The sequence below is a fragment of the Patella vulgata genome, chromosome 1 (assembly GCF_932274485.2).
Source record: "Patella vulgata chromosome 1, xgPatVulg1.2, whole genome shotgun sequence".
Lineage (NCBI taxonomy): Eukaryota > Metazoa > Mollusca > Gastropoda > Patellidae > Patella > Patella vulgata.
The window spans coordinates 66,387,243-66,459,331 of NC_065879.2; the positions used below are offsets into that span (position 1 = coordinate 66,387,243).

Here is a 72,089-nt window from a genome sequence, read left to right on the forward strand (position 1 = left end):
TTTATTGATTTTTTGAGGGTAGTGGCAGGCTGCAGACCGAGTTGCTCTCAATACTTGGGGATAAGACTAGCTGAACAATCCAGTTCAGTTCCATTTAGTTCAGTAGGGATTAAGTTAATTTGGATTTTTTTTTATTTGTCATTGCACATGTACTAATTGCTTTCAGCCACCTAAGTTTGTTTTTCAGGAACCAGGTTGGCGGATGCAGAATGGTGGATACAAAAGGAAGAGGATGCAGACAAGGCAGAATGGATGGTGGACACAGATGGAAGAGGATGCAGGCAAGGCAGAATGGTGGACACAGATGGAAGAGGATGCAGGCAAGGCAGTATGGTGGTGATCTGTTTGAATGATTTGGAATAAAAGGAGAGTACAGTTTTTTTATTGATTTTTTGAGGGTAGTGGCAGGCTGCAGACCGAGTTGCTCTCAATACTTGGGGATAAGACTAGCTGAACAGTCCATTTCAGTTCCATTTAGTTCAGTAGGGATTAAATTAATTTGGCTTTTTTTTGTTTGTCATTGCACATGTACTAATTGCTTTCAGCCACCTAAGTTTGTTTTTCAGGAACCAGGTTTGCGGATGCAGAATGGTGGATACAGATGGAAGAGGATGCAGGCAAGGCAGAATGGTGGATACAGATGGAAGAGGATGCAGGCAAGGCAGAATGGTGGGCACAGATGGAAGAGGATGCAGACAAGGCAGTATGGTGGTGATCTGTTTGAACGATTTGGAATAAAAGGAGAGTACAGTTTTTTGATTGATTTTTTGAGGGTAGTGGCAGGCTGCAGACCGAGTTGCTCTCAATACTTGGGGATAAGACTAGCTGAACAGTCCATTTCAGTTCCATTTGGTTCAGTAGGGATTAAATTAATTTGGCTTTTTTTTATTTGTCATTGCACATGTACTAATTGCTTTCAGCCACCTAAGTTTGTTTTTCAGGAACCAGGTTGGCGGATGCAGAATGGTTCGATACAGAGGGAAGAGGATGCAGGCAAGGCAGAAAGGATGGTGGACACAGATGGAAGAGGATGCAGGCAAGGCAGAATGGTGGACACAGATGGAAGAGGATGCAGGCAAGGCAGTATGGTGGTGATCTGTTTGAACGATTTGGAATAAAAGGAGAGTACAGTTTTTTTATTGATTTTTTGAGGGTAGTGGCAGGCTGCAGACCGAGTTGCTCTCAATACTTGGGGATAAGACTAGCTGAACAATCCAGTTCAGTTCCATTTAGTTCAGTAGGGATTAAGTTAATTTGGATTTTTTTTTATTTGTCATTGCACATGTACTAATTGCTTTCAGCCACCTAAGTTTGTTTTTCAGGAACCAGGTTGGCGGATGCAGAATGGTGGATACAAAAGGAAGAGGATGCAGACAAGGCAGAATGGATGGTGGACACAGATGGAAGAGGATGCAGGCAAGGCAGAATGGTGGACACAGATGGAAGAGGATGCAGGCAAGGCAGTATGGTGGTGATCTGTTTGAACGATTTGGAATAAAAGGAGAGTACAGTTTTTTTATTGATTTTTTGAGGGTAGTGGCAGGCTGCAGACCGAGTTGCTCTCAATACTTGGGGATAAGACTAGCTGAACAGTCCATTTCAGTTCCATTTAGTTCAGTAGGGATTAAATTAATTTGGCTTTTTTTTGTTTGTCATTGCACATGTCCTAATTGCTTTCAGCCACCTAAGATTGTTTTTCAGGAACCAGGTTTGCGGATGCAGAATGGTGGATACAGATGGAAGAGGATGCAGGCAAGGCAGAATGGTGGATACAGATGGAAGAGGATGCAGGCAAGGCAGAATGGTGGGCACAGATGGAAGAGGATGCAGGCAAGGCAGTATGGTGGTGATCTGTTTGAACGATTTGGAATAAAAGGAGAGTACAGTTTTTTGATTGATTTTTTGAGGGTAGTGGCAGGCTGCAGACCGAGTTGCTCTCAATACTTGGGGATAAGACTAGCTGAACAGTCCATTTCAATTCCATTTAGTTCAGTAGGGATTAAATTAATTTGGCTTTTTTTTATTTGTCATTGCACATGTACTAATTGCTTTCAGCCACCTAAGTTTGTTTTTCAGGAACCAGGTTGGCGGATGCAGAATGGTTCGATACAGAGGGAAGAGGATGCAGGCAAGGCAGAAAGGATGGTGGACACAGATGGAAGAGGATGCAGGCAAGGCAGAATGGTGGACACAGATGGAAGAGGATGCAGGCAAGGCAGTATGGTGGTGATCTGTTTGAACGATTTGGAATAAAAGGAGAGTACAGTTTTTTTATTGATTTTTTGAGGCTATTGGCAGGCTGCAGACCGAGTTGCTCTCAATACTTGGGGATAAGACTAGCTGAACAATCCAGTTCAGTTCCATTTAGTTCAGTAGGGATTAAGTTAATTTGGATTTTTTTTTATTTGTCATTGCACATGTACTAATTGCTTTCGGCCACCTAAGTTTGTTTTTCAGGAACCAGGTTGGCGGATGCAGAATGGTGGATACAAAAGGAAGAGGATGCAGACAAGGCAGAATGGATGGTGGACACAGATGGAAGAGGATGCAGGCAAGGCAGAATGGTGGACACAGATGGAAGAGGATGCAGGCAAGGCAGTATGGTGGTGATCTGTTTGAACGATTTGGAATAAAAGGAGAGTACAGTTTTTTTATTGATTTTTTGAGGGTAGTGGCAGGCTGCAGACCGAGTTGCTCTCAATACTTGAGGATAAGACTAGCTGAACAGTCCATTTCAGTTCCATTTAGTTCAGTAGGGATTAAATTAATTTGGCTTTTTTTTTGTTTGTCATTGCACATGTACTAATTGCTTTCAGCCACCTAAGTTTGTTTTTCAGGAACCAGGTTGACGGATGCAGAATGGTGGATACAGATGGAAGAGGATGCAGGCAAGGCAGAATGGTGGATACAGATGGAAGAGGATGCAGGCAAGGCAGAATGGTGGACACAGATGGAAGAGGATGCAGGCAAGGCAGTATGGTGGTGATCTGTTTGAACGATTTGGAATAAAAGGAGAGTACAGTTTTTTGATTGATTTTTTGAGGGTAGTGGCAGGCTGCAGACCGAGTTGCTCTCAATACTTGGGGATAAGACTAGCTGAACAGTCCATTTCAGTTCCATTTAGTTCAGTAGGGATTAAATTAATTTGGCTTTTTTTTATTTGTCATTGCACATGTACTAATTGCTTTCAGCCACCTAAGTTTGTTTTTCAGGAACCAGGTTGGCGGATGCAGAATGGTTCGATACAGAGGGAAGAGGATGCAGGCAAGGCAGAAAGGATGGTGGACACAGATGGAAGAGGATGCAGGCAAGGCAGAATGGTGGACACAGATGGAAGAGGATGCAGGCAAGGCAGTATGGTGGTGATCTGTTTGAACGATTTGGAATAAAAGGAGAGTACAGTTTTTTTTATTGATTTTTTGAGGGTAGTGGCAGGCTGCAGACCGAGTTGCTCTCAATACTTGGGGATAAGACTAGCTGAACAATCCAGTTCAGTTCCATTTAGTTCAGTAGGGATTAAGTTAATTTGGATTTTTTTTTATTTGTCATTGCACATGTACTAATTGCTTTCAGCCACCTAAGTTTGTTTTTCAGGAACCAGGTTGGCGGATGCAGAATGGTGGATACAAAAGGAAGAGGATGCAGACAAGGCAGAATGGATGGTGGACACAGATGGAAGAGGATGCAGGCAAGGCAGAATGGTGGACACAGATGGAAGAGGATGCAGGCAAGGCAGTATGGTGGTGATCTGTTTGAACGATTTGGAATAAAAGGAGAGTACAGTTTTTTTATTGATTTTTTGAGGGTAGTGGCAGGCTGCAGACCGAGTTGCTCTCAATACTTGAGGATAAGACTAGCTGAACAGTCCATTTCAGTTCCATTTAGTTCAGTAGGGATTAAATTAATTTGGCTTTTTTTTGTTTGTCATTGCACATGTACTAATTGCTTTCAGCCACCTAAGTTTGTTTTTCAGGAACCAGGTTGACGGATGCAGAATGGTGGATACAGATGGAAGAGGATGCAGGCAAGGCAGAATGGTGGATACAGATGGAAAAGGATGCAGGCAAGGCAGAATGGTGGGCACAGATGGAAGAGGATGCAGACAAGGCAGTATGGTGGTGATCTGTTTGAACGATTTGGAATAAAAGGAGAGTACAGTTTTTTGATTGATTTTTTGAGGGTAGTGGCAGGCTGCAGACCGAGTTGCTCTCAATACTTGGGGATAAGACTAGCTGAACAGTTCATTTCAGTTCCATTTGGTTCAGTAGGGATTAAATTAATTTGGCTTTTTTTTATTTGACATTGCACATGTACTAATTGCTTTCAGCCACCTAAGTTTGTTTTTCAGGAACCAGGTTGGCGGATGCAGAATGGTTCGATACAGAGGGAAGAGGATGCAGGCAAGGCAGAAAGGATGGTGGACACAGATGGAAGAGGATGCAGGCAAGGCAGAATGGTGGACACAGATGGAAGAGGATGCAGGCAAGGCAGTATGGTGGTGATCTGTTTGAACGATTTGGAATAAAAGGAGAGTACAGTTTTTTTATTGATTTTTTGAGGGTAGTGGCAGGCTGCAGACCGAGTTGCTCTCAATACTTGGGGATAAGACTAGCTGAACAATCCAGTTCAGTTCCATTTAGTTCAGTAGGGATTAAGTTAATTTGGATTTTTTTTTATTTGTCATTGCACATGTACTAATTGCTTTCAGCCACCTAAGTTTGTTTTTCAGGAACCAGGTTGGCGGATGCAGAATGGTGGATACAAAAGGAAGAGGATGCAGACAAGGCAGAATGGATGGTGGACACAGATGGAAGAGGATGCAGGCAAGGCAGAATGGTGGACACAGATGGAAGAGGATGCAGGCAAGGCAGTATAGTGGTGATCTGTTTGAACGATTTGGAATAAAAGGAGAGTACAGTTTTTTTATTGATTTTTTGAGGGTAGTGGCAGGCTGCAGACCGAGTTGCTCTCAATACTTGGGGATAAGACTAGCTGAACAGTCCATTTCAGTTCCATTTAGTTCAGTAGGGATTAAATTAATTTGGCTTTTTTTTATTTGTCATTGCACATGTACTAATTGCTTTCAGCCACCTAAGTTTGTTTTTCAGGAACCAGGTTGGCGGATGCAGAATGGTTCGATACAGAGGGAAGAGGATGCAGGCAAGGCAGAAAGGATGGTGGACACAGATGGAAGATGATGCAGGCAAGGCAGAATGGTGGACACAGATGGAAGAGGATGCAGGCAAGGCAGTATGGTGGTGATCTGTTTGAACGATTTGGAATAAAAGGAGAGTACAGTTTTTTTATTGATTTTTTGAGGGTAGTGGCAGGCTGCAGACCGAGTTGCTCTCAATACTTGGGGATAAGACTAGCTGAACAATCCAGTTCAGTTCCATTTAGTTCAGTAGGGATTAAGTTAATTTGGATTTTTTTTTATTTGTCATTGCACATGTACTAATTGCTTTCAGCCACCTAAGTTTGTTTTTCAGGAACCAGGTTGGCGGATGCAGAATGGTGGATACAAAAGGAAGAGGATGCAGACAAGGCAGAATGGATGGTGGACACAGATGGAAGAGGATGCAGGCAAGGCAGAATGGTGGACACAGATGGAAGAGGGTGCAGGCAAGGCAGTATGGTGGTGATCTGTTTGAACGATTTGGAATAAAAGGAGAGTACAGTTTTTTTATTGATTTTTTGAGGGTAGTGGCAGGCTGCAGACCGAGTTGCTCTCAATACTTGGGGATAAGACTAGCTGAACAGTCCATTTCAGTTCCATTTAGTTCAGTAGGGATTAAATTAATTTGGCTTTTTTTTGTTTGTCATTGCACATGTACTAATTGCTTTCAGCCACCTAAGTTTGTTTTTCAGGAACCAGGTTGGCGGATGCAGAATGGTGGATACAGATGGAGGAGGATGCAGGCAAGGCAGAATGGTGGATACAGATGGAAGAGGATGCAGGCAAGGCAGAATGGTGGGCACAGATGGAAGAGGATGCAGGCAAGGCAGTATGGTGGTGATCTGTTTGAATGATTTGGAATAAAAGGAGAGTACAGTTTTTTGATTGATTTTTTGAGGGTAGTGGCAGGCTGCAGACCGAGTTGCTCTCAATACTTGGGGATAAGACTAGCTGAACAGTCCATTTCAGTTCCATTTAGTTCAGTAGGGATTAAATTAATTTGGCTTTTTTTTATTTGTCATTGCACATGTACTAATTGCTTTCAGCCACCTAAGTTTGTTTTTCAGGAACCAGGTTGGCGGATGCAGAATGGTTCGATACAGAGGGAAGAGGATGCAGGCAAGGCAGAAAGGATGGTGGACACAGATGGAAGAGGATGCAGGCAAGGCAGAATGGTGGACACAGATGGAAGAGGATGCAGGCAAGGCAGTATGGTGGTGATCTGTTTGAACGATTTGGAATAAAAGGAGAGTACAGTTTTTTTATTGATTTTTTTAGGGTAGTGGCAGGCTGCAGACCGAGTTGCTCTCAATACTTGGGGATAAGACTAGCTGAACAATCCAGTTCAGTTCCATTTAGTTCAGTAGGGATTAAGTTAATTTGGATTTTTTTTTATTTGTCATTGCACATGTACTAATTGCTTTCAGCCACCTAAGTTTGTTTTTCAGGAACCAGGTTGGCGGATGCAGAATGGTGGATACAAAAGGAAGAGGATGCAGACAAGGCAGAATGGATGGTGGACACAGATGGAAGAGGATGCAGGCAAGGCAGAATGGTGGACACAGATGTAAGAGGATGCAGGCAAGGCAGTATGGTGGTGATCTGTTTGAACGATTTGGAATAAAAGGAGAGTACAGTTTTTTTATTGATTTTTTGAGGGTAGTGGCAGGCTGCAGACCGAGTTGCTCTCAATACTTGAGGATAAGACTAGCTGAACAGTCCATTTCAGTTCCATTTAGTTCAGTAGGGATTAAATTAATTTGGCTTTTTTTTGTTTGTCATTGCACATGTACTAATTGCTTTCAGCCACCTAAGTTTGTTTTTCAGGAACCAGGTTGACGGATGCAGAATGGTGGATACAGATGGAAGAGGATGCAGGCAAGGCAGAATGGTGGATACAGATGGAAGAGGATGCAGGCAAGGCAGAATGGTGGGCACAGATGGAAGAGGATGCAGACAAGGCAGTATGGTGGTGATCTGTTTGAACGATTTGGAATAAAAGGAGAGTACAGTTTTTTGATTGATTTTTTGAGGGTAGTGGCAGGCTGCAGACCGAGTTGCTCTCAATACTTGGGGATAAGACTAGCTGAACAGTCCATTTCAGTTCCATTTGGTTCAGTAGGGATTAAATTAATTTGGCTTTTTTTTATTTGTCATTGCACATGTACTAATTGCTTTCAGCCACCTAAGTTTGTTTTTCAGGAACCAGGTTGGCGGATGCAGAATGGTTCGATACAGAGGGAAGAGGATGCAGGCAAGGCAGAAAGGATGGTGGACACAGATGGAAGAGGATGCAGGCAAGGCAGAATGGTGGACACAGATGGAAGAGGATGCAGGCAAGGCAGTATGGTGGTGATCTGTTTGAACGATTTGGAATAAAAGGAGAGTACAGTTTTTTTATTGATTTTTTGAGGGTAGTGGCAGGCTGCAGACCGAGTTGCTCTCAATACTTGGGGATAAGACTAGCTGAACAATCCAGTTCAGTTCCATTTAGTTCAGTAGGGATTAAGTTAATTTGGATTTTTTTTTATTTGTCATTGCACATGTACTAATTGCTTTCAGCCACCTAAGTTTGTTTTTCAGGAACCAGGTTGGCGGATGCAGAATGGTGGATACAAAAGGAAGAGGATGCAGACAAGGCAGAATGGATGGTGGACACAGATGGAAGAGGATGCAGGCAAGGCAGAATGGTGGACACAGATGGAAGAGGGTGCAGGCAAGGCAGTATGGTGGTGATCTGTTTGAACGATTTGGAATAAAAGGAGAGTACAGTTTTTTGATTGATTTTTTGAGGGTAGTGGCAGGCTGCAGACCGAGTTGCTCTCAATACTTGGGGATAAGACTAGCTGAACAGTCCATTTCAGTTCCATTTAGTTCAGTAGGGATTAAATTAATTTGGCTTTTTTTTATTTGTCATTGCACATGTACTAATTGCTTTCAGCCACCTAAGTTTGTTTTTCAGGAACCAGGTTGGCGGATGCAGAATGGTTCGATACAGAGGGAAGAGGATGCAGGCAAGGCAGAAAGGATGGTAGACACAGATGGAAGAGGATGCAGGCAAGGCAGAATGGTGGACACAGATGGAAGAGGATGCAGGCAAGGCAGTATGGTGGTGATCTGTTTGAACGATTTGGAATAAAAGGAGAGTACAGTTTTTTGATTGATTTTTTGAGGGTAGTGGCAGGCTGCAGACCGAGTTGCTCTCAATACTTGGGGATAAGACTAGCTGAACAGTCCATTTCAGTTCCATTTAATTCAGTAGGGATTAAATTAATTTGGCTTTTTTTTATTTGTCATTGCACATGTACTAATTGCTTTCAGCCACCTAAGTTTGTTTTTCAGGAACCAGGTTGGCGGATGCAGAATGGTTCGATACAGAGGGAAGAGGATGCAGGCAAGGCAGAAAGGATGGTGGACACAGATGGAAGAGGATGCAGGCAAGGCAGAATGGTGGACACAGATGGAAGAGGATGCAGGCAAGGCAGTATGGTGGTGATCTGTTTGAACGATTTGGAATAAAAGGAGAGTACAGTTTTTTTATTGATTTTTTGAGGGTAGTGGCAGGCTGCAGACCGAGTTGCTCTCAATACTTGGGGATAAGACTAGCTGAACAATCCAGTTCAGTTCCATTTAGTTCAGTAGGGATTAAGTTAATTTGGATTTTTTTTTATTTGTCATTGCACATGTACTAATTGCTTTCAGCCACCTAAGTTTGTTTTTCAGGAACCAGGTTGGCGGATGCAGAATGGTGGATACAAAAGGAAGAGGATGCAGACAAGGCAGAATGGATGGTGGACACAGATGGAAGAGGATGCAGGCAAGGCAGAATGGTGGACACAGATGGAAGAGGGTGCAGGCAAGGCAGTATGGTGGTGATCTGTTTGAACGATTTGGAATAAAAGGAGAGTACAGTTTTTTTATTGATTTTTTGAGGGTAGTGGCAGGCTGCAGACCGAGTTGCTCTCAATACTTGGGGATAAGACTAGCTGAACAGTCCATTTCAGTTCCATTTAGTTCAGTAGGGATTAAATTAATTTGGCTTTTTTTTGTTTGTCATTGCACATGTACTAATTGCTTTCAGCCACCTAAGTTTGTTTTTCAGGAACCAGGTTGGCGGATGCAGAATGGTGGATACAGATGGAGGAGGATGCAGGCAAGGCAGAATGGTGGATACAGATGGAAGAGGATGCAGGCAAGGCAGAATGGTGGGCACAGATGGAAGAGGATGCAGGCAAGGCAGTATGGTGGTGATCTGTTTGAATGATTTGGAATAAAAGGAGAGTACAGTTTTTTGATTGATTTTTTGAGGGTAGTGGCAGGCTGCAGACCGAGTTGCTCTCAATACTTGGGGATAAGACTAGCTGAACAGTCCATTTCAGTTCCATTTAGTTCAGTAGGGATTAAATTAATTTGGCTTTTTTTTATTTGTCATTGCACATGTACTAATTGCTTTCAGCCACCTAAGTTTGTTTTTCAGGAACCAGGTTGGCGGATGCAGAATGGTTCGATACAGAGGGAAGAGGATGCAGGCAAGGCAGAAAGGATGGTGGACACAGATGGAAGAGGATGCAGGCAAGGCAGAATGGTGGACACAGATGGAAGAGGATGCAGGCAAGGCAGTATGGTGGTGATCTGTTTGAACGATTTGGAATAAAAGGAGAGTACAGTTTTTTTATTGATTTTTTGAGGGTAGTGGCAGGCTGCAGACCGAGTTGCTCTCAATACTTGGGGATAAGACTAGCTGAACAATCCAGTTCAGTTCCATTTAGTTCAGTAGGGATTAAGTTAATTTGGATTTTTTTTTATTTGTCATTGCACATGTACTAATTGCTTTCAGCCACCTAAGTTTGTTTTTCAGGAACCAGGTTGGCGGATGCAGAATGGTGGATACAAAAGGAAGAGGATGCAGACAAGGCAGAATGGATGGTGGACACAGATGGAAGAGGATGCAGGCAAGGCAGAATGGTGGACACAGATGGAAGAGGATGCAGGCAAGGCAGTATGGTGGTTATCTGTTTGAACGATTTGGAATAAAAGGAGAGTACAGTTTTTTTATTGATTTTTTGAGGATAGTGGCAGGCTGCAGACCGAGTTGCTCTCAATACTTGAGGATAAGACTAGCTGAACAGTCCATTTCAGTTCCATTTAGTTCAGTAGGGATTAAATTAATTTGGCTTTTTTTTGTTTGTCATTGCACATGTACTAATTGCTTTCAGCCACCTAAGTTTGTTTTTCAGGAACCAGGTTGACGGATGCAGAATGGTGGATACAGATGGAAGAGGATGCAGGCAAGGCAGAATGGTGGATACAGATGGAAGAGGATGCAGGCAAGGCAGAATGGTGGGCACAGATGGAAGAGGATGCAGACAAGGCAGTATGGTGGTGATCTGTTTGAACGATTTGGAATAAAAGGAGAGTACAGTTTTTTTATTGATTTTTTGAGGGTAGTGGCAGGCTGCAGACCGAGTTGCTCTCAATACTTGGGGATAAGACTAGCTGAACAATCCATTTCAGTTCCATTTGGTTCAGTAGGGATTAAATTAATTTGGCTTTTTTTTATTTGTCATTGCACATGTACTAATTGCTTTCAGCCACCTAAGTTTGTTTTTCAGGAACCAGGTTGGCGGATGCAGAATGGTGGATACAAAAGGAAGAGGATGCAGACAAGGCAGAATGGATGGTGGACACAGATGGAAGAGGATGCAGGCAAGGCAGAATGGTGGACACAGATGGAAGAGGATGCAGGCAAGGCAGTATGGTGGTGATCTGTTTGAACGATTTGGAATAAAAGGAGAGTACAGTTTTTTTATTGATTTTTTGAGGGTAGTGGCAGGCTGCAGACCGAGTTGCTCTCAATACTTGGGGATAAGACTAGCTGAACAGTCCATTTCAGTTCCATTTAGTTCAGTAGGGATTAAATTAATTTGGCTTTTTTTTGTTTGTCATTGCACATGTACTAATTGCTTTCAGCCACCTAAGTTTGTTTTTCAGGAACCAGGTTTGCGGATGCAGAATGGTGGATACAGTTGGAAGAGGATGCAGGCAAGGCAGAATGGTGGATACAGATGGAAGAGGATGCAGGCAAGGCAGAATGGTGGGCACAGATGGAAGATGATGCAGGCAAGGCAGTATGGTGGTGATCTGTTTGAACGATTTGGAATAAAAGGAGAGTACAGTTTTTTGATTGATTTTTTGAGGGTAGTGGCAGGCTGCAGACCGAGTTGCTCTCAATACTTGGGGATAAGACTAGCTGAACAGTCCATTTCAGTTCCATTTAGTTCAGTAGGGATTAAATTAATTTGGCTTTTTTTTATTTGTCATTGCACATGTACTAATTGCTTTCAGCCACCTAAGTTTGTTTTTCAGGAACCAGGTTGGCGGATGCAGAATGGTTCGATACAGAGGGAAGAGGATGCAGGCAAGGCAGAAAGGATGGTGGACACAGATGGAAGAGGATGCAGGCAAGGCAGAATGGTGGACACAGATGGAAGAGGATGCAGGCAAGGCAGTATGGTGGTGATCTGTTTGAACGATTTGGAATAAAAGGAGAGTACAGTTTTTTTATTGATTTTTTGAGGGTAGTGGCAGGCTGCAGACCGAGTTGCTCTCAATACTTGGGGATAAGACTAGCTGAACAATCCAGTTCAGTTCCATTTAGTTCAGTAGGGATTAAGTTAATTTGGATTTTTTTTTATTTGTCATTGCACATGTACTAATTGCTTTCAGCCACCTAAGTTTGTTTTTCAGGAACCAGATTGGCGGATGCAGAATGGTGGATACAAAAGGAAGAGGATGCAGACAAGGCAGAATGGATGGTGGACACAGATGGAAGAGGATGCAGGCAAGGCAGAATGGTGGACACAGATGGAAGAGGGTGCAGGCAAGGCAGTATGGTGGTGATCTGTTTGAACGATTTGGAATAAAAGGAGAGTACAGTTTTTTTATTGATTTTTTGAGGGTAGTGGCAGGCTGCAGACCGAGTTGCTCTCAATACTTGGGGATAAGACTAGCTGAACAGTCCATTTCAGTTCCATTTAGTTGAGTAGGGATTAAATTAATTTGGCTTTTTTTTGTTTGTCATTGCACATGTACTAATTGCTTTCAGCCACCTAAGTTTGTTTTTCAGGAACCAGGTTGGCGGATGCAGAATGGTGGATACAGATGGAGGAGGATGCAGGCAAGGCAGAATGGTGGATACAGATGGAAGAGGATGCAGGCAAGGCAGAATGGTGGGCACAGATGGAAGAGGATGCAGGCAAGGCAGTATGGTGGTGATCTGTTTGAATGATTTGGAATAAAAGGAGAGTACAGTTTTTTGATTGATTTTTTGAGGGTAGTGGCAGGCTGCAGACCGAGTTGCTCTCAATACTTGGGGATAAGACTAGCTGAACAGTCCATTTCAGTTCCATTTAGTTCAGTAGGGATTAAATTAATTTGGCTTTTTTTTATTTGTCATTGCACATGTACTAATTGCTTTCAGCCACCTAAGTTTGTTTTTCAGGAACCAGGTTGGCGGATGCAGAATGGTTCGATACAGAGGGAAGAGGATGCAGGCAAGGCAGAAAGGATGGTGGACACAGATGGAAGAGGATGCAGGCAAGGCAGAATGGTGGACACAGATGGAAGAGGATGCAGGCAAGGCAGTATGGTGGTGATCTGTTTGAACGATTTGGAATAAAAGGAGAGTACAGTTTTTTTATTGATTTTTTGAGGGTAGTGGCAGGCTGCAGACCGAGTTGCTCTCAATACTTGGGGATAAGACTAGCTGAACAATCCAGTTCAGTTCCATTTAGTTCAGTAGGGATTAAGTTAATTTGGATTTTTTTTTATTTGTCATTGCACATGTACTAATTGCTTTCAGCCACCTAAGTTTGTTTTTCAGGAACCAGGTTGGCGGATGCAGAATGGTGGATACAAAAGGAAGAGGATGCAGACAAGGCAGAATGGATGGTGGACACAGATGGAAGAGGATGCAGGCAAGGCAGAATGGTGGACACAGATGGAAGAGGATGCAGGCAAGGCAGTATGGTGGTGATCTGTTTGAACGATTTGGAATAAAAGGAGAGTACAGTTTTTTTATTGATTTTTTGAGGGTAGTGGCAGGCTGCAGACCGAGTTGCTCTCAATACTTGAGGATAAGACTAGCTGAACAGTCCATTTCAGTTCCATTTAGTTCAGTAGGGATTAAATTAATTTGGCTTTTTTTTGTTTGTCATTGCACATGTACTAATTGCTTTCAGCCACCTAAGTTTGTTTTTCAGGAACCAGGTTGACGGATGCAGAATGGTGGATACAGATGGAAGAGGATGCAGGCAAGGCAGAATGGTGGATACAGATGGAAGAGGATGCAGGCAAGGCAGAATGGTGGACACAGATGGAAGAGGATGCAGGCAAGGCAGTATGGTGGTGATCTGTTTGAACGATTTGGAATAAAAGGAGAGTACAGTTTTTTGATTGATTTTTTGAGGGTAGTGGCAGGCTGCAGACCGAGTTGCTCTCAATACTTGGGGATAAGACTAGCTGAACAATCCAGTTCAGTTCCATTTAGTTCAGTAGGGATTAAGTTAATTTGGATTTTTTTTTATTTGTCATTGCACATGTACTAATTGCTTTCAGCCACCTAAGTTTGTTTTTCAGGAACCAGGTTGGCGGATGCAGAATGGTGGATACAAAAGGAAGAGGATGCAGACAAGGCAGAATGGATGGTGGACACAGATGGAAGAGGATGCAGGCAAGGCAGAATGGTGGACACAGATGGAAGAGGATGCAGGCAAGGCAGTATGGTGGTGATCTGTTTGAACGATTTGGAATAAAAGGAGAGTACAGTTTTTTTATTGATTTTTTGAGGGTAGTGGCAGGCTGCAGACCGAGTTGCTCTCAATACTTGGGGATAAGACTAGCTGAACAATCCAGTTCAGTTCCATTTAGTTCAGTAGGGATTAAGTTAATTTGGCTTATTTTTTGTTCGTTTGTCATTACATATGTACTAATTGCTTTCGGCCACCTGAGTTTGCTTTTCAGGAACCAGGTTGGCGGATGCAGAATGGTTGACACAGATGGAAGAGGATGCAGGCAAGGCAAGGCAGAATGGTGGACACAGATGGAAGAGGATGCAGTATGGTGGTGATCTGTTTGAAAGATTTGGAATAAAAGGAGAGTACAGTTTTTTTTAGTTTTTTTTTAGGGTAGTGGCAGGCTGCAGACCGAGTTGCTCTCATTACTTGGGGATAAGACTAGCTGAACAGTCCAGTTCAGTTCCATTTAGTTCAGTAGGGATTAAGTTAATTTGGATTTTTTTTTTATTTGTCATTCCACATGTACTAATTGCTTTCAGCCACCTAAGTTTGTTTTTCAGGAACCAGGTTGGCGGATGCAGAATGGTGGATACAAAAGGAAGAGGATGCAGACAAGGCAGAATGGATGGTGGACACAGATGGAAGAGGATGCAGGAAAGGCAGAATGGTGGACAAAGATGGAAGAGGATGCAGGCAAGGCAGTATGGTGGTGATCTGTTTGAATGATTTGGAATAAAAGGAGAGTACAGTTTTTTTGATTGTTTTTTTGAGGGTAGTGACAGGCTGCAGACCGAGTTGCTCTCAATTGCACATGTACTAATTGCTTTCAGCCACCTAAGTTTGTTTTTCAGGAACCAGGTTGGCGGATGCAGAATTGTGGATACAAAAGGAAGAGGATGCAGACAAGGCAGAATGGATGGTGGACACAGATGGAAGAGGATGCAGGCAAGGCAGAATGGTGGACACAGATGGAAGAGGATGCAGGCAAGGCAGTATGGTGGTGATCTGTTTGAACGATTTGGAATAAAAGGAGAGTACAGTTTTTTTATTGATTTTTTGAGGGTAGTGGCAGGCTGCAGACCGAGTTGCTCTCAATACTTGGGGATAAGACTAGCTGAACAGTCCATTTCAGTTCCATTTAGTTCAGTAGGGATTAAATTAATTTGGCTTTTTTTTGTTTGTCATTGCACATGTACTAATTGCTTTCAGCCACCTAAGTTTGTTTTTCAGGAACCAGGTTGGCGGATGCAGAATGGTGGATACAGATGGAAGAGGATGCAGGCAAGGCAGAATGGTGGATACAGATGGAAGAGGATGCAGGCAAGGCAGAATGGTGGGCACAGATGGAAGAGGATGCAGACAAGGCAGTATGGTGGTGATCTGTTTGAACGATTTGGAATAAAAGGAGAGTACAGTTTTTTGATTGATTTTTTGAGGGTAGTGGCAGGCTGCAGACCGAGTTGCTCTCAATACTTGGGGATAAGACTAGCTGAACAGTCCATTTCAGTTCCATTTGGTTCAGTAGGGATTAAATTAATTTGGCTTTTTTTTATTTGTCATTGCACATGTACTAATTGCTTTCAGCCACCTAAGTTTGTTTTTCAGGAACCAGGTTGGCGGATGCAGAATGGTTCGATACAGAGGGAAGAGGATGCAGACAAGGCAGAAAGGATGGTGGACACAGATGGAAGAGGATGCAGGCAAGGCAGAATGGTGGACACAGATGGAAGAGGATGCAGGCAAGGCAGTATGGTGGTGATCTGTTTGAACGATTTGGAATAAAAGGAGAGTACAGTTTTTTTATTGATTTTTTGAGGGTAGTGGCAGGCTGCAGACCGAGTTGCTCTCAATACTTGGGGATAAGACTAGCTGAACAATCCAGTTCAGTTCCATTTAGTTCAGTAGGGATTAAGTTAATTTGGATTTTTTTTTATTTGTCATTGCACATGTACTAATTGCTTTCAGCCACCTAAGTTTGTTTTTCAGGAACCAGGTTGGCGGATGCAGAATGGTGGATACAAAAGGAAGAGGATGCAGACAAGGCAGAATGGATGGTGGACACAGATGGAAGAGGATGCAGGCAAGGCAGAATGGTGGACACAGATGGAAGAGGATGCAGGCAAGACAGTATGGTGGTGATCTGTTTGAACGATTTGGAATAAAAGGAGAGTACAGTTTTTTTATTGATTTTTTGAGGGTAGTGGCAGGCTGCAGACCGAGTTGCTCTCAATACTTGGGGATAAGACTAGCTGAACAGTCCATTTCAGTTCCATTTAGTTCAGTAGGGATTAAATTAATTTGGCTTTTTTTTGTTTGTCATTGCACATGTACTAATTGCTTTCAGCCACCTAAGTTTGTTTTTCAGGAACCAGGTTGGCGGATGCAGAATGGTGGATACAGATGGAAGAGGATGCAGGCAAGGCAGAATGGTGGATACAGATGGAAGAGGATGCAGGCAAGGCAGAATGGTGGGCACAGATGGAAGAGGATGCAGGCAAGGCAGTATGGTGGTGATCTGTTTGAACGATTTGGAATAAAAGGAGAGTACAGTTTTTTGATTGATTTTTTGAGGGTAGTGGCAGGCTGCAGACCGAGTTGCTCTCAATACTTGGGGATAAGACTAGCTGAACAGTCCATTTCAGTTCCATTTAGTTCAGTAGGGATTAAATTAATTTGGCTTTTTTTTATTTGTCATTGCACATGTACTAATTGCTTTCAGCCACCTAAGTTTGTTTTTCAGGAACCAGGTTGGCGGATGCAGAATGGTTCGATACAGAGGGAAGAGGATGCAGGCAAGGCAGAAAGGATGGTGGACACAGATGGAAGAGGATGCAGGCAAGGCAGAATGGTGGACACAGATGGAAGAGGATGCAGGCAAGGCAGTATGGTGGTGATCTGTTTGAACGATTTGGAATAAAAGGAGAGTACAGTTTTTTTATTGATTTTTTGAGGGTAGTGGCAGGCTGCAGACCGAGTTGCTCTCAATACTTGGGGATAAGACTAGCTGAACAATCCAGTTCAGTTCCATTTAGTTCAGTAGGGATTAAGTTAATTTGGATTTTTTTTTATTTGTCATTGCACATGTACTAATTGCTTTCAGCCACCTAAGTTTGTTTTTCAGGAACCAGGTTGGCGGATGCAGAATGGTGGATACAAAAGGAAGAGGATGCAGACAAGGCAGAATGGATGGTGGACACAGATGGAAGAGGATGCAGGCAAGGCAGAATGGTGGACACAGATGGAAGAGGATGCCGGCAAGGCAGTATGGTGGTGATCTGTTTGAACGATTTGGAATAAAAGGAGAGTACAGTTTTTTATTGATTTTTTGAGGGTAGTGGCAGGCTGCAGACCGAGTTGCTCTCAATACTTGGGGATAAGACTAGCTGAACAGTCCATTTCAGTTCCATTTAGTTCAGTAGGGATTAAATTAATTTGGCTTTTTTTTGTTTGTCATTGCACATGTACTAATTGCTTTCAGCCACCTAAGTTTGTTTTTCAGGAACGAGGTTGGCGGATGCAGAATGGTGGATACAGATGGAAGAGGATGCAGGCAAGGCAGAATGGTGGATACAGATGGAAGAGGATGCAGTATGGTGGTGATCTGTTTGAAAGATTTGGAATAAAAGGAGAGTACAGTTTTTTTGATTGTTTTTTTGAGGGTAGTGACAGGCTGCAGACCGAGTTGCTCTCAATTGCACATGTACTAATTGCTTTCAGCTACCTAAGTTTGTTTTTCAGGAACCAGGTTGGCGGATTCAGAATGGTGGATACAGATGGAAGAGGATGCAGGCAAGGCAGAATGGTGGATACAGATGGAAGAGGATGCAGGCAAGGCAGAATGGTGGGCACAGATGGAAGAGGATGCAGGCAAGGCAGTATGGTGGTGATCTGTTTGAACGATTTGGAATAAAAAGAGAGTACAGTTTTTTGATTGATTTTTTGAGGGTAGTGGCAGGCTGCAGACCGAGTTGCTCTCAATACTTGGGGATAAGACTAGCTGAACAGTCCATTTCAGTTCCATTTAGTTCAGTAGGGATTAAATTAATTTGGCTTTTTTTTGTTTGTCATTGCACATGTACTAATTGCTTTCAGCCACCTAAGTTTGTTTTTCAGGAACGAGGTTGGCGGATGCAGAATGGTGGATACAGATGGAAGAGGATGCAGGCAAGGCAGAATGGTGGATACAGATGGAAGAGGATGCAGTATGGTGGTGATCTGTTTGAAAGATTTGGAATAAAAGGAGAGTACAGTTTTTTTGATTGTTTTTTTGAGGGTAGTGACAGGCTGCAGACCGAGTTGCTCTCAATACTTGGGGATAAGACTAGCTGAACAATCTAGTTCAGTTCCATTTAGTTCAGTAGGGATTAAGTTAATTTGGCTTTTTTTTTGTTCGTTTGTCATTGCATATGTACTAATTGCTTTCGGCCACCTGAGTTTGCTTTTCAGGAACCAGGTTGGCGGATGCAGAATGGTTGACACAGATGGAAGAGGATGCAGGCAAGGCAAGGCAGAATGGTGGACACAGATGGAAGAGGATGCAGTATGGTGGTGATCTGTTTGAAAGATTTGGAATAAAAGGAGAGTACTGTTTTTTTGATTGATTTTTTTTAGGGTAGTGGCAGGCTGCAGACCGAGTTTCTCTCATTACTTGGGTATAAGACTAGCTGAACAGTCCAGTTCAGTTCCATTTAGTTCAGTAGGGATTAAGTTAATTTGGATTTTTTTTTTATTTGTCATTGCACATGTACTAATTGCTTTCAGCCACCTAAGTTTGTTTTTTCAGGAACCAGGTTGGCGGATGCAGAATGGTGGATACAAAAGGAAGAGGATGCAGACAAGGCAGAATGGATGGTGGACACAGATGGAAGAGGATGCAGGCAAGGCAGAATGGTGGACACAGATGGAAGAGGATGCAGGCAAGGCAGTATGGTGGTGATCTGTTTGAACGATTTGGAATAAAAGGAGAGTACAGTTTTTTTATTGATTTTTTGAGGGTAGTGGCAGGCTGCAGACCGAGTTGCTCTCAATACTTGGGGATAAGACTAGCTGAACAATCCAGTTCAGTTCCATTTAGTTCAGTAGGGATTAAGTTAATTTGGCTTTTTTTTGTTCGTTTGTCATTGCATATGTACTAATTGCTTTCGGCCACCTGAGTTTGCTTTTCAGGAACCAGGTTGGCGGATGCAGAATGGTTGACACAGATGGAAGAGGATGCAGGCAAGGCAAGGCAGAATGGTGGACACAGATGGAAAAGGATGCAGTATGGTGGTGATCTGTTTGAAAGATTTGGAATAAAAGGAGAGTACAGTTTTTTTGATTGATTTTTTTTAGGGTAGTGGCAGGCTGCAGACCGAGTTGCTCTCATTACTTGGGGATAAGACTAGCTGAACAGTCCAGTTCAGTTCCATTTAGTTCAGTAGGGATTAAGTTAATTTGGATTTTTTTTTTATTTGTCATTGCACATGTACTAATTGCTTTCAGCCACCTAAGTTTGTTTTTCAGGAACCAGGTTGGCGGATGCAGAATGGTGGATACAAAAGGAAGAGGATGCAGACAAGGCAGAATGGATGGTGGACACAGATGGAAGAGGATGCAGGCAAGGCAGAATGGTGGACAAAGATGGAAGAGGATGCAGGCAAGGCAGAATGGTGGTGATCTGTTTGAACGATTTGGAATAAAAGGAGAGTACAGTTTTTTTATTGATTTTTTTAGGGCAGTGACAGGCTGCAGACCGAGTTGCTCTCAATGCTTGGGGATAAGACTAGCTGAACAGTCCAGTTCAGTTCCATTTAGTTCAGTAGGGATTTAGATAATTTGGCTTTTTTTGTTTGTCATTGCACATGTACTAATTGCTTGCAGCCACCTAAGTTTGTTTTTCAGGAACCAGAATGGTGGAGACAGATGGAAGAGGATGCAGGCAAGGCAGAATGGTGGATACAGATGGAAGAGGATGCAGGCAAGGCAGAATGGTGGACACAGATGGAAGAGGATGCAGGCAAGTCAGTATGGTGGTGATCTGTTTGAACGATTTGGAATAAAAGGAGAGTACAGTTTTTTTGATTGATTTTTTGAGGGTAGTGGCAGGGATTAAGTTAATTTGGCTTTTTTTTGTTCGTTTGTCATTGCATATGTACTAATTGCTTTCGGCCACCTAAGTTCGTTTTTCAGGAACCAGGTTGTCGGATGCAGAATGGTGGATACATATGGAAGAGGATGCAGGCAAGGCAGAATGGTGGACACAGATGAAAGAGGATGCGGGCAATGCAGAATGGTGGACACAGATGGAAGAGGATGCAGGCAAGGCAGTATGGTGGTGATCTGTTTGAATGATTTGGAATAAAAGGAGATTACATGTTTTTTTATTGATTTTTTTAGGGTAGTGGCAGGCTGCAGACCGAGTTGCTCTTAATACCTGGGGATAAGACTAACTGAACAGTCCAGTTCAGTTCCATTTAGTTCAGTAGGGATTAAGTTAATTGTACTAATTGCTTTCGGCCACCTAAGTTTGTTTTTCAGGAACCACGTTGGCGGATGCAGAATGGTGGATACATATGGAAGAGGATGAAGGCAAGGCAGAATGGTGGACACAGATGAAAGAGGATGCGGGCAATGCAGAATGGTGGACACAGATGGAAGAGGATGCAGGCAAGGCAGTATGGTGGTGATCTGTTTGAATGATTTGGAAGAAAAGGAGAGTACAGTTTTTTTGATTGTTTTTTTAGGGTAGTGGCAGGCTGCAGACCGAGTTGCTCTCAATACTTGGTGATAAGACTAGCTGAACAGTCCATTTCAGTTCCATTTAGTTCAGTAGGGATTAAGTTCATTTGGCTTTTTTTGTTTGTCATTGCACATGTACTAATTGCTTTCAGCCACCTAAGTTTGTTTTTCAGGAACCAGGTTGGCGGATGCAGAATGGTTCGATACATACATAGGGAAGAGGATGCAGGCAAGGCAGAAAGGATGGTGGACACAGATGGAAGATGATGCAGGCAAGGCAGAATGGTGGACACAGATGGAAGAGGATGCAGGCAAGGCAGTATGGTGGTGATCTGTTTGAACGATTTGGAATAAAAGGAGAGTACAGTTTTTTTTATTGATTTTTTGAGGGTAGTGGCAGGCTGCAGACCGAGTTGCTCTCAATACTTGGGGATAAGACTAGCTGAACAGTCCAGTTCAGTTCCATTTAGTTCAGTAGGGATTAAGATAATTTGGCTTTTTTTTTGTTTGTCATTGCACATGTACTAATTGCTTTCGGCCACCTAAGTTTGTTTTTAAAGGAACCAGGTTGGCGGATGCAGAATGGTGGACACAGATGGAAGAGGATGCTGGCAAGGCAAGGCAGAATGGTGGACACAGATGGAAGTGGATGCAGTCAAGGCAGTATGGTGGTGATCTGTTTGAACGATTTGGAATAAAAGGAGAGTACAGTTTTTTTGATTGATTTTTTTAGGGTAGTGGCAGGCTGCAGACCGAGCTGCTCTCAATACTTGGGAATAAGACTAGCTGAACAGTCCAGTTCAGTTCCATTTAGTTCAGTAGGGATTAAGATAATTTGGCTTTTTTTTGTTTGTCATTGCACATGTACTAATTGCTTTCGGCCACCTAAGTTTGTTTTTCAGGAACCAGGTTGGCGGATGCAGAATGGTGGATACATATGGAAGAGGATGCAGGCAAGGCAGAATGGTGGACACAGATGAAAGAGGATGCGAGCAATGCAGAATGGTGGACACAGATGGAAGAGGATACAGGCAAGGCAGTATGGTGGTGATCTGTTTGAACGATTTGGAATAAAAGGAGAGTACAGTTTTTTTTATTGTTTTTTTGAGGGTAGTGACAGGCTGCAGACCGAGTTGCTCTCAATTGCACATGTACTAAATGCTTTCAGTCACCTAAGTTTGTTTTTCAGGAACCAGGTTGGCGGATGCAGAATGGTGGATACAGATGGAAGAGGATGCAGGCAAGGCAGAATGATGGATACAGATGGAAGAGGATGCAGGCAAGGCAGAATGGTGGGCACAGATGGAAGAGGATGCAGGCAAGGCAGTATGGTGGTGATCTGTTTGAACGATTTGGAATAAAAGGAGAGTACAGTTTTTTGATTGATTTTTTGAGGGTAGTGGCAGGCTGCAGACCGAGTTGCTCTCAATACTTGGGGATAAGACTAGCTGAACAATCCAGTTCAGTTCCATTTAGTACAGTAGGGATTAAGTTAATTTGGCTTTTTTTGTTCGTTTGTCATTGCATATGTACTAATTGCTTTCGGCCACCTAAGTTTGCTTTTCAGGAAACAGGTTGGCGGATGCAGAATGGTTGACATCAATGGAAGAGGATGCAGGCAAGGCAAGGCAGAATGGTGGACACAGATGGAAGAGGATGCAGGCAAGGCAGAATGATGGATACAGATGGAAGAGGATGCAGGCAAGGCAGAATGGTGGGCACAGATGGAAGAGGATGCAGGCAAGGCAGTATGGTGGTGATCTGTTTGAACGATTTGGAATAAAAGGAGAGTACAGTTTTTTGATTGATTTTTTGAGGGTAGTGGCAGGCTGCAGACCGAGTTGCTCTCAATACTTGGGGATAAGACTAGCTGGCAGTATGGTGGTGATCTGTTTGAACGATTTGGAATAAAAGGAGAGTACAGTTTTTTGATTGATTTTTTGAGGGTAGTGGCAGGCTGCAGACCGAGTTGCTCTCAATACTTGGGGATAAGACTAGCTGAACAGTCCATTTCAGTTCCATTTAGTTCAGTAGGGATTAAATTAATTTGGCTTTTTTTTGTTTGTCATTGCACATGTACTAATTGCTTTCAGCCACCTAAGTTTGTTTTTCAGGAACCAGGTTGGCGGATGCAGAATGGTGGATACAGATGGAAGAGGATGCAGGCAAGGCAGAATGGTGGATACAGATGGAAGAGGATGCAGGCAAGGCAGAATGGTGGGCACAGATGGAAGAGGATGCAGGCAAGGCAGTATGGTGGTGATCTGTTTGAACGATTTGGAATAAAAGGAGCGTACAGTTTTTTTGATTGATTTTTTGAGGGTAGTGGCAGGCTGCAGAATGAGTTGCTCTCATAACTTGAGGATAAGACTAGCTGAACAGTCCAGTTTAGTTCCATTTAGTTCAGTAGGGATTTAGATAATTTGGCTTTTTTTGATTGATTTTTTGAGGGTAGTGTGGCAGGCTGCAGACCGAGTTGCTCTCAATACTTGGGGATAAGACTAGCTGAACAGTCCCGTTCAGTTCCATTTAGTTCAGTAGGGATTAAGTTAATTTGGCTTTTTTTTGTCATTGCACATGTACTAATTGCTTTCAGCCATCTAAGTTTGTTTTTCAGGAACCAGGTTGGCGGATGCAGAATGGTGGATACAGATGGAAGAGGATGCAGGCAAGGCAGAATGGATGGTGGACACAGATGGAAGAGGATGCAGGCAAGGCAGAATGGTGGACACAGATGGAAGAGGATGCAGGCAAGGCAGTGTGGTGGTGATCTGTTTGAACGATTTGGAATAAAAGGAGAGTACAGTTTTTTGATTGATTTTTTGAGGGTAGTGGCAGGCTGCAGACCGAGTTGCTCTCAATACTTGGGGATTAGACTAGCTGAACAGTCCAGTTTAGTTCCATTTAGTTCAGTAGGGATTTAGATAATTTGGCTTTTTTTTGTTTGTCATTGCACATGTACTAATTGCTTTCGGCCACCTAAGTTTGTTTTTCAGGAACCAGGTTGGCGGATGCAGAATGGTGGACACAGATGGTAGAGGATGCAGGCAAGGCAGTATGGTGGACACAGATGGAAGAGGATGCAGGCAACACAAGGCAGTATGGTGGTGATCTGTTTGTACGATTTGGAAAAAAAGGAGAGTACATTTTTTTTGATTGATTTTTTGAGGGTAGTGTCCTGCTGCAGATCGAGTTGCTCTCAATACTTGGGGATAAGACTAGCTTAACAGTCCAGTTCACTTCCATTTAGTTCAGTAGGGATTAAGTTAATTTGGCTCTTTTTTTGTTTGTCATTGCACATGTACTAATTGCTTTCAGCCACCTAAGTTTGTTTTTCGGGAACCAGGTTGGTGGATGCAGAATGGTGGATACAGAGGGTAGAGGATGCAGGCAAGGCAGAAAGGATGGTGGACACAGATGGAAGAGGATGCAGGCAAGGCAGTATGGTGGTGATCTGTTTGAACGATTTGGAATAAAAGGAGAGTACAGTTTTTTTGATTGATTTTTTGAGGGTAGTGGCAGGCTGCAGACTGAGTTGCTCTCAATACTTGGGGATAAGACTAGCTGAACAGTCCAGTTCAGTAGGGATTTAGATAATTTGGCTTTTTTTTGTTTGTCATTGCACATGTACTAATTGCTTTCGGCCACCTAAGTTTGTTTTTCAGGAACCAGGTGTGCGGATGCAGAAAGGTGGACAGATGGAAGAGGATGCAGGCAGAATGGTGGACACAGATGAAAGAGGATGCGGGCAAGGCAGAATGGTGGAAACAGATGGAAGTGGATGCAGGCAAGTCAGTATGGTGGTGATCTGTTTGAACGATTTGGAATAAAAGGAGAGTACAGTTTTTTTGATTGATTTTTTTGAGGGTAGTGGTAGGCTGCAGACCGAGTTGCTCTCAATACTTGGGGATAAGTATAGCTGAACAGTCCAGTTCAGTTCCATTTAGTTCAGTAGGGATTAAGTTATTTTGGCTTTTTTTTATCGTAATGATGGTAGAGTTCAAATTTCGTGAAACTTAAATCAAAACTGCGTAACAAATGACCGCTCCTTGTATGCAAACAGTTTAAAAGTGGGTAATACCAAGTTTGTGGACCTTCTAGAGGTTACAATTTTTGGCCAATTTTGATGAAACTCAAAATATGTTTATTTACCCTTATGGTACAAAAAAATCACGTTTTTTTTCTTAATTGTTCTCTGTCTGCATGGCAACCGCGTATCATGGCAACCGTTTGTTATTTCCACAAATTAGACTGAAATTTCGAAAAGCAAATCACCTTGTCCCACCATATTCCTTTAAATCCAGGGTTTGTTCATAACAATGCATTTCCTTGCTTCAAATAACATCTACCATATGTTATTCTCGAAACAATAAAAAATAAATCTTGTTAGTCTCCAAATCGAATTTTTCGAATGGACCGCATACCACATTTATTTCTTAAATCTAAATGTGAAATCTATATAAGAAGCTGAATTTATCATACTTGAGCAAACGGATAAAAATTTCTAGTCGCCAAACAATATCAGGTTTATGTATGAACTATATATTTTTGGTCCGTCTAATAAGTACAGTAAAGGACATTCTGTTGACAAGTTCAAAACACATTTTAAAATAGGGGTCCTTGGAAACATTGACTTTTAGTGGGAATTTGGGGTATAGCTACTTGAGGGATGAGTCTACTTGTTATGTCTAGGCTAGATAGATTAACATGTCATAACTTCAATATAAATCCCATATAAACAGATGTTTATCTCTATCAGGAGAAAACACAACACCAACATTAATTTCCGTAGTCCACATATATAACATTGTTTTCTTCTGGATACTAGTGGAACAGATTTCAGCAGTTCTGGGTTCTGTTATATTCTGGAGATTAGAATTCTTGTAGGTCGAGACAGGTTCTTTGTGTTATTGTTTGTAGACCAGAATTCTTGTATGTTTCACAAGGATGAAATTATGAGACAGCTAGTCCTCATACATAAACTTTCTTCTCTAATCCACATCCACATACACAACATAAACAATCTGAATTTCTTGTATTCTGGTGGCTTCTAGCTAGACAGTTTCTATGTTATTATCTGGAGATTAATATTGGTTGTAATGGTGGTAGGCTGCAGACTTAACTATTACTTCTTAGAACAAGAACACAAACACATCAATACATATTTGGAACGTTTGTTCTTTGGGAACTGTAATCAACAATTACAGAGTTGAACTCAAGGTTTATGACATTGTTAATCTAACAGGATTTTAGCCGTTTTACATCTAGGAGATATACTAGAAACTTCTGTCTTGCTTCTATTGGGTTTTCTGGTGTGCACACCTCATTCATTGGTCCTCAACGAGGCCAGTTATCTTTGATGACTTGTGGTTGGCCACCCAGTTATCTCTGAGTGGTAGTTGGCAGTCCATATTAGGCTATGGGATTATGATACAGAACAGAAAAATATCCATTAAAGCTCATATATTAGGCGATGATATATAGGCAGTCTTATTCGTTTCTCTAGATTATAACATTTGGGGTTGTTTCATCTTGTAGTTAAACCGATATCCTCAGTAAAAGTCTATCCAATTACTTTATGTAAATGTTTGTCCAAGACCTGTTAGCAGGTGTTTCTTTACCGTAACATTTTGATTCGAATATTGATGGAGTTCTTGTGCAATTTGGATTTAACTATTGTTATATCTTCGTATATCGCCAATGGTCATCAATTTATTTGTATACGCCCACATATAGGTTGATATTCCGAAGGTCTTGATTCCTGTCGCTATTGACGTGTATTGTTTCGTAACTTCATGGATCATGATCCCTGATTGTATGAAAAATATCTTTTTTAGCTTCTGGGCTCTCTAGAGGTCACAGTTTTTTATTCTATGATAAAACCTGTTCAAATATATCGCCCTTACACCCTAATGATGTTTGAGTATGTTTTATCAAGGTTGTAAACCCTCTAAAAGTCAAAATATTAATCCGATTTTGATGGCACTAAAAATATGTTTATATTGCAAAGACCTCTGTTCATTTTGATGTTGTCACATATCGGATCGTAACTTAATGTATTATTTCCCCTGACTCTTGACTCTGCCCAATCTATCGAAATGTGGGCGTATCTTGCATGTTATTGCCAAAATGGTATTTTTCTCATGAATTTATAGAACAGACGTCTATGGTGGCCCATGGTTATCATAATAAATGTGTAAAAAATCCACCACAAATATTAAAAACTGTAAAAATAAATTTTAATGAAAATAAAAATTCGCTAAAAAATAACAAAATAGAAATCGAAAATAAAAACTAAATTAAATTAAATGAAATAAAAAAATAATTTAAATTAAATTAGATTTAAATTAAAATCATTTTGATAAAACAAAGTAAAATAAATGTAAATCAAAAACTGAAATGAAAAAAAAATTAAAATCAAAATATTTTTTAAAAAAAAGTAAGTTTGAAAACTTAAATGAAAAAAAAAAATTAAAAGTTTTTTGTTTTTTTTTTTTTAAATCGAAAAGTGAAATGAAAACTAAAATACACATGTCTCTACGTGGCCCATCGTTATCATCAGCCCATCGTTATCATTCAATCGGAACTGTAATCGAACGCGCCGAAACCAGAGTTATTTCCCTCTTCTTCGCGGTCACGTCAGTCAAAAACTTTTGGCATCATGCAATATGAATAGAATTGGAATGGATCGAAAAAATGAAATCTTGGCGCGCCTCAAAAAGAAGATGTCCAACAAAAGGACCGCAAAAAAGGGCATTGCTTCCTCAAACAGCAAGGTACCACGAAGGGAAATACCGAGCGGGATCTCTCACCCGTATTCCAGCACCCGGATTCGAGATCAAGTTAGCACACATATTCCTATGTTGGCGTTTCGAGATATATTACCGTAAACATACTAAACATATGGGGGAATCGGGTTGGGGTAGACTCACTGCGCCCGCAATAACGTCTAAACTAACTTTGGTGGCTTCAAAATCTTTATTTCACCAAATCGACAGATGGATAAGGTATGAACGAACATGCCAAATTTCATTAACTTTCTATGTTGGCGTATCGAGTTATATCACCGCAAAGTTTAGTATGTTTACGGTAATATATCTCGAAACGCCAACATAGGAGCCTAGAAGTTTGCATTCTAGTAGTTTATTCATCTCTTGATTCCGTGAAACAAAAAACATTTTCCCACCAAATCTGGTTTGGGTGCTTATTGATGCAAAATGGACGTAACCCTTTTTTACATGCTCAGTTAGCCTAGTGTGCGATATTTTAGTATGTTTACGATAATAGCATATTTTGGGGTGTGGGGTGGGGTCGGGGGATCTAATACATATATATTTTGCATTAATATGTTTTAAAATTTTACTTTCTAATATATATGTAACAATTATTTTCGTGATAATTATATCTAGGTTTTTCTTGGCGCTAAGAATATGTGTGCTAACTTGATCTCGAATCTGAGTGCTGGAATACGGGTGAGAGAATATGTGTGCTAACTTGATCTCGAATCCGGGTGCTGGAATACGGGTGAGAGATCCCGCTCGGTATTTCCCTTGGTGGTACCTTGCCGTTTGAGAAAGCAATGCCCTTTTTTGCCGTCTTTTTGTTGGACATCTTCTTTTTGAGGCGCGCCCAGATTTCATTTTTTCGATACATTCCAATTCTATTCATATTTCATGATGCCAAAAGTTTTTTACTGACGTGTCCGCGAAGAAAAGGGAAATAACTCTGGTTTCGGCGCGTTCGATTATAGTTCCGATTGAATGATAACGATGGGCTGATGATAACGATGGGCCACGTAGAGACATGTGTATTTTAGTTTTCATTTCACATTTCGATTTAAAAAAAAAACTTTTAAATTTTTTTTTTCATTTAAGTTTTCAAACTTACTTTTTTTTTAAAAATATTTTTAATTAATTTTTTTTTTCATTTCAGTTTTTGATTTACATTTATTTTACTTTGTTTTTATAAAAAAACGAATTTAATTTAGATCTAATTTAATTTAAATTATTTTTTTATTTCATTTAATTTAATTTATTTTTTATTTTCGATTTCTTTTTTGTTATTTTTTTAGCGAATTTTTATTTTCTTTCAAATTTATGTTTACAGTTTAATATTTGTGGTTGATTTTTTTACACATTTCTCTATGATAACCATGGGCCACCATAGACGTCTAATGTTAATTATATTATATGCATGATTTTGTAAAAGCGATGTTTTTTTACAATACAATGCCAATAGTGAGTAAACACTTCCAGTTGATCAGAGCACTTGGGAAAATCCTACCTTTCCCTTCCTAAATGGGAGTTATGCTTGGAGAGAGATGGGGTTTAACATCCACTCGACATGAACTAGGTCATTTCAGGACTAACATGTGGTTCAATTTTATTTCAATAATTTGCTTGTGCATAGGGGTCTTTAGGACTAAGTTAGACATGTGACCCTACTCCTTGTCAGTAAAATCGGGGAATCAAAACCAACCACTTGACGCAATGCGTTAACCATTTGGCCACCCAACTACCCAATTATGGTTGTATAGCTGGCTTTCAATATGATTACCAGAAATTAGAGATTGTCAGAAAAGCCTACAAAGATTGATATAAATATTCACAATTTTATATTGTCAGTTGTCTTTGGATAACATAATCCAATCATCTATTAATATTGACAGTGCAGATAAATCTAAATTATTTGTGTTTTAAAATTTAATGTCATGTATTTATTATAAATGTTTAAATTTTTCTGTGTGGCTGCTGGCTCTTCTTTCCCTCTTCAGGTAACTTTTGTCTGAGAAGAGTCATCCTCAACAAGGAAAACTTTAATTGACAGAAAGCAAGCAGATTCTTTTTTCCACACCAAATATCAATCAGCTAGACCTCATGTTTTAACTTGTTATACGCCCACATTGAAATGTGGTCGTATATTGTCGGCAATCCCCGTCGGTCCGGTTCGGCGTCCACAATTGTTTGTGGACGCACTAGAGGCTAAAGTAAATATCTGACTTTAAATTTATACAGTGTTTAAGGTCATGAGACGAAGAAGCCTATTGATTTTCAGCGATTTCCGATAATTACTGCCAGAGTTATGGCCCTTGATCACTTCAAAAAATCTTGTGGACGCTCTAGAAGTCAAAGTTAATATCCGATTGACTTTAAATTTATACACAGTGTTTAAGGTCATGAGATGAACAACGCCTATTGAATTTCAGCCATTTCCGATAATTACTGCCAAAGTTATAGCCCTTGCGATCACTATGAAAAATCTTGTGACACTCTAGAGGCTAAAATTATCATCCGATTTACTTCAGATTGATACACAGAGTTAAAGGTCTTGAGATGAACAAGTATATTGATTTTTAATGAATTTTTATGACTTGAGCAGCTAAATCCATGATGTTAAAAGTTTTGTATACTAAACGTTAGCATGGAGCAGAACTTTATAAAAACCAAACAAATTCTAATGGTTTTTTGATAATTATTTAATGAGTTGTTACTCTTAATCAGATTTTAATGCATTATAAATGTTTCATTACCGAAAAAAGTAAAAATATGCGACAACTCTTGTTGACTGACCGAACGATTTAGCTGCTGTGGGCGTATGTTTCATTGCCTGGCAACCTATCTTTTTTATTATGACAAAGGGAAAAGTGACTGTTCTCTCTTCTCATGTGTGAATTTTAACATGATGTTTTAAAGTGACATTTTGATATACAACTTGGGTTTGTTTTTTTGTTTTTTTGGGGTTTTTTTTTTTTGGGGGGGGGGGGGGGTACCCATTTTCATTTTCATTATAGAGAGAAATGGGGTTTAACGTCCACTCTACACAAACTAGGTCATTTCGGGACTATTTCAATAATTCACTAGCATGTACGGAGGAAACCGGATGACCCGGAGAAAACCCATGAGGTGGGACAGGCGACCCTACAGCTTGTCATGTACAACCGGGGAATCGAAACCAGGCCAGTTGACTCAATGACAGACCTTATGGTACAGTGTGCATGCGTTAATCATTCGGCCATCCAACCCCCACTTATAGATAAGAGCTTTTGATTTATATTCATATTTTCCACTGAAAGTCTGTTATTGTAATCAAAATATCTGATGTTAAATTAGACAAATTATCTTTTTACTGCCAAAATAGTATATTTTTTTTAATGAAGTTGTAGGACTGGTGTCTACTGTTATAATTGTTCATTTATATTATATGCATGATTATGTATTTTGCAATGTAAGGTAAATAGTGAGTAAACACTTCCACTTGATCTGGGGGCTTGGGGTAAATTCTGTCACCTCCCCCCTCCCTAGCCGGCTCTCAATACTGACCACTCATATCTACATCTTTGTTTCAAATAAATATATACTATAGGGTAACCTAATGCTTTATAAGGACGTAGAACGAGGTCAAAATTCAAATAATTCATCTGTTGAACAGATTATATTATTTCTTAATCAATTATTTACTTATAGATAAGAGATTTTGATTTATATTTCCCAAATTATTATACATTATTTAGTTTTTCTTATACACTTATATTAAACAATAATTATATATTTTTATATGCCCAAATTTCATTGTTACAGAACAAAATTCTAAATTTTCTATTTTCCTAAACATGGAACATAACCATTATGGGAATTTAAATGGGGTCAAAATTATTTCGAAATTTTCGACATACCAACATCATGTGATTGGGCGGGGGCGGTAGATCTATTATGCCTGTTGGTCCGTCATGCTACAAGTCCAAATTTTAAATTTTCCCTTTTCTTTAAACTCGGAACACCAATTTATGGTAATTTTAATGGGGTCAAAATCATTTCGAAATTTTCGACATACTAACATGGGGGTGGTAGTGGGGCCGAGGAAATCTTTACGCGTAACCACATTTATTATATTTTTTTTTAAATCTATACCCACATATATTACCAACACCAACACCATGGATGATCGCCCCCGAACTGGTAGATCAAGGGTTACCACAAGGCGATAAGACCGCTATGTTGTGCGACAGCACGTGCAGAATCCCTTCACACAGGCATCTGAGACAGCACGTCAGACAGTGGGAACACACGGGAGACCCAACAGTACCGATACAGTGCACCAACGTCTCACCAGAGAGAACATCCATTACCGTAGACCTTACTGTGGACTGATCCTCACCATTCGCCATCAACGTGACCGTTTACAGTTTGCCCAACAACACCAGAACTGGCGACACAGGCAATGGAGAACTGTTCTGTTCACAGATGAGTCAGTATTGCGTATCAACTGCAGATGGCAGGACCAGAATATGGCGTAGACATGGCCAGCGTTATTCTGACCAATGTGTCATGGAACGAGACTCATGGGCAGGTCCAAGCTTAATGGTTTGGGGTGGAATCGGCCTGAACCAGAGAGTGGGTCCTGTGGTGTTCCAAAATCTTGATCCAGGGAGAGGAGGGGACATCACTGCAGTGCGCTACATCGATCAAGCTCTCAGACCCCACGTCATACCACATTTCGCGCGTCATTGAAACAATGTTTTCCAGCAAGACAACGCCTATGCCCATACCGCCAGAGTTACTTGGGACTTTCTACAGCAGAAAGGTGTCAACATCTTGCACTGACAAGCCTTTAGTCTGGACTTAAACCCGATTGAATATCTTTGGGATGAAATTCAGAGGAGACTTAATAACGTTGTACCGAGACCAAACACAGCCGATGGATTGCGTCAGGCTTTTCTGAGAGTGTGGTTCCAGGTGCCAATGGCACTCATCAATCGTCTGGTCCACTCCATGTACAGACGCTGCGCTCCTGTTATTGACACTCACGGTAGACACACCAGATACTGATGTATAGACAGTGTACAGACTCTTAAAACTTCTCGTAATGTCTTGGAATTGTGATGAATTAATCACTAATGTATCAACATACTGTTCACAAAAAATTGCTTTGATCCATTCAGTAAGTCTTTTTCTAGAATGATTTGATTAAAGTGCCTCTCTGATTTTGAAATCGTTTTGACGTTTGTTTTGCTGTTTAGTATATTTCAAAATATTGTTTAATGTGGGCTAACTGATAGGTCATCAGTCGAAATAGATTATATCATTTCTTAATCAATTATATACTTATAGATAACAGGCTTTAATATATTCGTATATCCGATTGAAAGTTTTTGTTGTTTTTGTTATTGCAATCAAAATATCTGATGTTAAATAAGACAAATTATCTTTTTACTGCCAAAATAGTATTTTGTTTTAATGAAGTTGTAGGACTGGTGTCTACTGTTATAATTGTTCATTGATATTATATGCATGATTATGTATTTTACAATGTAAGGTCAATAGTGAGTAAACACTTCCAGTTGATCTGGGGACTTGCGGAAAATTCTGCCCCCCCCCCTCCCTCTCCCCACTTCCTTCCTAGCAGACTCTCAATACTGACCACTCATATCTACATCATTGTTTCAAATAAGTATATACTATAATATGATGATACCAGTCTCTAGAGATTGTCAGAAAAGCCTACAATGATTGATATAAATATTCACATGTTTAAATTGTCAGTGTATTAGGGTAACCTAATACTTTATAAGTACATAGAATGAGGTCAAAATTAAAATAATTCATCTGTTGAATAGATTATATTATTTCTTAATCAATAATTTTATTATAGATAAGAGATTTTGATTTATATTTCCCTAATTATTATAAATTATTTAGTTTTTCTTATACGCCTATATTAAACAATAATTAGATATTTTTATATGCCCATATTTCATGTTACAGAACAAAATTCTATATTTTCCATTTTCCTAAACTTGGAACATAACCGTTATGGGAATTTAAAAGGGGTCAAAATTATTTTCGACATACCAACATCATGTGATTGGGGCAGGGGAGGGGTAGATCTATTATGTCTGTTGGTCCGTCATGCTACAAGTCCAAATTTGTAAAATTTCCCTTTTCCTTAAACTTAGAACATACCTGTTTATGGTAATTTTAATAGGGCCAAAATCATTTCGAAATTTTTGACATACAAACATAAGGGGGTGGTAGTGGGGTCGAGATTTTGACGCGCAACCACATTTATTAGCTTTTTTATCTATACCCACGGATTTTAAAATATTGTTTAATGTAGGCCAACTGATAAGTCATCAGTCGGAATAGATTATATCATTTCTTAATCAATAGATAAGAGGTTTTGATTTATATTCGTATTTCCCATTGAAAGTTTTTGTTATTGTAATCAAATATCTGATGTTAAATTAGACAAATTATAATCTTGTTATTGCCAAAATAGTATTTTGGTTTAGTGAAGTTGTAGGACTGGTGTCTACTGTTATAATTGTTCATTTATATTATATGTATGATTATGTATTTTACAATGTAAGGTCAATAGTGAGTAAACACTTCCACTTGATCTGGGGACTTGGAAAAATCCTACCTGCCCCTTCCTAGATGGGAGTTAGGGTTATTTAGCTGGCTTTTAATACTGACTACTCATATCTACATCATTGTTTCAAATAAGTATATACTATAATATGATGATACCAGTCTCTAGAGATTGTCATAAAAGCCTACAAAGATTGATATAAATATTCACATGTTTATATTGTAAGTTGTGTTAGGGTAACATAGAATGAGGTCAAAAATTCAAATAATTCATCTATTGAATAGATTATATTATTTCTTAATCAATTATTTACTCATAGATAAGAGATTTTGATTTATATTTGTATTTCCCTAATAATTATACATTATTTAGTTTTTCTTATACGCCTATATTAAACAATAATTAAATATTTTTATATGCCCATATTTTAAGGTTACAGAACAAAATTCTAAATTTTCTATTTTCCTAAACTTGGAACATAACCGTTATGGGAATTTAAACGGGATCAAAATTATTTCGAAATTTTCGACTATCCAACATCATGTGATTGGGTGGAGGGCGGTAGATCTATTATGCCTGTTGGTCCGTCACGCTACAAGTCCAAATTTGTAAATTTTCCCTTTTCCTTAAATTTGGAACATACCAATTTATGGTAATTTTAATGGGACCAAAATTATTTCGAAATTTTAGACAAATAAACATATGGGGGTGGTAGTGGGGTCGAGATTTTTATGTGTAACCACATTTATCTTTTATCTATACCCACTTATTTTAATATATTGTTTAATGTGGGCCAATCGATAATTCATCAGGCCAAATTAATGAATTATATACTTTTAATAAGATTTTTGCTTGAAACCTCATTTAATATTTTTTTATCTATACCAACTTATTTTAAGATATTGTTTAATATGGTCCAACTTATATCTTGTTTCTTAATCAATTATATACTTATAGATGTAGTTAAAAATCGTTTACAAATAAAATAAATCGTTTAAAAATAAAATATTTCACCATCGTTGTTTTTACTGAATCTGTAATTTTGCTGTGAACAAGCTGGCGTTAGACGTAAATTGAGATGCTACGTAAATTGAGATTCTGAAATCCATCCACAGGCCATTGCCGATTATGTGAACGAGGCAAGAGGCTTTATATTAATTTGAGATAAGTTTTTGCTTAGCATTGGAGTCCCGTGCATTCAGATCATTAGGCCTACACGTTTTTAAACTTTCAGCTGCGAATTATTCGTTTCTGTTCCACCTGAACAAGGCTCAATTTCTATATCTGCCCCTGCCCACTACCAATTTGGGAATGTATAGCCGAGGTTTTGCTGTACTAATGACTCGTCGACCATTGGCTGTTGTGATGATTTGCAAGGAATAAGTTGCCACATCAATATGGAATAGTGCCTTGTCGTTCTGGTCTTTCACCCCAGTACATGGCCTAAAAGAATGTGCCTTGGAGCACAAACGTGCTTCGAAATTAAGAAAACCGTGCTCTGAATAAATAATGGTGTCGTGCTCTGAAAAAGTGTAAGGTATAGCGATGCCTCCTGACACCTAATGAGTGTTTCCTCTTGTGGTGGTCAGTTGCACAGATCAGATCGGCTGAGTCGAGTGAGCGCCCCCTGGAAAAAAAATCGGCGCCCATAAATCCGAGTGACACGGTTTGCACGCCCACGACGAGATTGGTTTTATGAATGCCTCGCCAAACATGTCGTTATATGAGGTACCCCCCCCCCCCTCATAATGAATCACACGATTAACACAACTTGATTGAGGGGGCGTCCAAAGCTGTGTGATCTTTGGGGGGGGGGGGCATAATGACAATATAATGATTGTCGGGCTGCACATAATGCATAATGCCGAGTGAGATTGGTTGGGCGCCCACGACTTAATCAATAGGGTGCCTCATCCCGGAGGGGCGCCCATAATGCTGAGAGGGTTGGGCCGTCCACAGGGAGATCATGGGCTCCTATAATATAATTGGCGGGGCGCCCATATTGCCGAGTGAGATTGGTTAGGCGCCTACAAATCAATTGGGCGCCCAAAACGACGTGATAATCTTCAAAATTCAAACAAGTCGCACGTACTGATCCAACCCGATTCCAAATTCTTCGTTTTGCTCATATATTATAATATCAAAATATCATATTGCAAATTCAGTCTCAAAATTGAAATTTTCCGTCATTTTCATAAATCCCCTCATCAGGTGCTAAAAACCCTATTTTCCAAAGAGCACCCTATTGGCGACCCTAGAAGCCCTTGCCACCCAAGCCCCCCCCCCCCCCCCACACCTCGCCAAAATTTTTGGGCTAGCTACGGCCCGGTGAAGCGTGGATGAAGTCTGGAGAGATTTGATATTTTCCGAAAAATGCAAATCACGCATTGTGAGTTAACCTGATTCCGGTAAATATTTAACCGGATCCGGTAAGCTGCAGTCGATTCCGGTATATTTATGTTGGTGTCGGTCAATTACCCCTAAGTACCACTAGGATTTCCAGTCAATAAACTCAGCGATGGTTGGCTAAAATTTGGGAATAGTTTGTTTACATTTTTCAGAAACTTTTGAAAATCCAAGCCTGAATGTATACCAATTAATTATTAAAGAACTCAAAATCAAGATCGCAACGATAGGTAATTTTCAGATTTGGATCCAATCGAATTAAATAGAGGCGTATGAAAGAGGTTCAGTGAAACGTAAAGATGGCAACGGCTTGTTTAAAAGTGATATAGACGAAAAGGCGCTAATCCAAAACGACCAAAACTTATATGACCGTGTAAAGTTAAAACGAACGGAAACAAAACGGCTAAAAATTTAACTAAATATACGTCACAAGTTTGTGTTGGGTTTTTTAAGTATTCTTTCCAGCCCAGTACCACGTCAGATGTTTGCCATATGTAAAACTTGCATTTCTAAATCTTATTTCGCGATATCACAGAAAAGATATTCAGACCATACACAATACAAAATTAATCTTACCAAAAAGTGCAAATGCCCATAAAAGTTATTGACAATTCATATTGTTACTGAATATCTAACCTATAGGTTTGTTTTAATGGGACTACCCCGTTTTGTACAGTCTCAAATTTAAAAGTCTGTGTACGTATCAAATTTAAGCACCAGAATACAGAGGAATGTACCTTATTTCAAAATTTCAGCTCATAATATTGAGTCGTTTGGACGTGAATTTCAAAACTGCTTATCCGGACACGTAACCCTTTTAAGATTTCGGGTCAATTGTTTCGTTGGGTAACCCGATAATCGCGATTGCCGTTTCTTTGGAGGTCTATACAGTGATGTACTTGATAGCGAAAGGTAAATTTCACCTATACGTTATTTTCATAAAGTAAAAGTCTGGTTTTATCCATACGAGATTGGCCCTTTAATCGGCTAAATTACGACCTAAAGATTACCCCTCAGTCCGTCACACTGGGGCTTTAATAGAATAAACCTAAATTTTAACATCTATAATTACACTAAAATTTACCTTTTATACATTGGTACAAGTTTTAAACGTGTTGTTTCAACATGAACAGGTTCTTCATTTAAGTTTTTATGTTGCTTTTTCGTCGGGGTTCTCTTCTTTAAAAGAAAAAGAAATAACAATATTGCTCGTTTTCTTTCAAGTATTGGTCATATTTTATATAATTAATTGTAAAAAGAACTGATGTAACTACTTGGACAAGTTGATGTCGGGTTAAAATTTAACTAGTTATGCAAACATGTCTCATAATTAGTGACAGCGAAATAGAAACATGCATGTACCATGCATCACAGAGGAAATATCGCTTTGAAGAAATAGGATTTGAATTAGGTAAACGTCAAAAGGAAAATCATAATATCTACTTGCATTAAAGGAGAAATAACACTTTGGAGAAATGGAATTATGCTTAATGTTTCGCCTGCACAATACTTCGATTTGATTTGATTTGATTTTTTTAGACTAAACCAATGGACATTATTCTTCAAAGGTTCAATAACGTATACGTTAATGTGTACTCCTGTCAAATCCGAACGGCATTTTTCTTATTAACCGAGGTCCGTCAGAAAAGGTTATTCTTGTTGCGTGTAAGGTACAAAGGTCCATTTAGATATATTCTAAAACATGATAATCATCTTAGATTTCGTTATTTTGTTAATGCCGTGCCCTATCAACTGCCTATGCTGTTGTGTATTTTAATAACAAAAGTCATAACGATTTGCTGAAATCTAACGTGTTCCTTGGCCTCAAACTAATAACGAAAAACCACCCTGATAAGGCTTGTGGAACTTTCTCGTCCATCACAAGAATCGAACCAGATACTCTTCTTTAGTGAATCAGCGGCATACTCACTGGGCCATCCCAAAAATGAAATAAACAGTTCTTTATTAAAATACGCTCGTATTATATTTTAAATGCAATACAATTGTTGACATTTCCCGTGTTATGGTGTCTACTCTAGACATAATATAATTTTACAGATAATTACGCCAAGTTTCCGTTGAAGTTCAGTGTTCTGACAGTAATTGCAACTTCCTTCCAAATTTAACAGGACACAGAAACTATTAGTTTCCAATCAGTTTCCTTGAATGTAGTTATTTCTAGTTATAGTCCTTTCTCACGTTTGATTGGTCATTAGTATTATTGTCTTGTTGGTATGGCATAGAAGAATGTTGGTTACGTTGAAATGTACTAATATTCTACTTTCAGTTTCGGTAATTCGACAATTGCATGAACAACCTTGCTGCCCCATCTGTTTGTTTAAACGCTTGTCAGAGCACCAAATGTTAGATACATTGTTTGCACTGTATTATTTAAATTACATGTACTTACGAATTAATTTTACGGACAATATTATCAATATCCTATTTATAACACTTATCAAAAGCTTATCTGAAGTCGTCATAGGTTTCTTTATGCGAGTTCTGTCCATGACTCCACGTGTCGACTATTTATTTTTGGTGGGTTTTCTCCGGTTTTCATCTGCGCCCTATAAATGTTGCCCGGAAGAGAGTTACCGGTACTGATTTAATATCCAATAGTTAATCGTATAAGGGTTGTCCTACAACCAATGGAATTACATACTTGATCGGAATAAGCGAGGCCCTGGTTTATTATTTGTTCAGGAAATCTTAAATCTCTTAAAATAGATTTTTTATAATCTATATTTTACGGAATATTTAGAGATTTAAAATATACTGCCGTTGATCCTAAAATTGTCATTTTTTACAAGATTTTGTATCAAGTCCAACTAGCATATCATAATAAAAATAACCCCAACCTTAACTAATACTGGTGGAATGATGATTGCAAAGCTGTGCTCTGGATCAATTGAACACCACGAACGTCTGTTTAAATACGACATCTGATGAATCTTAAAACATTGCGACAAGGGTTGATTTGGCATCCAATCTATTTCTAGCACATCCAATGTTAAAAATATGCAACATATATGCATATATATTTTCATAAGTCACTTTACGTTTCCTGGCTAACGGATCTGCTCCTTTAAGAGTGTATATGTATTTTATTCATACAAACCCTTGAAAAGTTAACCTGTGTTTACCGAGTTTTAAAGTCGTGTAAACAAACTCTAACAATATGAATAAAATAATCTAGGCGTGTCATGTCGAGTATATATAATACCCTAGATGTTTACTTAATGCACTCGAATAGAATTAAGACGCCATTATACATGTTCCAATATTCTATTAAAACCATATGTTAAATATTTGGCTTAAAGAGACAATGTACTGTCACTTCATCTGTGGAATCAAAGGTAATTTTAAGTACACAGCAACGAGTACACGGGTGGATTTGTTTCATCGGAACGTCTAGCTCATCCCCCCCCCCCCCACATGAGGGAACTAGGCTCGAAAATCCAAAGAAACTTCCTCGACCTGAAAGGTAAGAAACAAGTACAGTGGCTGATGATGATTTTGCTATTCAACACACTTGAAATGTACATCTACCTAAGACATAGGGAGCCACATTGGTTGTGACTATACTAAGCAACCGTTGTGGTAGTCAATACACGCAAGATGTATATCTACAAGAATATAAGGAGCCACGGTGACTCTGACTCAATAAATATAAACTACCGGGTTTGATTCTGGTTCGTCCGGATAAGTGGGTGTTAAATTATATCCGCGTGTCTCCTAAAGAGGTAGTGTTTCTTTAACATCTTGTGTGTAGAAAAGACCACCCAAAAATATAAGAGGAATTAAAATATACTTAAAAATAACATTGTTTTAAAAGAGCTTGTATTTTGTTTACAGCGATGTCACTTTGTGGGATTGTCTATATTTCAAATTTATCTGTAAATAAGAGTGTGTATCAAGTTTCTAATGTCTGGGTCATAAGGTCAGTGAGTCGACTTCTGTCGGGGAATCTTTAACGCCCGTGAGAAGATCTAGGGATTAGAGGTACATGTGTTTATTGTAAGGTACTGCGTCCAATACCACTGTCAACGAAGGACCAGACTGGGTCGAGCCCGACCATGCTTGGTCATGGTGCGCCAGCTTCATACTCATAGAACAACCATTGCCCTCTACCTTGTTGTTGTTCTCAGTTATTAACGTCCGCTTCCAACGAAGGTGATATCGCAAACAAGTTGTCTTATTTTCATTTGTGTTATCTTAGTGCACGCGCAGGGATCTTTCCTGTGGGAGTAAACCTGAGTGCCCGGAGTAAACCCACGAGGCTGAGAAGGCGCCCCTATCTCCAAGCCACATACGCTCACACCAGGGATCGCAACCACAACAGCAAGCTAGATGTGACCAGTCAGATAGAGGTCGAAACGTGACACTTTAGACCACTAGGCCATCCCAACTCCCCTACCTGAGAAATTAGCATTTTAATACAATTGAGGCGACGATACTATATAACTAGTGTTAAAAAAACAAAGGGGGTTTGTCATGGAAATACGTAATAGATATATATATATATATATATATATATTGCACCGTTAACTCATGGATTAATGTATTTTATTTCATATTACAGACACAACAATCCATATTCTTCACATTTTTATTTCAAAATTAAAAAAAAAACATATATTTTATGTCAATGTAGCTGTTGTTATTATGTATATCTGCGTATACAAAAACACCTAATGAAGAATGAAATGGTTTCTACAACAAAGATAGAATAACTGTCATTTTTATTTTGTCTGAGACACAGTGAGCTTAAGCAGTCATTACTTAAGATACGATGAATCTATTTTAATAATTAATTGTTCAAGTTTGTTTATCAAGTGGTCATAACTTAATCGATTTAAAAAATTGTTGGATCAAAATGAATGTAATTTAAATTGTGACTATGTATGTAGCATTTATTTTGAAAAAAGAGAAGAAGCGATTATGTTTAAAACAGTAGTATTGGATTTAAATTTAAAACCCTTTTCTCTAATTCGCAAAATATAAAAGTTCCTATATCTGGTGGGGATCGAATAAGAATTTTATTTAATACTTGCAGGATACTCGGCTTAACCCGGGGCCCAAATTCGCCCGAGGCCCAATTCGCCGGGGCCCAAATTCGATGACCTAAAACATTCACGGGGTCAAACTGTTTAATTTGATACACATTGTGGGGGTGGAGAGCGACATGGAAGCGTGGTTCACCCGGGGCGCAGCACAAATCTGCAGGGGCCTAAATTCAATGACCTAAACCATTCACGGGGTCATGCTGGCTAATATGATACCTCATATTTGGGGGTGAATCGCGGCGACGAAACGTGATCAGCGAACGTACACACATTATACACGCACCCCTTACACCAATACATTTTTGATTTTATTGATATTACGAATTGATTTAATACTAAACAAAGGATCTGTACATATTTTTTACAATCTCTGTGGTGAAATTTGATATAAATCGTTTTCTTGAAATTTAACCTCGCGAGCAACCGATCACGTTTGTAAATTTTAAATCCACAGACTATCCCTAAAAACGGTATAATGTTTAACTTGTGTGCATGTGTCTCGTGGTCGAGTGTAAAGGTCAGTTCAAGTCAGGATAGATGTAAGTCATGATTTATACAAAAACACTATTACACCATAACAGCGTCCGGTAACATTTTATAAACAGCAGAGACAGGAAGAAAACTAACCAAACCTACCGGTCTTTGCAACATTGAGATTATAATATTATTGACAGCTTAATACAACGGCATTTGGATGACTGGGTCAGTTTGCATGTATATACAAACAGCATTAAAGTCTAACATACGACAATTACCTGTTTAGGGTCGCCACTTTTCCGAAATATAACTGGCAGGAAATCTTTGATAAATATACGACACCAACTAGGCACCAGTTCTCTAACCACACAACCACGGCGACCCCATTTTACATTTTTATATTCTAACAATAAACAGATAACTAGGACAGCTGCAATGGATGGGGGGGGGGGGGTCTGTTAACGTATTCCTCGATTATGGATAAGGATATCTTAAATATAGCTATTATATCTGTAGTGGTAGGATATAGAAACAGATCTCCATAGTAGTAGTGTGATTTATTTCCTTTGGTGATTTATCTGGGAAACATTTCAAACAATACAGCACAAAATACTATTTTATTTAGCGGTACAGGTTCAGTATTACTACCATACAAAAATAGAACATAAAACACGATACAAAAAAGTACGCTTTTTGAGCCGAAGAAACAACTTAGGAACAGCCATAACGTATCCCAAACTAGAACGTATACCTTTTATTAGTACAATACTAAATTCACAATACAATTTAAAAAGACGAATATATTCATAAAATCAACATAGCGAATGAATCCTTGTTATATTGTTGAATGATAATCATTTAATATGTATTCTGCTTTCTTCTGTTTTGGTGATCACTGATCGTGATTACGGTGATCACCAAATAACAAGTTGTGAATAATGTGGGCTATAATATTAATTCTATGAACACATATCGTGAAATCGTGAAGTTGGTGTATAATCGAAAGTTTAAAACACTAACAACAGTGCTTATCGCGTTTAAAATCTAGCATTCAAGTTTGAACGTACGAGATTTCTGATCGCGCGAACACGATATTTACAAGCAGTAACACTAACATCATCGACTAGCTTAAAAAAAAGTCACAGTTTCAACTGTTGGTCGATGATGATCTGTGGTATGTTTTGGTCTTCAGGTACGTGAAATAAACTGGGAGGTCTGCAAAATCAAAGGGATCCTTAGGACCTCCACGGCAAAAGAGGTGGTTCGAGAAATAATAGATAGCTAATTAAAATTCAATATTAAATTATTGTTATTCGGACAATGCATTTCAGTAGCTTGGTCACATTAATAGGAATGGTGTGATCATCTTGGTTTTATCAGAATGGCGATCATCTTGGTTTCTATCAGAATGACTTTAAATATTTTTATCAGATTAATATGGCACATGTTTATCAAAGATTTATGTGAATATGTTATGTGAAGTCTGAACGTCCCTAATATAATTTAATGAATAAAATACATACAGATGCCTTATGGGCTGGGATTTGTTAAAGGGGTTCACGAATGGGAAAAGATTGGGAATCACTGAATTCTACTGAACAAATTGGGTCGTCTCGTTAATAGCATTATTGGCGTCAACATACGGTAAGTCATTATCTTGTTTGGTAGCTTCAGCTATTACAGGCAAACATGACTTAGGGAGAGAAGATTTAGGAAGATCACGTGTTGCAGCGCAATATTGTAAGTACGATTTGGTCGCATTATAACCACGTGCAACGACGAACTCGCGATCAGCTTCTTCACACTTAAAATCGGTGGTTCCAATATGGCCGGTATTAATTCCCACTGTCCTCTCCATATCCCGCTCATCCACATAAATCCTCTTAACGTTTGTTAATAAAGTTGACTGCAGAGAATCAAGGAATGACACAAAGTTTTTAACGTCCTTGCGCTGATAACCTAAAAATCTGGTCTGAAAACATATACCAGTTGATTCGATAAAATGAATAAGCTCGCTGTATTTAATCTGGCCACTTTTATCGTTATCCAACAATTGAAAAGCTTCATGGACATCGATATCTTTACCAAATAACAGAGTCTTTTCTTCTTTTGTCAGCTGTTCATCTTTAAAGGCGTTCTCTAATTCTTCTAGTGTTATATCGTCATTGTTATCTATGTTATGTCGTTTGAGTACCTGAAAATATATAAATGAAATGAAATGAGGTTTAACGTCCTATTTTTATACACCAATTAGGTTTAGTCTGTCAGCCGATTAAGGATAATACTGTGTGAGTTTATATGTCCCTTAATTGGGTGGCCATTATTAATCATGAGAAGGAAGTATACAATTCAAGAGATGGTCAACACTCCATATAACTGGACATAACGCCTCTGTTATTCCTGTTAAGGGACAATTTTGGTATCTATATCTAGGTTTTAGGGCCAAACATTTTGTTAAACTAAAACGCCAGATGAAACACGCATGAAGTCAAGGAAAAATCCAAGATAGTCGCCAAATAGCCATAACTATTTAAACTGTTATAACTTTTCACATAAGCAAGCCCGAGCTGCGATTTTTGAGACTATACATACGTTATGGGCATCAAATTATTCGCTATATTAACAGCAGATGACGTCAGCATCAACGCCAGGGTGGTCACCATAATGACCCTTATCAGTGATGTATACCGACGTATTCTGCCATTAACAAAACTAGCAACTGGCTGAAATATTCTTAATTGAGAGCTATTAGCATCAGGATTACACACAATTACCATCTATCGGCTGCAGATGTAATCCTTAATTGGTGCATTTGTCCCATTCATTTCATGAGATTAACTGTAGTCAGCTTGTGCTTTCATGCGTGGGCATCTACCAGTCAGAGGGAAAAATCGCAGCCATAAAAATTCCTATAGGAACCTATAATTTTTCCCTGTTTTACTCCGACATAGGGCCTCTAACATGATTCGAGAGACAAATTGAGAGGATATATAACTGTACAGAGAACCACCATCAGCTCATAAAACGGCCCATACGCTGTGCGTTGTGCTGTGAAGGAAATTTTGACTGGACAGCACACACATACACAATCAACAAAGTTGTAGGCTATTTCGGGACGAGCATATATAGTTTTTATTTCAATAATTCGTTGGCAGCTGGGCGAACCATTTGGTTAAAGGATGGGTAAGCGACGATTCTCCTTGACACGGACATGCGTGGGATCGCAACAATTTCTACAGATTACGCCTTGGACAAACACATCACCGAAACTCTTACCTTAAGAAACGAATCAACAGCTCTGACGACTCGTCCATGTTCGACAGCAAGTTTATCTTGTATTTGTTTCTTCTTTGATTTTTCTTCAAATAATTTGGTTGACGAAGATGGTTTTAATGGCTGCAGAACTCCAATTCTATTTTCTAAATTATATCTTAATATGTCTCTTTCATTATCGGCAAATAATAAAAAACCCAGAGTCTTGGAATTAAAAGTTCCGAATCGCTCTGTTTTATCATAGAGACGGGGCAATTCACTTAATGGTTGTAACTTTTCTATAAAACTGTTACCCGGTTCCATAGATAGATACCAACCATCAAAACAATGAATGGGATAGTTGCAGAGGACGCCACCATCAACATATACATCCGTTTGGCCGTAAGACGTGAATTTAGTAGCACTAAACATGCCGGGAATGGCCATGGACATTCTAACAGCAAAGCGTACAGCCATATTGGGCGTAGTCTTCGGGTGACAATACTCGGTAGTCATTAGACTTAAGTTTGTTACAACAACACATAGCTCTATTCCGAATTGTTGATAAACTTCTTGAAACGTCACATCCGGGTTGCCCGTCTTAAGTCGCATTTTATCGCCAAACCACTTATAAATTTTTTTCCCAGGATTCCACCCATATCCAGAAATGAGATTTGGTAGAAGACTGCAATAGCCACAACTGTGATCTATGAACACGTCAGAAATATTGTTTCCCAAAAAATCCTCAATTTCTTCTGGATTATATCCTACTGTTATCAAAGCAGCTGTCATGGCGCCCGCACTAGCTCCCGCGATTCGTTTGATGTTTTTCATCACCCCAACTTCGTGAAGGTATTTTATAGCTCCACAGTAAGCCAGGCCTTTATTTCCTCCTCCTTCAAGAACAAGATTTTCAAAATCAAATACAAAATCCTTTGGATCTGTGGCAATTGCTAGATGGTCAGTCTCTGTAAGACATGATATGGACCGATTGCGTAAAGCTGCTTGGCGTAAAGTAATATTTTTTTCTTTAGATACCGAAGCATCCATACAGTCATTTGCACAAAGGTTATCGTCGAATTTAACTTCGTTTTCCTTTGTATTGACCAGCTCCATACGAGCTTCCATGTTGAGTTCGTGGGTTGATTTCGGTTTCTGTTTACGACTACTGCACTTGTTACCCATCTTGATTGTTGATTTGAACGACAACGGGAAAACTGTGATCAAAATTTCAAACAACAATTCTTTTCTATGGAAAATACTTTTTCTACCTTTGTACAAACTCAGGGTGCATGACGGTCTCAATATCAAATGTCTGTATATAAAGATTCGATCAAGATACGTTTGGGATGGTATACTTCACTTGTCCTTTTAATGAATGTAAATGAAGTGTAACGCGTTATGATACACGTATAACACTGCTAATACAAAAGTCTGTGGTAGGAAACGAACATGAAACACAGCAGGCCTTACAATCCTTAAGAATATAAATTTACCTTTTAATGTTTATATTAAACACACAGTATAAATGGAGCACTATAACGGTGCGTGTAAATCATAAAATATAATTCACAATGTCAACCAATTTAAACAACAGGAAACTTTGAATATAAGTAACTGTGTTGGCGCCGGGATCAAGAAACGGATGTGAAACTAAACTTTAAAAATAATCACGGAACTCCAAAAAAAAACAATTGTACTGATACAACTACATCAGCCGTTTACCACAGTCCTACGCTGTAACAGCCTCGTATATTTGAGAATTTTCCCCTATGCTACGAAATTTACCTCTTTGTCGCGATTCCAGAACCAGCCCCAAACAAATCTGAAATAATCAAAATAAGCATAGTTAAAAGATTAAACGGACTGCACCTACTATAGGCGACACATCAGTGACTGGTGCACAACTATTAGATATGTTAGATAAATATATATCTTAATAACGAATCAACACGATATATATATTTATATAGAAGGATGTACACAAACGACCTTAAGAAACTAGGCCGGTCAACTTGAAAATTCTCCGGAAATGCTAATATTATTATTTTACTGCGAAAGTGTCCACAAACAGTGAATATTGTTTTAGCGTTAATAATAATAGAAACTGATCTCACTTTTACAACTTCCTACTTCCACATCAGCTTATAATTTTATTCTAGAATCATTTTCTCTAAGAACATATTATACTTCGATATTAAACGGAAATAGTAGTTTACCGTCCGATAAATAAACAGAGTGACACGGTAATCGAGCGCTAAGAACAATGGGCTTTTAGACTAGAATGCACCTGATTCGATTCCCCGGTCTTGTTCCCATTTGTCAAGGGTACTGCCTAGGGTTGACAAGTATTGTTCGGATGGTTCGAAAACCGCGAGATCCACCCGTATACACCTAAAAGAACCCTCTTGAGTTGGACTGCAATGAAGAGTGGGAAAAGTCGTTGTCCGGGCAAAATTCTTATCTGTGCGTTGATGTGGACTTATAACTACATGTCTTTCCTATCCAATCTTATCAGTGGTGGTAGTGTGATGGTCCGAGAAGAACAAACTGGATGTGTTAAGCCCGGTTCTCACCTAACAGAGGTGGTTCCGCCACTGCTGAAAGGAAATGCGTGTCTAGTCGTTTAGATGAAAACACGAGACCCTTTGGTTACGTACATGGATGGATTGAACTCCGCCTTGCCCAAACAAACGAACCAGTGCGCCAGTCAATGAAGAAGTGTAGTAAATGTTGTGTCTTAAATTGGTTTTAACCTAAATCTAATATAGTATAATTTATACATACATGTGGCAACTTTAATCCTTGTTTTAGAAAATGATATTTAGTATAGCACAAACGGTACGGAGTTAAGCAATAATGGAATTTCCAATAATTGTGTAACGTGATCACTATAAATAGACACTGTCTCGTATCGATTTTATACATATAAAATAAAAATAGAATTCATGTCATTCCCGTGGAATATTGTACATGTCATTTTATGTATAGATCACATAATATATTATAATACATGTACAGGAAATTTATATTGCAATTAGGGGAAATCCACTAATCAAAGAGTCGAATAACCACTTTAAAATACCAGTTAATTTTAATTATTGTAGAGTCGATAAATTATAAGTAATTAAGATTCTAATCATGCTACTACGATCCTTACACTCCAGTATCTCAGTTTCTATGTATTTAACGTTAATAATATTGTACAAGCCAAAAGAGAGAGAGAGAGAAATGGGGTTTAACGTCCACTCGACAAACAAACTAGGTCATTTCGGGACTAACGTATGGTTTAATTTTTTATTTACATAATTCGCTTGCGCGTAGGGGTCTTTAGCAGTGGGAGGAAACCGGAGGACCCGGAGAAAACCCACGAGGATGGACAGGCGATCCTACTCCTTGCCACGTACAACCGGGGATTCGAAACCACGCCAGTCGACTCAATGACAGACTTTATGATACAGCGCGCGCACGCTAACCATTCAGCCATCCAACCCCCCACAAGCCAAAAGAACTAATATGAAATGTTAACACATTAAAAGTGACATAATTTTATACATTACGAACTTGTATGATTAAATAGCAAATATTAATTATCTTAAAACATGTATTTTTTGTATATGAAAATAAAGTCTATATTCAAAAAGGAGATGAATATGCATCTAACTCTAACGTTTTCAATATCATTATGCCGACCAGGCTTGGTATTATGAATCGGTAACTAATTTACCGTGACACTAATTTGTGAAATAAAATTAAATGGGGTTTTTAACGTTCTACTGTAATTTGTTAAAATTAAAAACTTGCATGCTTAACTAGTATTAGTTTATGGACATGCATTGAAGTCTGCATTCAATAAGAAGACGAGTAATAAGTCCTCGACATTCTTTTAAATCATTATTATCTTTCACAAAGTAGGCCTATGCAACTAACATTAATCTTACCTGAATAATATTATGTTAAATCAACGCAAAGATTTTATAAGACTGGAGCGGTACACATAATAGCACCAATCTTTGGAAGCCTATAACTACCATTCATAATTTCTACCCAATCCCTATTACATACTTTCCTCTTACATGGACACGCTATTTTAATGGCCGTCTTCATTAGCCCAGTTCGGAGCAAAACAGTAGGACGTTAAACCCCATTTCATTTCATTTCATTTCATTTCTATTTTAATGGCGCAATAAACATGTTATCTATTTATGTATTTATTTATCTATTTATTTATCTATTTATCTATTTATTTATTTATTTATTTTTATTTTTTTGGGGGGATGGGCCAAATATACTCAAAAGTTTTATTCGAATGAAATGAATATTGGTACTAAAAGATTGAAATAATAGTATTTAATGATTTCTCGAATTTGACCTTTAATGTATTCAGTAGAATATATAAGCCACTCGTAAAGGCGGGGGGACGAAAAACCGCGGTCCCCGTGCCCGGGCACGTAAAAAAAACCTTGACAGTTGGACAAATAAGTTGGTGGAAACACCGCGGTCCGGGCAATTTTTACCCCATTGCCAATTGTATGGAATATGGGGTGAAATGGAGTTTAACGTCCTTCTTCTGTGCACCAACCAGGTTAAAATGAAGGCGGGCATACGACATGCAATGAGCTATGAACGATAGTTTTATATACCACGTTATTTCTAGACATATAAATACACACTGACTACATATCTCTCTATCTCTGATGATGATATTTAGAACGATAAACCACATTTCTCTGACATTACCACATTTGCTTTTTGATAGGTCAAAGTGTGCTTTGAAAACGTCTGGTTGTCAGATCAAAAGAGTTCAAGGATTATAGAGACAACAATTTATCAACAAGCCCAATAAGGTTTTTTATATATATATGCATGTATATATAATGCTTTTAAAGCTTCGCATTATTTAAAGAAAGAAGAAACCACTCGACTTGTCATGACAGTTATTTATGTATGTTCCCGTGATAAAACCAGGTGATGGTACACTAATGTGTCACCTCGTATTATGGATGGTATAAAATTAAATGTTTCGACCTAAATAACGTTAGCTATAGATTGTTCTGAACCGCTACACAAAGACACAATAAAAAAATAATCTTTTTTTATTTTATATTTCTTTTAAATCACCACTATTAATTTATCAGCTCGTATTAATGGATTTCAAGCTTTATGATTACTGTACTATCTTTCAATTTGTAACCACCTGATCAGGGTTTTTAGGTGACCGGGGGTAGGGGGGGGGGGGGTCTACATATACATCCCGCAGGTCCTGCATTACCGAGGACATAACTTAAAATGGCACTCCCTCTTTGATCTGTCGCTTTGTTTTGTACATAATTCTTATAGAATTCACCGATCAAAATAACACAACAGATCAACAAACTTTCAACTTATTTTTGCCTAAATTGAATTTTTTAACTTTTTTTAAAGCAATCGATTACTAAAATTGATATGAAAATGGGATTACTGTGGAATGGAGTCCCCTCGCCCCCGAAACCTGGAGTGAACCACAGCCTACGCGCCTGTAACGTGGAAAATATTTCTAAAATAACATTGAGCTATGACTAAGTATAATGTCTAAAGTCTGTTACATCCATGTACGTAAGTGAGATTATCAAATAACTGGTTTGTTCCGATTTCTAACTCAGGTGCAAATAACTCGTCTGAAACCGATTCTCTTTCAGTAGATATAATAATACCAACGTGAGAAACCAGTGGCAATACTCACTAATTTTTGTTAGGTAGACAATCGAGTATAATTAGTAATAGCTAGATGTTATGTTTTAAATATTCTCCACGTAACAGGCGCCTATTGGACTGAACTACCTCACAACAGCAGTATTATGGTTAATTACAGGGTAAATAACATCATCTGATCATAAAGCAAGCTATCTCTCTGTCAATAAATATTTCAGGGAATCTTGGTTGTAAACTTTAATACAAATTTCTGGGTCGTTATAGCGATATCTTTACACTCCTAAAAATGTAAATAAATCTTTTCAGACACGTCCGATAAAATGCAATCACTATTTAATATTGTACCTTCTATTCTAAGGAATAGTCAAGTCTAAGCATAGTAAACACAGACAGATTACCAACCAGGAAAACATGCAAGAGTAACAGATTTTCCACGATAAAGTAGTATGATCAGGTAGTTAAAATAATAGTAGCCTACCCTGTCCTGTCCCATGCATGATATTATAATAACACCGGATAAATACATAACCCGTTGTGATGATAAAATGTATGAATCTATATAAGTTTACGAAGTCCAACACTTCATTGTTAGCAGTCTACTCTATACAAGATAATACTATACTCACAACGGTAGCAAAGTACACCTTGACAAGCCTAGAAAATCCTCAATAATCTACACAGCCCGAAATATTCAACAAGCTTCTGTTTAAATATATAAATATATAGACACTTACTCGCATAAGTAGCATAAACACACCTTATCTAAAAACCCTCAATATATTCCCACATGTTTCAATATAAAATCTGTAACAGTATAAACACCTGTTAAATGTTAGATGAGTTCACTGTGTATAAATATGTAGGTAACTACAGTCAGCTATTTGCCTCTATCGTTGATAAAACTTCAGACTCTGTAGTAATCGCGTCATAGTCTTCTATAATATGGTGTTCTATATGAGCCACTTTGTACATCGCTTTTTTGAAAGTTACATGTAGGCCCAAGTCGTGAAGGAAAGAAACGTCTATAATGATATTATAATATTATGGTTTTCTAGTTCGGAAAAGAAATGAAGCCCCATTTTGTAATACTGCGTCGCTTTTTCTAGATGGAATTTTAGTGATAGAGTACGAATGTAATATGAGACACCGGTTAAGAACTGCATTCATTTCATACATACCATGTGATTATTATTATGAAGTTAAGAGTAACTTTTTAAGCTATAACCAGACAAAGAATATAATGGTTGTTTTCATACACTAAACTACAGTATTGTAGATTTTCATACAGCCGTATCTAAACAGTTGTTTACACCTTGTATACTAATCTTATACTAATACGCTCTATTTGATCTATATAGCAGTCACAGGAACTATTAATAAGGCACGCTATTATGGCCCATTACGATTCCAACCCTTCGGTGTATTGGTCATCAAAAATCGTATGATTTCCCTAATAACGTCAAAAGACTTTTATTGTTACCTGTTCCTATTTTTAAAAAAAAAGAAAAAAATATTTCAATCAAAAAACAATACGTCTAATTTTAATTTTTTCAAATAAAGAAGCATTCCATCTTTTAAAAGAAAGAAACAGAGATGTCAGAAAATTTGGATCCTACATATAGACAATATATTTTTGTCTGATCGTGGACACTATCCAATGTGTATAATGCCACGGAAAGAACCAAACTACTGACACGGTTAACCCAAATCAGTGGGGTTGTGTCCATTTAAATATATGTAATACATCTCGTTTCTAGATTATTCGCATATAAATATTATCAATATTTATCGTGGTATTGATTGTTGCCTATATAAAGTTTATGTAAGAGAAATCGATACATTATCAAATATAATAAATACAAGTCGCGTTTTCATGGTTAACAGATTGGCCGAAATAGTACACCATACATATTGTTTAAGGACAACTGGAAATAATACTAGACGTGTATAAAAATAGATCAGTGTTTCTCTAAACTCACCGGTCAAGATTTTCCGCATCGCTACATGAAAACTATTAAAACCTGTTAAGGGTGTGTATTACAATACTGGTATTTGTGTAAAATAGTTATACATTGGTTTTATATTAACTCATCAACATGCCTGATAAAAGGTGGCGGTAGTTGTTTTGACCATATTCCATTTATATCGTCGGCAGAGGGTGGCGAATGTTGACAAATTTATTTTCACCCAACATATATTTGCAAATGGAACCATTGAACTGATATTAATTTAATTCAGAATTCAACTTTCGCTGCACTGTAGTTTGCAATTGTATCCCAAAGCATCGACAAATAAAATTATTTATTTCTGATTCTCCTAAGAAGAAAATGCTGATCATCGAATCCAGTCAATACATTAACCCATTGCATATTTACAAGAAATATTCTACATATATTAAAATCAAAGGTATCGACCAGACATTGTATTGGTGTAATGAAACTGTTCACCAGTTTTCAGCACTCCCACTCAATTAGAATCATAATTAACGTGTTCCAAACCATTGATAAATCAAATTGCCGATCACTGCTTTGTCTACGCATAACTTGTTGATGTCCAACACATTCACGACATCCCACAATGAACATCTACACCAAGATTGAACATTGAACATTCTACCTCACTCCGAAGCATTCTAATCATGTCTAAAATGTGTGACCGAAAAACTCCCCAAAAGAGTGGACAACATTAATTACGTTGATTTTCTTGTTCAAATTGATAATAAGTTAAATTGTACGCGTTTTTAAATCCATATGATATAGACATAAAGTAAGTACAGTATTATTTCAAGCTTTCAGTGATACTGGGCTGTGTAACAGCTGTTAAATATATAGACATTATCTGTCTACCGTTATATTAATGTAGATGTCAGTATGTAATGAGTTATAACATATGAAGATATTAACTTGTCAAACTATAATCACCTGATGTGTACATCAGTACATAAGCTAAACTTGTACTAATAATTATATACTTGACGTGCGTGTTCTACAGACACCACGGCCAAAACTAGCTAGAAGTATTACTCTTCAACACGTACCACAGGAATTCAAGTACCACTTGTCTGGAAGCCTGATGACACTGATAGGTTCGGTATCCGGCTTGACTTGGCATATTATTTGTTTTATAGTTGGAATATTATCGACCATACACGTACAGCGGCGGGCTGCATCAATACAGTAATTGATAAGAGCATCACTAACGCTACAATATACGTCCACATTCCTGCTTTCATTGATATGGTACTTTTTAAAATGAAGAAAATGAGAATGCGTTCAATATTCTCGTGGCCTCTGCTGTTGAAAAGTCGAAGCAGTCCAGTCCACCTCCTCATTTCCACGAAAATCATCACCAAGGAAAATGTACTGAAAAATGACATCCTGAAATAGTTGGAAAAAACTGGGTTAGTCACAAGATTATGTCAATCCACTTAGGTTACCATTTGTAAATACACTGGACAGTGCTATTTGGTAAATATATACAAACCAGGAAGCACTGAAAACAGACGATGTGCAGTCCCAGTTGCCATATATTATTTCTCTAGCTACAGAATTTTCGAGTGATAGCCAAAGAGAATGAATCTATCCTTAAAAATGACCAGATCAAGTCCCACAGTTCGGCTCTCTATAATTTGGCAATGGTTTTCTATCTCAAGAAGGATGCGTGGAAATTTGTCCATACTACTGTCATGGGGCTTGCTGAATGTCTACAAAAATATAGCAGCTACCTGGGTAGCCATGCGAAAAGGGTAATTATGTCTGGGCCCCTATATATACTAGTATACGCTCGGTGTTTTAAGATTCGGTGACGACATTTAAGCTAGGTCTATCGAAACGCCCTTTGGTTCTATTAAATTTGAATGGATCTTCTCTTGCAATTTATTCATGATTGGGTCGTCTGCAATAAGCCTACTGCTACATTGGATGTCGCTATATTATAACTGTAGGCCTATAGCCTATTGCACCTTGCAATATTTCGTAAAAATTGTTTCATACTTCAGAAAGCTTAATTACTGGGGATTTTCGAAGGCACCAGTTGAATGATATTATGGACCAGCGCCTACCACGCAGGATACACCCACATTTTGCAAGAGATGGATAGAGAACAAGCTAAAAACAAACAGGATTTTTTGTACAATCAGGGGCAATAATCCAGAAAGTTATGGTCTGAAATGCCCAGATATCAAAAGAGATGAGATCTTTGGGATATAAAGATATGTTTTAAGTTTCATCAAAATCGGATAAAAATTGTGACCTCTAGAGGGTCCACAACCTTCATAGCATACTTTTACACGATTTGCGTACAAAGTTCGAATTCAACCTTCACTATGGTGGAATGGTGATATATTTAAACGGTTTTTAAAATCGGAAAAAAAATGTGACCTCTAAAGAATCCGCATGCTAAAAATGCGATTTTTCGAACAATTAGGAGCCATAATCCAGGAAGTTACGGTGTAACGGTGATATATTCGAACGTTTTTTTAAATCGAATAATAATTGTGACCTCTAGAGGGACCACAAGCTAAAAACGCGATTCTTTGTACATTCAAGGGCCATAATTCAGGAATATAAAATCTAATACGCGCGAATATCGAAAGGAAACAAGAACTTTGGGTTATAAACATGTATTTCAACTTTCAACAAAATCGGATCAAAATATTGTGACCTCTAGAGGGTCCCCAACTTTGATATACCATGTTTACACTATTTGGGTACGAGAGGAGGCCATTATGTCTGGCAATTTTGGTCCGATTTTCACGAAACTCAACTCAGACAAAATTACGGTGTAACGGTGATATATTCAAACGTTTTTTTTTTTAAATCGGATAATAATTGTGACCTCTAGAGGGACCACAAGCTACAACGCGATTTTTCGTACAATCAGGGGCCATAATTCAGGAAGTTACGATTCGATATGCACGAAAATAGACAGGAACCAAGATATTTGTGTTATAAACATGAATTGTAAATTCCATCAAAATCAGATGAAAATTGTAACCTCCAGAGGATCCACAACCCTGATACACAATACTTTGTCACCATTTGCGAACGAGGGGCGGCCATTTTCTCCGTCAGTTTCGGTCTGATGTTTACGAAATTCGCACCCAATCATCCTTAGGGTGTAACGGTGATATATTCAAACGGTTTTGTAAAACGGATAAAAATTGTGACCTCTATGGGGTCCACAAGCTAAAACGCGGTTTTTCGTACAATCAGGGGCCATAATTCCGGAAGTCTTGGTCCGATATGCGCGAATATCGAAATGAACTGAGATCTGTGGGTTATAAACATGCATTTCAGGTTTCATCAAAATCAGATGAAAAATGTGACCTCCAGAGGGTCCACAACACTGATATTTTGACACTATTTGCGAACAAGGAGCGGCCATTTTGTACGTCAGTTTCTGTCCGATTTTTACGAAATTCGAATTCAATCATTCTTAGGGTGTAACGGTGATATATTCACACGGTTTTTTGAATGGGATAAACATTGTTACCTCTATGGGGTCCACAAGCTAAAAACGCGATTTTTCCTATGATCAGGGGCCATAATTCCGGAAGTTTTGGTCCGATATGCGCGAATATCGACAGATACCGAGATCTGTTGGTTATAAATATATATTTCAAGTTTAAACAAAATCGGATAAAAATTGTAACCTCTACAGTATTCACAAGGTAAAAACGTGATTTTTCGTACAATCAGGGGCCATAATCCTTGACGTTACAGTCCGATACATGCCAATATCGACAGGAACCGAGATCTTAGGGTGCTAAACCTATATTTCAAGTTTCATCGAAATCGGAAAAAATTCTGACCTGTAGAGTGTTCACAAGCAATTTTGGACGGACGTACGGGCGGACAGGGGCGACGACAATATACGTCCACATGAAAATGTGGGCGTATAAAAATTTTACAGACTAATTTCAATTTTAACCACAAAATATTGAAGCTAACAGAATGTACAATATAGCTGAATTTTTACTCAGTTTAAAATACTAACAATATCTTTTCAATTTCAGGTAAAAGAAGACCATGCCAGATTCTTCATAAATGAGAAAACATTTCAAGCCGAGTTTTTACACTGTTTACTAATACCAATAATATCTGTTGAATTTCCTGTAAAAGAAGACCATGATGCCAGATTATTCATAAATGAGAAAGATCATTTCAAGGTACTTGACAAGTCCAACATGATCAGTCCAACTGTTTCTGTACGATACCATAGTTTGCATAATGCTCTTTTAAAAGTCAAGGAGGGTGAACCAATTTGTGTGAATGACTTAACTCCAGTAGATCACATGCAATGCAGGTTCCTTGTAAGACAGTCCTTTACACTCACAAATGCAGTGGTCCTACAGACTTTTTATCCCCCTCCTTTCAATTAAAGCAGGAGACTATTAAATTAAGTCTGTCTATTAAATTAAGACTTTTTATCCCCCTCCTTTCAATTAAAGCAGGAGACTATTAAATTAAGTCTGTCTGCATGTCACACTTTTTGGAACACAATAACTCTCCTTCTAACTGAGCTAGAAAAATGTCGCATAAAGTAGAGTGACTCCAGACAAAATATTTTAATCCATGTCAATTCAGTACCAATTTGTGGTATTCAATTAAAAGCAAAGTAAAATTAGTGTTATATTAGATTTCGGGCGCTTTATTTTGCCATCTAGATGAAATAATAATTTTTGTTTTCACTTAAACCCATCTGCCCAAAAGGTCAGATTGTCCGAAAGTATAGACAAACAATTTGATGAATTGTATGGAAAGGTTTTATATCAATATTTAACAAATTAAACGAACCAGAAAATGCATTACAAAAGCAAGCTGAACTGGCAGTTATTTTTACTCTGCTCAAATGATATAGCCTAGTGATTTCTCCATTCGCTTTCAAACCCCACAAAACAGTGATGTTATGATCATGTACTGTAAGTAGGATTCAAGATCCCAAACTGCCAAGAATGTTGGAACAGTCATTCAATGTCAGGACTGCGAAAAATAGCACAGAAAGGGTTACCAAAGAAACAACGTGATGAACTTGAGGATTTTATTGAAACGTTGCTATACAGCTGTGGTAGTACCTATGATGATTTGGACTATACTGTTATCCAATTGGTGTCTGTTATGGCCAATTTAACATGCAATTCAGATATTGAATATACTTATTACTCGGCAGGGTATGAATCCATTTTATTCATGGTGGTGGATAAGACAATATAATTCAGAAAGAGGGATACTACCTTGGCATAAATGTTCTGGTTCGAAAAGGGCCTTTCCGAAACGTGGAAAAAATCTATTTGAAACTACAATATAATGAAAGAATATCAGTCTGTAGACATATGGATTGTAAATTTGTCAACATTTTATATCCTGTAACATTTAACCAGCCACCAGATCCTATAAGTGTTTGGTAAAATCCCTTTTTACTCTGATTGAATCCAAGCTGTTTTATAAGCAGACGACTTGTGTTTTGACATGAAATAAAAGATTGATTCCTGAAGTATTGCTTGTTCTGTATATTCATTTTTAAAAAAAAACTCCCTCACTCGCACATTTTTGGAAAACAAAAAGGATGATCGTCAACTATTTTGTTTTTTGTTGGTTTTTTTTAGGTGGCCTATGGCCCAGATAAAATGATTTCAAAGCCGTCCCAAACCTAGGCGGTTCCGATAAAGAATGCAATACACGGGTCACTGACGTGGCAGTCAACTATCGCAATCCATCAAAATATCAATATAGCAGGTCAGACACCCCGGGTTACAGTGTGTATCGACACTATCGACCTGTTTATGTATGTTTTGTTAACTGAACAGCAAAAGTAACCCCTGATATACCTAAACTATGTGATAAACTCTTTGTTTCGCAACGTTTGATAATTGAGCGTAGAGGTGCGAACATAGGTATAAACTAGCACAAATTACATCGTTAAGGCATGCTTGGGTGTGTGGTGTGTCCGTCTTATCAATTTGGTATTCCATGTGTCAAAGGTCTTGGTGCGCACATCTGTGTAATTCGTACGACTATAGCAGTAAATGTTTCTTTATCAGCCCCACCTCCGACATTGCGTTACTTACGGTACAGGCATACATGTATCTATATTTTAGAACACAGCCTACACATATCATAATATTGTCTATGACTACTTTGAGTCTACGGTTGTATGCCGTCTATGACTTGCCATGTTTTTATTTTGCAAAATTCAAATATTTTTCATATATATTTAACCAGGAGTGCCGCTATTTTTTCATGTGTTCCAAGGTGTACCGTTAGCAAGAAATGATGAGAATCACTGCATTTCTATGATGCTTAAAAGCACATCCTTTTTTCTTAATGATTAATCCAGCACTGGTTAAAAAGATATTTTTTTGATTTGACGGGATTGGTGACAGTGCAAAATTTTGGAGATATTGAATTTGTTTTGTAAGACAAATATGCCTTAAAGTGACACAAATGTTTAAACTGCCAATTTAAGAAACGTACTAATTGTTTAAGTGGTTGCACTAACGGGCGTGAAAAATACCAAAAACTAATTACATAATTTAGTGAGATTAAAACTATTTTGAATAATATGTAAAGATTCAAAACGATATGCATTTTTTTTTCTTGAGCATGAGTGACTTATAACCCTTTTAAGCTGATATTAAAATTTACTGTCAGTTAAATATTTGTGTTCTGGTCACATATAAAGAAAATATGTATCGAGGTTTATTCAATACTTATCCATATGTTTGAAATCCCCTCTGACAAAATAAAATTCAAGTTACGATTAAATAAAGCATAAGATGGTCCTTTATGAAAATAGGGGATTTATTTTAATACTAAGTGAAGAATTTGTATACGACATTTTAAATATTTGTATAAGACATTTTGTATATTTGCATATATTTGTCACGTTCTCAGTAGTGAACTTTCATATAAAAGACTTTCTTTAAACTTCACATCGCGAGAAACCGATCACGTTTGTAAATTTAAAGTCTACATTGTCTACAGACATTCCTTAAATGCATTGAGGTCTATTACATACATTTACCTACATTTATAGTACATTCATGAGTAAGACAATAAAAACATAACATCAATTAAAGGTTATAACAACAACTAATGTAGGTTGTTATTCATTACTGATCATTGCTTGATAAAGATACCTGTAAGAGTATTGAAACGTTGCATGTAATAAACCAAGAAGTAGTAAATCCATAAAGTTGTGTTATTATGAATATTATACCTCTACTTCTAAATGTCATTTAAAGAACGTGACATTATTAACGTTAATTATCTCACGGGAGATAATTCTTATTTAGCTTGCAACAATGGAGGTGCACCTTATTAATTATTCGGTAGGTTACCTCATGAAGGTTACCGCCATTCGATTATACTGGCAAGGCAATTGACTTGCGATAACAATTAGCACGAGAATTGTTGGCGATGATACTTGAGATTTGGTTTGACGCTAAGGGTGCCACTTTTAAGACATTAAATAGGTCTTCTTAATGCAGCGTATCAAATTGCGGGTAAATTACAACCTATTTAGCTCACACCAAGTTAAAAACATGCTACTAAACACATTCCCGTCAAATCTGACAGATTTCAACTGTTGCATGGCTTAGCACAAGTTAAATGAATTTGAAAATAAATATACCTGTCTTGTAAATAACAAATTCACTAGTTTTTGTTAGGTTTTGAGAAATAAAATATGTTATTTTAAGTATTCTTTCCTGTCCAGTACCATGTCAGTTGTTTGCCATATGTAAAACTTGCAGTTTTAAATCTTGTTTCGCTTTACCTGCGTTATTACACCCCAGCCGGAGCAGACATAAGCCCCGCAATCAAACTAAAAACTTGTTTGACATTTTATAATATTATAATTCAGGTGATTGATTTTCAAAAGCCGTTCTAAATTAAAGCCGCAGTTACAATCGTTTCAGCGACATGATGGGCAGAGATAAATTCAAAAGATTATACCACAACTGGCATATAAGTACTGGAAAACTCTTGGTTGTGCGATGAAGTATATCCTACTCTGTTAAAAGCACAATAGTCCAGACTTATACAGAAAAGACATTCAGACCATACACAATACAAAATCAGTCTTACCAAAAAGTGCAGATGCCCATAAAATCCTGACGTAAGTTATTGACAATTCATATTACTTTCTTCTGTTTTTACGCCGCCACCTTTATTGTTACTGAATACCTAACCTATAGGTTTGTTTTAAAGGGACTATCCCGATTTGAACAGTCTCAAATTTAAAAGTCTGTGTACGTATGAAATTTAAGCACCAAATTACAGAGGAATGTACCTTGTTTCAAAATTTCAGCTTATAATATTGAGTCGTTTGGACGTGAACGTCAAAACTGCTTATCCGGACACGTAACCCTTTTAAGATTTCGGGTCAATTGTTTCGTTGGGTAACCTGATAATCGATTGCCCTTTTTTCGAGGTCTATACACTGATGTACTTGATAGCGAAAGGTAAATTTTACCTACACGTTATTTTCATAAAATAAAAGTCTGGTTTTATCCATACGAGATTGGCCCTTTAATCGGCTAAATTACGACCTAAAGATTACCCCTCAGCCCGTCACACTAGTGCTTTAATAGAATAAACCTAAATTTTAACATCTATAATTACACTAAAATTTACCTTTTATACAGTGGTACAAGTTTTAAAACGTGTTGTTTCAACATGAACAGGTTCTTCATTTAAGTTTTTATGTTGCTTTTTCGTCGGGGTTCTCTTCTTTAAAAGAAAAAGAAATAACAATATTGCTCGTTTTCTTTGAAGTATTAGTCATATTTTATATAATTAATTGTAAAAAGAACTGATGTAACTACGTGCACAAGTAGATGCCGGGTTCAAATTTAACTGGTAATGCAAAATGTCTCGTAATTAGTGACAGCGAATTAGAAAATTGCATGTACCGTGCATAACAGAGGAAATATCGCTTTGAAGAAATAGGGTTTGAATTAGGTAAACGTCAAAAGGAAAATCATAATATCTACTTGCATTAAAGGGAAGATGGAATTATGCTTAATGTTTCGCCTGCACAATACTTTGATTTGATTTGATTTTTTTTAGACAAATCAATGGAAATTATTTATCAAAGGTTCAATGTTTTTTCTAGTTGCGTATAAGGTACAACGGTCCATTTAGATATATTTTAAAACATTTTATTAAACTTAGATTTCGTATTTCGTTATTTTGTTAATGCCGTGCCCCATAGTTTAACAAGTCATAACGATTTACTGAAATCTAACGGGTTCCTTGGCCTCAAACTGACAACGAAAAACCACCCTGATAAGGCTTGTGGGACTTTCTTGGCCATCACAAGGATCGAACCAGATATTCTTCTTTAGTGAATCAGCGGCATACTCACTGGACCATCCCAAATATAAAATAAACAGTTCTTTATTCAAATATGGTATTTTAAATGCAATGCAATTGTTGACATTTCCCGTGTTATGGCGTCTACTCTAGACATACTATACTTGTACAGATAATTACGCCAAGTTTCCGTTAAAGTTCAGTGTTCTGACAGTAATTGCAACTTCCTTCCAACTTGAACAGGACACAGACCACTATTAGTTTCCATGAATGTAGTTATTTCTAGTTATAGCCCTTACCCACTTTTGAATGGCCATTTGTATTATTGACTTTTTGGTATGGAATAGAAGAAAGGGACTTTGAGAATTTCGGTCAGCTTTTGGTGAATATTCTTGATTGTGACGGCGTTAAGATGTGAGTTACGTTGAAATGTACTATTATTCTACTTCCAGTTTATGTAACTCGCCAATTGCATGGAAAACCTTGCTGCCCCATCTGTAATAGCAAGCGTTTAAGCGAACGAAACATTTGTGAAATATGAAAATTTTTGTTTAAACGCTTGTCAGAGCACCAAATGTTAGATAAATTGTTCGTACTGTATATTTAAATTACATGGACTTACGAATGGTTTTCACGGATAGTGTAAGACTTCTGTAGAATTTTTGCTCTTAAATTAAGGATAGCATTATATTGTATAAATTAATATGTCTGTCAAGTTACTAGATTCACATATTTGTACTTAAATCAAGTTAGCGAATGAGTGACAGATGGTTACATAAAAAATAGTCATAATGTGGTAAACATTCAATTCTAGGTTGATAACAGATATCTCATGGGAAGTTTCTCCAGTAGATTTCCACTAACCATATAAGGGTGGGTTTTGGCGTTATTTGGCTCAATTGACCAATCTTTCTGATTATTTACATCATATTTGACCAATTAGATAATTGAAGGTCCAAAACCCAAAGCTACAAAACTATCATACTTGTGAACACTGTAGAGGTCGCAACTTTTATCCGATTTCGTTTAAACTTGAAATATATGTTTATAACGCACAGATCTCGGTTCCTTTCGATATTCGGGCATATCGTAAAATCGCGTTTTTAGCTTCCGGGCCCTATAGAGGTCACAATTTTTATCCGATTTAAAAAACCGTTTGAATATATCACCGTTAGCTTCTGGACCTTATATAGAGGTCACAATTTTTATCCGATTTAAAAAAACGTTTGAATATATCACCGTTACACCCTTAGGGTGGCCGAGTTCGAATTTCGTAAATATCGGACCGAAACTGACGGACAAAATGGCCACCCCTCGTTTGCAAATAGGTCAAAATATTGTGTATCCGGGTTGTGGACCCTCTGGAGGTCGCAGTTTTTATCATCTGATTTTGATGAAACTTGTTATGCATGTTTGTAACCCAAATACGAGGGATGATTGATAAGTAGTGAGCCTCGATTGGAAAACCGAGCAACACAATGATACCACGTTTTGCACGTGCACTATTATGTTCCTCGGGCTCTGTTACAAACTTTCATCACATTCAGTTAAACTGTTTGGTTGTGAGGTCATAACAATCAAGTAGGGTATGGTGTTATCAGAAAATGGACCATATCGAGGCGAGAGCTGTGATTAAGTATCTGCATAAAAGGTTCTAATACCGAAAGCCATATGATGCCCTTTCATATGCCAAAATTAAAAGGTGGTCAGCTGAATTCAAGCGTGGCCGAGACAGCATTGAAGACGAACCACGCCCTGGTCGACCAAAACCTGTGTCAACACCTGAAATGTATACAAAAAATCCATGATCTGATAATGAATGACCGGCGAGTTACTGAACGATTCATAGTTGGGGTAGTTGGTATTAGCCAGGAGAGAGTTCATTCTATTACCACTGAAACTTTGGAAATGACAAAGGTTTCAACACGATGGGTGCCAAAGCTTTGACGCCTGATCAAAGACACATCATGCCAGAGGAGAATCTAGCCTTATTTGATACCGATCCTGACCGCTTCCTAAAACAAATTGTTACTATGGATGAAACTTGGGTCCACCACTTTCAGCCAGAAACAAAAGAGCAGTCAAAACAGTGGAAACATGTGACGTCGCCGACCCCAAAGAAGGCAAAGACTGTTTCATCGGCAGGAAAGGTGATGGCCTTAGTATTCTGGGATTCTGAGGGTGTTCTCATGGTGGATTACCTCCAAAAGGGTCAAACAATAACGGTAGATACTATGCAGCACTTATAAGGCAGTTGAGGCAAGAAATTAAGACCAAAAGACGAGGAAAGCTGCCATGTCAGCAATCCATGACTGTGGTTATCAACTTCTTCAGCATCCACTCTACTCCCCTGATTTAGCTCCCTCAGACTTCTATCTGTTTCCTGCTCTGAAGAAATGTCTTTCCGGTAGGCATTTCCCGTCTGACGATGACGTCATTGCCGCTGTGGATGATTTTCTACACACCCAAGACAAAGACTTCTACAGAACTGGAATAAAGGCTCGGCAACACCGATGGCAGAAATGTATTACATTGAAGGGGGACTATGTTGAAAAATAAATGCATTTGATTTGAATTTCTTGTTTCTTTCTGTGTTAGGCTCCTTACTTATCAATCACCCCTCGTATCTTGGTTCCTTTTCATTTTCGTACATATCGAATCGTAACTTCCTGAATTATGGCCCCTGATTGTACGAAAAATCGCGTTTTTAGCTTGTGGTCCCTCTAGAGTCTAGAGGTCCGTCTTACTTCCGGTCCGTCTAAGATACGAATAGCCAAGTGATCACGCTTCAAGTTTGATTTGTAATTAATAACGCTGTAAAATGACCAATTTAATTACATTTGAAGGTGTATAACGATCAAATAAAGTCTCGTTGGCAATAAAAACGACGGGAGGTGTTAGAACTGGTGAGTATTGTGAGATGACAGCAGACGAAATGTCGTCAACAAGTCAAAACAAAATGTCAGCTGATACACCTTCTTATTACTGTAATATAAAGACACCTTCTTATTACTTATTACTGTAATATATAGTCAAAGAGTAGTAAGAAGTTTTATTTTAATCCCTTCAAGGGCCTGTGGAATAAACTCAGTTTCCGCGTAGAGGGGATGGTGGCTAGTAGCCTTAGCTGCCCCACAAATAGTGCGTAGTGCATCAAGCTGGAGGGATTCAAGATTATTAGATAAGTAGTCTGTGCATCCGTCCCAGGTAACATCGGCATAGTCAAAGTGCGACAGAATGAATGAAGAATATAAGGTATTTAGCGATTTTCTGTTTAAACGATATTTCAAGGAGCGTAGGCAGTTTACTAATTTTGATACTTTACTAATGATACTATCAATGTGGTTGTTCCATTTACAATTGGCTTGAAAAGTAAGTCCAAGATGTTTGTTCAGTTACTTCCTTTATTTTGATTGATTTCATTAATAGGGGTGGTTTCACAATGTTGCGTTTAGTCGTGAGTGTTAAAGTTTCTGTCTTGAGGATGTTACATGTGGGTCGTCTCGTTAATTACATTATTGGCTTCAACATGCGGTAAGTCATTATCTTGTTTGGTAACTTCGGCTATTACAGGCAAACATGGCTTAGAGAGAGAAGATTTAGGAAGATCGCGTGTTACAGCGTAATATTGTAAGTACGATTTGGTTGCATTATAACCACGTGCAACGACGAACTCGTGATCAGCTTCTTCACACTTAAAATCGGTGGTTCCAATATGGCCGGTATTAATTCCCACTGTCCTTTTCATATCCCGCTCATCTACATAAATCCTCTTAACGTTTGTTAATAAAGTTGACTGCAGAGAATCAAGGAATGACACAAAGTTTTTAACGTCCTTGCGCTGATAACCTAAAAATCTGGTCTGAAAACATATACCAGTTGATTCGATAAAATGAATAAGCTCGCTGTATTTAATCTGGCCACTTTTATCGTTATCCAACAATTGAAAAGCTTCATGGACATCGATATCTTTACCAAATAACAGAGTCTTTTCTTCTTTTGTCAGCTGTTCATCTTTAAAGGCGTTCTCCAATTCTGCTAGTGTTATATCGTCATTGTTATCTATGTTATGTCGTTTGAGTACCTGCAAATATATAAATGAAATGAAATGAGGTTTAACGTCCTACTTTTATACACCAATTAGGTTTAGTCTGTCAGCCGATTAAGGATAATTCTGTGTGAATTTATATGTCCCTTAATTTGACTCTTGAATCATGTGGGAGTAAAACAAAATTGGGTGGCTATCTTTAATCATGAGAAGGAAGTATGCAATTCAAGATGGTCATCACTCCATATAACTGACCATAATGCCTCTGTTATTCCTGTTAAGGGAAATTTTGTATCTATATTTAGGTTTTAGGGCCAAACAATTAATTAAACTCAAACGCCAGATGAACACGTATGACGTCACGGAAAAATCCAAGATGGTCGCCAAATAGCTCTAACTATTTAAACTGTTATAACTTTACACACAGGCATGGCCAAGCTGCGATTTTGGAGTCTATACATACGTTATGGGCATCAAATTATTCGTTATATTAACAACAGATGACGTTAGTGTGAACGCCAGGGTGGTCACCATAATGACCATTATCAGTGATGAATACCGACGTATTTTGCAATTAACAAAACTAACAACTGGCTGAAATATTCTTAAATGAGAGCTATTAGCATCAGGATTACCAACAATTGTCATCTATCGGCTGTAGATGTAATTCTTAATTGGTGCAATTGTCTTATTCATTTCGTGAGATTAACTGTAGCCAGCGTGTGCTTTCATGTATGGTCATGAAAAATCGCAGCTATAAACATTCCTATAGGAACCTATAGTTTTTTACTTCGACATAGGGCCTCCAACTTGATTCGAGAGACAAATCAAGAGGATATATAACTGTACAGTGAACCATCATCAGCTGATACACTGGTTAACCAGCGGCTGCCAGGCAGGATACGCCCACATTTTCGAGAGACGGATGGAGAACAAGCTAAAAAGAAAGTGATTTTTCCTACAATCAAGGGCCATAATTCAGGAAATTACAATTCGATATGCGCAAATATCGAAAGGAGCCGAGGTCTTTGCGTTATAAACTTACATATCAAGTGTCAACAAAATCGGATAACAATTGAGACCTCTATAGGGTCCAAAACCTTGATATACCATATTTTTAACCTCTTTGAGAACGAACGGCGGCCATTTTTTCTGTCAGTTTTGGGCCGATTTTCACTAAATTCGTACAATCAGGGGCCATAATCCATGAAGTTACAGTCCGATACATGCCAATATCGAAAGGAACCGAGATCTTAGGGCGATAAAACTATATTTCAAGTTTCATTGAAATCGGATAAAAATTGTTACCTGTAGACGGTTCACAAACAATTGTGGACGGACGGACGGACGGACAGGGGCGACGACAATATACGTCCACGCGAAAATGTGGGCGTATAATAAAACGGGCATACTCTGTGCGTCGTGCTATGAAGGAAATTTTGGCCGGACAGCGCACCCACACACATACACAATCAACACAGTATTAGGCCATTTTGAGACGAGCATATATAGTTTTTATTTCAATAATTCGATGGCAACTGGGTGAACCATTTGGTTAAAGGATGGGTAAGCGACGATTCTCCTTGACACGGACATGCGTGGGATCGCAACAATTTCTAGAGATTACGACTTGGACAAACACATCAGTGAAATTCTTACCTTAAGAAACGAATCAACAGCTCTAACTACATGTCCATGTTCGACAGCAAGTTTATCTTGTTTTTGTTTCTTCTTTGATTTTTCTTCAAATAATTTGGTGGACGAAGATGGTTTTAATGGCTGCAGAACTCCAATTCTCTTTTCTAAATTATATCTTAATATGTCACTTTCATTATCGGCAAATAATAAAAAACCCAGAGTCTTGGGATTAAAAGTTCCGAATCGCTCTGTTTTATCATAGAGACGAGGTAATTCACTTAATGGTTGTAGCTTTTCTATAAAACTGTTACCCGGTTCCATAGATAGATACCAACCATCAAAACAATGAATGGGATAATTGCAGAGGACGCCACCATCGACGTATACATCCGTTTGGCCGTAAGACGTGAATTTAGTAGCACTAAACATGCCGGGAATGGCCATGGACATTCTAACAGCAAAGCGTACAGCCATATTGGGCGTGGTCTTAGGGTGACAATACTCAGTGGTCATTAGACTTAAGTTTGTTACAACAACACATAGCTCTATTCCAAACTGTTGATAAACTTCTTGAAACGTCACATCCGGGTTGCCCGTCTTAAGTCGCATTTTATCGCCAAACCACTTATAGATTTTTTTCCCAGGATTCCACCCATATCCAGAAATGAGATTTGGTAGAAGACTGCAGTAACCACAACTGTGATCTATGAACACGTCAGAAATATTGTTTCCCAAAAATTCCTCAATTTCATCTGGATTATACCCTACTGTTATCAAAGCAGCTGTCATGGCGCCCGCACTAGCTCCCGCGATTCGTTTGATGTTTTTCATCACCCCAACTTCCTGAAGGTATTTTATAGCTCCACAGTAAGCCAGGCCCTTATTTCCTCCTCCTTCAAGAACAAGATTCTCAAAATCAAATACAAAATCCTTTGGATCTGTGGCAATTGCTAGAAGTTCAGTTTCTGTAAGACATGATTTAGACCGGCGTAACCTTTTATTAGATACCGAAGCATCCATCCTGTCATGCGCACAAAGGTTCTCGTCGAATTTAACTTCGTTTTCCTTTTTATTGACCAGCTCCATACGAGCTTCCATGTTGAGTTCGTGGGTTGATTTCGGTTTCTTTTTACGACTACTACACTTGTTACCCATCTTGATTGTTGATTTGAACGACAACGGGAGAAACTGTGATTCAAATTTCAAACAACAAGTCTTTTATATGGAAGGTACGTTTTCTACCTTTGTACTAACTCAGGGTGCATGACGGTCTCAATATCAAATGTACGTATAAAGATTCAATGAACATACGTGTGGGAGGATATACTTCGCTTGTCCTTTTAATGAATGTAAATGAAGTTTAATAATATGATACACGTGTAACACAGCTAATAAAAAATCTGGTGGGAAACGAACATGAAACATGAAATTTACCTTTTAATGTTTATATTAAAGACACAGTATAAATGGAGCACTATAAGGTGCGTGTAAATCATAAAATATAATTAATAATGTCAGCCAATTTAAACAACACGAAACTTGGAATAGAAGTACCGGGCGTGAAACTAAACTTTAAAAATAATCACGGAACTCAAAAAAAACAATTGTACTGATACAACTACACCGGCCGTTTACCACAGTAAATAATCAAAATAAGCATAGTTAAAAGATGCATAAACTATTAGATATGTTATCTTTTCGAATAGATAAATATATATCTTAATAACGAATCAACACGATATTATATTTATATAGAAGGATCTACACAAACGACCTTAAGAAACTAGGCCGGTCAACTTGAAAATTCTCCGGAATTGCTATTATTATTAGTTTTCTGCGAAAATGCCCATAAACAGTGAATATCGTTTTTAACGTTAATAATAATGGAAACCAAACTCAGTTTTACAACTTCCTTCTTTCTCATCAGCTTAGAATTATATTCTGGAATCTAGAATCATCTTCTCTAAGAATCCAGACTTTGAAAACAAAAATAACAAATTATACTTCGGTATTAAACGGAAAAAGTAATGTAGTTTACCGTCCGATAAATAAACAGAAATGAAATGAAATGAAATGTGGTTTAAGGTCCTACTGCTCTGCTCCGAACTGGGCTAATAAAGATGGGCATACGCCATACAGTGTGCTGTGAGGGAAATTTTGCCCGGACAATGGCACTACGGCCTACTTTTATATCGAATTTCAACTGTCAGGGGATCTTCTACGTGCACGCCAATGTGTACACGGGACCTCGGTTTTTCGTCCCATCCGAACGACTAGACAGCTGTCCTTGTCAGGCCCTCCGTCCTGCATCACTGACAAGGGGGAACCACGCTGGAAAACCTCGATGAAATAAATAGAGTGACACGGTAATCGAGCGCTAAGAAAATTTAGACTAGAATGCACCTCGTTCGATTCTCCGGACTTATCAAGCCTTGCTCCCGTTTGTCAAGGATATTGCCAACGGTTGACAAGTATCGTTCGGATTGTTCGGAAACCGCGAGATACACCCGTATACACCTAAACAAACCCTCGAGGGTTGAACTGCAATGAAGAGTGGGAAAAGTCGTTGTCCGGGCAAAATTCTTGTCCGCAGCGTTGCACATGTGACCATAGATGTGCATTGATGTGGGCTTAAAATTACATGCCTTTCCTATCCAATCTTATCAGTGGTGGTTGTGTGATGGACCGAGAAGAACAAACTGGATGTTTTAAGCCCGGTTCTCACCTATCAGATGTGATTCCGCCACTGCTAAGAAGAAATGCGTGTCTAGTCGTTTAGATGAAAACACGAGGCCCTTTGGTTAAGTACATGGATGGATTGAACTCCGCCTTGCCCAAGCAAACGAACCAGTGTGCCAGTCAGTGAAGAAGTGTAGTAAATGTTGTGTCTTAAATTAGTTTTAACCTAAATCTAATATAGTGTAATTTATACATACATGTAGCAACTTTAACCCTTGTTTTAGAAAACTATATTCAGTATAGCAAAAACGGTACGGAGTTAAGCAATAATGGAATTTCCAATAATTGTGTTACGTGATCACTATAAATAGACACTGTCTCGTATCGATTTTATACATATAAAATAAAAATAGAATTCATGTTATTCCCGTGGAATATAGTACATGTCATTTTATTTATATCGCAATTAGTGGAAATCCACTAATAAAAGAGTCGAATAACCACTTTAAAATACCAGTTCATTGTAATTATTGTAGAGTCGATAAATTATAAATAATTAAGATTCTAATGATTAACTAGTATTATTTCATGGACATGCATTGAACTCTACATTCAATAAGAAGATGAGTAAAAAGTCATTGACTTGCTTTTAAATCATTGGTATTTTTCACAATATAGGCCTACGCAACTAACATTAATCTTACCTGAATAATATTATGTTAAATCAAAGCAAAGATTTTATAAGACTGGAGCGGTACACATAATAGCACCAATCCCTATTACATACTTTCCGCTTACATGGACACGCTATTTTAATAACGTCATTCACGTGTTACGATTTGGAGATAAGTTTCGAGAACTACATCCGGCTAGAGATTTAAAGAGTTATTATCAATTTCACCACGAAAATAAACATACAGCGAATAGACTTTTTTTTTGCGGTGTTGGGATGGGCCACACATACCCAAAGGTTTCATTCGAATGAAATGAATATTGGTACTATAGATTGAAATATTAGATTAAAAAAAGAAATACAAAAATAATCATTCATCTCCTAACTATTATATTTTTGGAAATCGCTTTGAAAATATCACCCACACTAGATTACGTCATGGATAAAGTGTGTTAAATCATGGTCTGTATAGGGTAAAATTAACTCCGAGTCCAAAATGTGAATGTGGCTGGCACGACGAAAATGCTGAACATGACTTCTTTAAGTGCAAGCGCTTTTCAGTTAACAGGACTACACTATTATTCCCTAACTAATTTCAAAATCGCTAACGTGTCCATGTTACTATGGGGTGACGTGGATCTGCCCGATGAAAAGAATACTTATATATTTTCTCAAGTTCATACTTATATAACATCAACTAAACGATTTACCTAATTGCAATTATAATATGTATATAGTAGTTCTTTTGCACTCTTTGTATGTATGTTTTGTTTTATTTTGTAAAT

The 72,089-nt window shown here is 38.3% G+C and overlaps 2 protein-coding genes across 6 annotated transcripts; both read right to left on the bottom strand.

Annotated features, from left to right (window-relative positions):
- Window positions 1–42,607: 42,607 nt before the first annotated feature.
- Window positions 42,608–51,902, bottom strand: LOC126832307 (uncharacterized). 5 transcript variants are annotated; one of them, XM_050563070.2, is made up of 3 exons: window positions 51,771–51,902; window positions 45,282–47,082; window positions 42,608–44,199 (listed from the first exon to the last, which is right to left on the bottom strand). In XM_050563070.2, exons 2-3 carry the CDS (start codon window positions 46,440–46,442, stop codon window positions 43,597–43,599), a joined length of 1,764 nt encoding a protein of 587 aa, XP_050419027.2. In that variant the 5' UTR covers window positions 46,443–47,082; window positions 51,771–51,902; the 3' UTR covers window positions 42,608–43,596. The 5 variants fall into 5 exon arrangements, with proteins under 5 accessions (XP_050419027.2, XP_050419013.2, XP_050419019.2 ...); XM_050563056.2 differs by having other exon boundaries at window positions 51,683–51,862; XM_050563062.2 differs by having other exon boundaries at window positions 51,706–51,858.
- A 13,768-nt stretch (window positions 51,903–65,670) lies between these two features.
- On the bottom strand, window positions 65,671–69,169 carry LOC126808762 (uncharacterized). Its single transcript, XM_050533709.2, has 2 exons — window positions 67,974–69,169; window positions 65,671–66,350 (listed from the first exon to the last, which is right to left on the bottom strand). Exons 1-2 carry the CDS (start codon window positions 69,105–69,107, stop codon window positions 65,754–65,756), a joined length of 1,731 nt encoding a protein of 576 aa, XP_050389666.1. The 5' UTR covers window positions 69,108–69,169; the 3' UTR covers window positions 65,671–65,753.
- Between the last annotated feature and the right edge of the window lie 2,920 nt (window positions 69,170–72,089).

Excerpts from the sequence above, each read along its gene's own strand:
- LOC126808762 (XM_050533709.2), bottom strand. The coding sequence starts at position 69,107 with ATGGGTAACAAGTGTAGTAGTCGTAAAAAGAAACCGAAATCAACCCAC. Across the intron at positions 66,351-67,973 it reads CTGTTGATTCGTTTCTTAAG|GTACTCAAACGACATAACAT; the intron begins GTAAGAATTTCA and ends ATATATTTGCAG.
- LOC126832307 (XM_050563070.2), bottom strand. The coding sequence starts at position 46,442 with ATGGGTAACAAGTGCAGTAGTCGTAAACAGAAACCGAAATCAACCCAC. Across the intron at positions 44,200-45,281 it reads CTGTTGATTCGTTTCTTAAG|GTACTCAAACGACATAACAT; the intron begins GTAAGAGTTTCG and ends ATATATTTTCAG.